Here is a 60,948-nt window from a genome sequence, read left to right on the forward strand (position 1 = left end):
TATTAAAAACTCATATTCTTTTTTGGTTATTTTTTTCTCATAGTGGTGAAAAACCCAAGCTCTTGTGTCTTCACTTAGCCCATCTGTCGGATCCCCTTCCAATTTTTTATATGCTGCTGTATCTTGCAATTGCCTCACAGCCTCCTGAGTGTAATCCCTTTTATTCTGGACCACCGTGGCTCCTCCCTTATCAGCTTTAATAATGATTATCTCATTATTAATTTTAAGCTCCTGGAGGGCTTCATGTTGTTGAATCGATAAGTTTTTTGGTATCTTATGGAACCTCCAGTCCTCCTCAATTGACCGTATCTCATTCACAACTAACTGCTGAAAAATATATATAGCCGGATCCATTGCTCCAGGAGGAATCCATTTTGATCGAACCTTACATATGGGTAAGGTGGCTTTTCCCATATCTGCTTCCTCCATCCTGCTGATTGGTCGGCAACATCCCCTCCTCAGACTGAAAAAAGATTTTTAGTTGAATTTTATGAATAAATTTAAAAAACGCCACCTTTAAATGGAAAAAATCGGGGGGAATGGCTAAAGCATAACCTAATCCTAATTGTGATACTGAAGTTTGAGCCTGAGTGAGATCAATGGAGGATAAATTTACCACGGTCATTTCTGAGCAGTTCTGGTTTTGACCCCTGATTGAAGAGGCTGTTCTTTCATTTTTGTGGTGGTCGACTTCGACCCCGGGTCTTTACTCCTCGAGAAATATTGATCCCTTCCCCCAGTTTTTCTGCAGCTATTTCACTTGAGGCATCACTCAGCCCCTCCGTATCTGTGGATGAACTTCCAAATGCCACTTTCTTTTTTTGTATATTATACCCGGGTTTTCTGTTCCACGTATAAACTCTGTCAAACTGATAGTCTTTTTCATCGCGTTTTAATTTCTTGACTTTAGTTAGTTTAATACTTTCTTGAAACTCTTTTATCGTCTTCTGAACCTCCTCTCTCTGTTTGATGTACTCATCATGCGCTCAAGCCTGCTGTAAATCCTCCTCAATCTCCGATACTTTAATCAATAGCTCTTTCTCCGTCGCTTCTGTTGTTTCTATAAGGAGTATCATTAAATCGCGAGAACATCTATTTAGAATCCCTGTCCATTTGTCCATAAACGTTTTGTCAGAAGTTATCATTCTTGGCTCTTTTATTATTCGCAACCCTCTAGGGATCATAGCCTTCTTTAAATATTGCACTAAGATGCTACTATGCAATTCAGCTCTAACAGCTCGTTTTAATAAAGTTTCCAATTCCGTCCAGGTTGAATTGGATGAGGAATACTCCTCCTCATCATCCAAGAGGGCTGGCCTCATCAAAACTTTTTGCAAACACTCATCCGAGTAACCTCCAAACTCCGTACTTTCTTGTGCCATACTGTCCACTGTGACAACACTGATGATAGGCTGTGCGTTTAATCTTGGGAGTGAAACACAAACTGTCTCTCTTCAACATCCGTCCCAAGAATCCTCCTCAATATATGCTATTTATTCATCTTTCACTTCAGATATGTATAATCATTACTAATGGACCTCAGAACCACCCACAAATAGAACACCGTCCACATTGTGTATGTCTTCCTGGACCCATGATGTTTTGCCTTAAATCTGGAAGAGTAGATGGAACAAGCAAGTCCCTAAGATTTCTATTTCTGGAGAATGCCACCACTGGTCTAATTTTACTAAAACATTCATGGATACCTAAGATATGCCCATTCTTCTTAATTATATTCTGGATATCATGGGAAAGATGAGAGAATCTAAGTGTGCATACTAGATCTGATTTGGATTTATCCAATATTGGGTTCAATAATGTTTCTCTATGTTGAGTTTGGGCTCTTTTGAAACAATCTTGCACACAGTCCTCAGGATAACCTCTTGACAAAAAATTCCTTCTCATAATTGGTGCCTGTTTCTCAAATTCATCAAAATCAGTACATAACCCTCGTAATCTTAAAAACTGTGAATATGGAAGATTCTTTTTCAAGCTTTTATTATGAAAGCTAGTATAATGGAGATAAGTATTTCTATTTGTTTCCTTCCTATAAATGGAAGTCTTCAAACAATAACTTGTTTTAAAAATCTTAATATCTAAGAACGAGATAGATTGATGATCATATTCCATCTTGAACTTCAAATTGGCATCACAGGTATTAAGCCATTGATGAAAACAAATCAGTTTCTCACAGTCACCCTTCCATAGGATGAATATATCGTCAATATACCTTTTATAAAGTGCAATGTTTTCTTTAAAAAGATGTGATTCCAAAAATTTTTCAAGTCACCTACATAGTGATTCGCTATATCTGGAGCCATTGAGGAACCCATTGCAGTACCTTTAATCTGTTGAAAAAATGTTTTTTGGAAACAAAAATAGTTTAAGGCAAAACTGGCCAATGTTACAATAAAATGATTAGGAACTCTTCTGTGTGTATCTCTGTCCTTCGTTTTTTCAATGACATTCAATGCTGATAATTGTGGGATGTTCGTGTACAGAGCCTCAATATCCATAGTGACTAAAATAATCAGTGAGTACCCCTTCATACTGTTCGATGATGTCATATATGTATGATTTAATGCAAGGAACAAATGGTCTTAAGAAAAAATCAACAAACTTTGACAATGGTTCTAGAATCGAACCATTGCCTGAAGTGATCGGATGTCCCGGCGGATTGGTCATTGACTTATGGATCTTAGGTAGTACATAAATGGTAGGAATTATAGGGTGACTGACAGTTACCTATAATGAAACAAACTTTCTTTCATCGTAATATCCCTGCATCCTTTGCTATAGTTACAATTGAATCAATCTCTGCTTTTAGTGTTAAAGTTGGACATAATAAGTTTGATCATACACCTGTTTTTCTATTTCTGCAACATAGGACGTCCTATCCATAACAACAATGCCACCTCCTTTATCCGCTGGTTTAATCACTATATCTCTATTATTTCTTAAATCTTTAATTGCAATTGATTCATCCTTAGAAAGATTGTAGAACAACTTCCTCTTATTGTTCTTTTCCAGAACAGCAATGTCATGAGATACACATTGATAAAAAACTTCTACTTGTGGATCTATAGGACCTGGGGAGATCCACTGTGATGTTGGTTTCAAAATAGATAAATCAATTTGAGGCTGTCTATTGGAAAAATAAGGAATAATCTGAAGTTTCCTTTGAAACTTAAAGAGATCTATTTTTGTTTGTAGTGGATCATATTGGGCTGAAGGTACAAAAGAAAGGCCTTTCCGTAAGACCATTTCTTGTATATTTGTAAGTGATTGACCAGAAATGTTAAAAATGGGAATCTCTTCTATAGCACCCATATTCAATAGCTGACACTTCCTCTGCTTCTTCCTCTCCCTCTTCCCCTTCCTCTGCTTGGATAAAAAGAACTTCCTTGAAAGTGTGGAGGTGGGCCAAGTCTGTGGTGGTAAGGATACAAAGGAGGCCCCCCCCCCCCCCCCAATCGATCTCCCTTGAAATCTTAATGGTGATCTTGGATATCGAAAGAACGTTTTGCCCTTTTCTGGCCAAAGTTTCTCTAAAAAATCTTCTGGATGAGTGTCTTGGTTGAAAGAGGAGAGTCTAGTAGGACTTGCTACTGGTGACACAAATAAATCACCAGAATCGCTTCTCACTCTTTTCCTCATGTGGAAACCAGAAATGGATGGTCTGTGTAAGGTAGTACCATTGGGTGACTGCACAATGGGTGTAGGGGCTGTTGGTTTGGAAGACCTATTCCTATTTCCGCCTGGATGTCTAAAGAATTGCGGATCTCGCTGTATAGCTAAAGATGATCTCCTTTTCTTATGGACCTCTTGAGGTTTGCTCCAAGGATAAATACTTCCCTTCTTATAGTCTTCTAAATCACGTTGCATTTTAATGTTTTTAGTCTTCTTAATGCCAACTTTGAAATTATCCAATTTCTTCACTACCATTCTCGTCAGCCTTCTGTCTTCCCCCACCCCTCCCCCACCACCCTTAACTGCTTCTGCAAAGGAGGTCTTTTGCCTGGATCCTAAATCTCCATTATACCTCCTCACACCCCCTCTCAAATCCAATCCCACCCTCCCAGCACCACTCTTGGCTACCCTCCCCCCTCCCCCAACTGACAACCCTTTGGATCCCCATACATAGTTTCATGCTCCTGAGACTTAAACTCATTCACATCCTTACTGCTCCCTTCCAACCCCTTCTTCCCCCTCCCAATCACCACTGATGCTTCCCCAGCCCCTCCCCCACATAGTCTGCTGGCATTGCAACTGCAGTCACTTGTCGATTCCACTGTCCCTCCTTCCGATTAGCCATCGCTCCCGGAAGTGCTACAGCTGCTGCTGCCGCCGTTGCGGGCTCTGCTTCTCTTCTAGCCGCCACTGGTGTTCGAATCATCGCTGAAATTCCTGCTGCTGCAGCCGCCAAAACTGCTGCCAATGCTGCCTCCTTTGCCCCCAAGTCAGCCACCGTCTCTGCCACCGATCCTGCCTCCACCTGAATTGCTGATAGTGTCACCATGAAATTTCCCACCCCTGATTTTCAACGGATGCCCTCTTGTTGCCGTGAGTCCTTTTAGGAAAAAGAGATCCTCTTCCACCTCGATACGGCCTGTGACATATTTGAACGTCTCGATCATGTCTCCCCTCTCTCTCTGTTCCTCGAGTGAGTACAACTGCAACTTACCCAGTCGTTCCTCATCTCCCGTATGAGGAACGACTGGGTACGCCTCATTTACTAGAACAACTCTGCTTTCCCGTAAATGCCCTGTTAATATACCAAGATCCTCAGTTCTGAACACCTGGGCCCAACTGTGGTTACAACTGAGGTTAATCTTCTTCGTTTCACATCCTTATTCTTATGAAGCTTCTAACAGCTGGCCATATTGACTTGGGTGGAGGGCTGTTTTTCACAAGAATTGTTATTTTCAGCATTGCCCTCTGTTTGACTTGCTCTTCTCTGGAACACAGAAATAGATTGTGTAAAAGCTGACAGCTTTAGTCAGAGTGTATCTTAAACCATTTCAGGCTTTTCAGCAGCCATTTTAGGCCTTTAAACTGTGTTGGGGATTCTAGGGGGGGTCTGCCTTCACCTCTAGTGCCCTAGAGGACTTTTCTTCACCTGCACAGGTCTTCTTCTTCTCCCCTTCCTTCCTCATTAGTAAGCTCTATCAGGCAGCAACAGTCTCTTGTGTGTTCAATGTATAGTGCTGCATGTCTGGTAGCACTATAGAAATAAATTGTTGTATCATTTGTCTGAGCCAAGTACTTTGAAAGGCTTCCATAGTCTTAGTATTATGTGAAAGGATAAATACCTGGTTCGTCCTATTCAGTGGTTTTATAGGCCTCTGTCATGTTGAGATACTTATGAATTTAAATGTCTAACAAACCTTGATACCTTTTTGTATCCTGTCTGAGGGGAGAGCGGGCTTGTGTGTGCTAATTTATAATGAAATGAAGCAGTAAAGAAGTTGAAAACCTGCCACAATTTCAGCTCCTGAAGACGCTGTAATGGCGAAACGTGGTGCTACGTCGGGCTGAGAAGGCATTAGAACAGCTTTTGTCTAAGAATCAATCGATGCTGGTTGGAACATTGGAGAATACTGGAGAAATGAAATCATACATACGGACTATGATGCGGAACAGTTTTATTTTCATCAGAAAAGGCTTGAGTACAAGCTCCAGGTTTTCTTCCACTGTATTGTGGGATAATACAGATTTAATAACTGGAAGTGCAATATGTTTAATGTATAATATAGGGTTAAGATTTGTGTTAGAAAATCATGTGGCATTATCATATGACACAGTTTTGTTTGGTATGGAAATGAGAGCAAAGAAACAAATATCATCTAATGATAACAAATTATTGTTAATTTTAACTGGGATTGCCATTCAACAGATCACATACAATTGGAAAAAATTGGAATGGTCTTAATTATTGTTTCTGGTGGAATTCTGTTTGTCACATATATAAAACGGAAAAGGCGTTAGCTGTTCAAAAAGGGAATTATAACAAATTTCAAGATGTGTGGAGGCCATTGAAGGATTATTATAAAGATTAAATATATTCTTCCCTGAATAAAAGTTTAAGAAATTAAGGGGGTGGGTATTATAATTGACACAAATTATCTTCATAAATTAATAAGGGGGGAGATAATATTTTATTTTATAAGGATTAATTATAAGATGTCAGGTGTATTCTGAAAGTTAAAATTGTTATGTATATTCATTGTACCTGATTTAAGATTTGAAATGAATAAAGTTAAAAAAAAAAAAAGATTTGTGTTATTTAATAAAAATACAGTATATTTAAATAAAAAAACCTGACTAGTTATATGTATTAACTACTTTATGGTAAAGCAGAGAAGTCTTTACACAATTCCAGTTAAGAATGGTCAGCACCAGTTTCCAATTCGTAGGAATTTTCTGGGAGGATTACAAACTCAACTGACCTAGTATGGCAAGTCTTATGTTCTTCACCCATTGCAAGTCAGCTTGTGCTCCTCACTTTCCATCTGTGAACTATTGGGATATTGACATACTTCCCTGGCCTAAGATCCTGGAAACTGTCCTTGGTTTCTGAGCTCTTGTAATAGTTATATTTGCCAGGGCATCTTAAGTCAATATTTGTGAAGATAATCCAATTTGCATTGAATTGGAAATGATTAACTGAGGGGAGAGAGATTATTACTCCCGAGGTTCACACCTTCACACTATTATAATCCTAAGACATTATTATAAGCACTTGGCTGCTTTCCTCTTACCTAATTTGAATGTTGGCAATGACTCTGGCATTCCTGCTCTGTTAGTACAAGTCATTTACCGTAATGACCTCCATGGCTTTTCTTTAAATATAAAAGTGCAAAGACCTTTTGTTGAAAAAAACGTAATTCTCCATTTCCTCAAGTCTAAAATTTGCATGCCCTCTGGGTAAGAAAATATTTGCATGAAGCTTGAGCTTGGATTTGGAAACTGGAATAATCAGATGTAAAGCTTAAGTCTTACTGGCAAATTAATTTTTTTAATTGGTTTTTAACGATACTGTCAATTATCAGTGCTGATTAAGCCAATTAAAAAAATGAAGTTTGGCCGATCTAGGTGCCTAGCTGTAGGCGTCTTTTATGGAATCAGGGCCTTACTGCCTACAAAATAGGTGCTGGCAAGTGCTTACATGGTGTACTAATGGCAACGTTAGTGTATGTGTGTGTATGCCTTCAAGTCGGCCACCGACCCATGGCTGCATGCAGAGTTGAGGAATCCTCCTTGTGATGTGTCATGGCAGAGTACAGCCGTGGTTTGCCATTGCCTTCTCCTGCTCTACTATGTTGCAGCTGCTCAGCATAGGGTCCTTTTAGCCTACAGTGCCAGGAATTCCCCAGTGGTCCCCTATCCAGGCCTGACTCTGCTTAGCTTCCCATAGCAAGAGCGGGCCTACCCAGGGCAGCCAGGCTGTAGGCGCTGACAACATTAGTACACAGTCATTAAGGCAAAAAGTAGAAAATTGTTTTTTTTTACAGCTTGGGAACAACTAGGCTAGAGAGGCCCAGAGGGAAGGAGTAATGTCCCAGTGCATATGCCTCCACTACGCTTGTGCGACTGGAACTGCAACTGCAATTGGTACTGCCAGAGAGCCTGTCTTTTCGACTTCCCCCCTCACGTGTCACTTCCCCTTTGGGAGGGACTATAGAACATTAGGTAGCTCTGCTACTATGAGAGAGAATCCAGCATTATACAATTTTAGCATGCACACATTAATTTGTAGGTTGACAAGCATTAAATCAACTCAATGCATCTTAAATTTAGTGCTCACAAACCAACCAAATGTACATCCCTTTTGCAGAATCTCTCAGGTAATCTGCAGCCATCCCCTGGGATCTCTTACTTCACACAGCGTTGGCCATGGATAGGCGTCTGAATTCTTGGTCAAATTCATTGCTATTTAGCTCTTATACTAGCTCTTATATTCAAAGAATTTGTGATGTGATGTCTTTCAGGTCTCTGGAGATTTTCTGCATTTACTAGGATGTACTTCCCTCTTATCTTCTTGGTTGGGATCTGTGGAGGGATCCAGGCGGATTCTGACTGCAGGCCTCGGCCCAGTGGTAAGGAAACGAGATGTCCTGTCACCATGGAGATATCTGATTCTGTGTCTTATATTATATCCTGATATTCTAGCAGCGAGATCCTAGCAAGGACGGTTGCAGAACGGGACCTAGGGGTGATCATCAGTGAAGACATGAAGACTGCCAATCAAGTGGAGCGGGCTTCATCTAAGGCTAGGCAGATCATAGGATGTATACGTAGGAGTTTCGTCAGCCGTAAGCCTGAAGTCATTATGCCGTTGTATAGATCTATGGTGAGGCCCCATCTGGAATATTGCGTGCAATTCTGGAGGCCTCATTATCGCAAGGATGTACTGAGGCTTGAGTCGGTCCAGCGAATGGCCACCCGGATGGTCTCGGGACTCAAGGATCTCCCGTACGAGGAACGGCTGGACAAATTACGGCTATACTCACTCGAGGAACGCAGAGAGAGGGGAGACATGATCAAGACGTTCAAATACCTCACGGGCCATATCGAGGTAGAAGAAGATATCTTCTTCTTCAGGGGTTCGACGGCAACAAGAGGACATCCATGGAAAATCAGGGGGGGGGGAAATTGCATGGCGACACCAGGAAATACTTTTTCACCGAAAGAGTGGTTGATCGCTGGAATAGACTTCCACTTCAGGTGATCGAGGCAAGCAGCGTGCCTGATTTTAAGAAGAAATGGGATCGTCACGTGGGATCTCTGCACAGAGTTAAATAGGGGAGGGTTATTATGGTGGGCAGACTTGATGGGCCGTGGCCCTTATCTGCCATCTTTTTCTATGTTTCGGATTTTATTTTACTTTAACCACATTAGGGAACTTATGTCTGTATTTGCAATATGCCAGAATTTAAATAATATTCTCTTTCCACCTAGTAAGGCCTTCCATCTCTCCATCTCTTTGGTATGGTGTTTTGTTATGAAACACTCTCCTCTTTATCAGAGCTTCTCTCACTTGCTCTACATAAGGCCAGGATTTTATAGGAGTTTAGAGATGTCTTTACGCCCGTCTCGAAAAATTGATTGATTGGAACTTAAGTACAGTTGTTGAGTACTGGAGAAGAACAACCATCACCCCTCTTCACAAGAAGCCAGTAACTAGAGGTCAATCACCTAGACCCTAGAATTATGTAAACGTAGTCAGGACCGCTCCCGAGAGGTGGTGGAGAGTAAAACTGTGACTGAGTTCAAAGAAGCGTGGGCTGAACACAGAGGATCTAGAATCAGAAAATAATATTAAAAATTGAACTAAGGCCAGACTGGGCAGACTTGGCACGGTCTGTGTCTGTGTATGGCCATTTGGTGGAGGATGGGCAGGGGAGGGCTTCAATGGCTGGGAGGGTGTAGATGGGCTGGAGTAAGTCTTAACAGAGATTTCGGCAGTTGGAACCCAAGCACAGTACCGGGTAGAGCTTTGGATTCTTGCCCAGAAATAGCTAAGAAGAAAAAATTTAAAAAAGAAATTTAAATTGAATCAGGTTGGGCAGACTGGATAGACCATTCGGGTCTTTATCTGCCGTCATCTACTATGTTACTATGTTATGTATATGTTACTATGTTACTAAAGAAAAAGGCCATGGCATACTACTGCTACCATTGAGGATGTCTCTGGCACTGCTAGACATAACCGCAGTATGCAGCTGCACATAAGAGACAGCCCTAGCTCTTTGACACTTATCTAGCCAGAACATGAAGATAGAACTCTTTTTAAAAACCAGTGTTGCATTGGAAAGTTGCCTAATGGTGATCTGGGAAGCTACAAATCAGTAAGTATGATGTCAGTGTCGAGCAAAATAGTAGAAAAAATGCAAGATCGTGGATTTGGGTTGCCAAAACCCGAGTGAGAGGTACAGTTTAAGGATGAAATAGTTATGGCCTTGAAAGAGGAATCAGACTTGAGTGTGATCATATGTGATGATCTTACGATAACCAAACAGGTACAAAAGGTGATGTTTGGGTCATAGGGAGAGGAATGTCCAGCAGGGAAAATGAGACAATAATGCCTCTGTATAAGACTCTGTCAAGACGTCATTTAGAGTATTGTGTACAATTCTGGAGACTAGTAGGAAAGGGTTAAGATGGCTGTTTTAGTTGGTGATTCGATCATTAGGCATGTAGATAGCTGGCTGGCTGGAGAATGTGAGGATCACTAGGTCACATGCTTCCCGGTGTGAAAGTGGCAGACCTTATGCATCACCTCGATGGGATTTTAGATGGTTTGGGGGAAAACTGCCTTTCTAGGTACATGTGGGTACCAATGACGTAAAACAATGTGGGAAAAAAATTCTGGAATCCATATTTAGGCTCTTAGGTGGATTAGGATAGGATTAGAGGCAGTTACAAAATTAGCCTGATGGGCCGCCGCGGGAGCGGACCGCTGGGCAGGATGGACCGCTGGTCTAACTCAGCGGAGGCGACTTCTTATGTTCTTAGATCCTGCAAGTTAGAATTCTAAGAAATGTTCCCCTTGCCACATGCAGGATCCAAGAGGCATGCAGAGCTCTGGATTCTCAATGCATGGTTGATACGACAGTGTAGGGATAGAAAGATTAGATTCTTCCTCAGTAATCTTCTTTCTTATAGATGTCTAGTGGTCCTAAATGCTAGGGTCTTATATCTAAACTAGCAGGTTGCTTGCAGAAAACTGTCAACTCCACCTCCTTCTCAGGGAGCTGCTCCTGCCCCCTCAGTTTCTACAAAAGCAATCAAGTAGCACTGTAATAAAATATATAACTGGAAGGAGGAAAATAGGGGAAAATCTCACCACTTTAATTTTGTTCTGCTCTGTATCAAACATAGTAAACAACATTATAACATCCAAACTTGTGCAACCAGAACTTATTATTATAGAGCTCATAGACACTTGCATGACCTGCTATCAAGCAGAGATTTAAGCCAGACTGTAAGGTCATAAGGATTTTCCTATGCATCATCTTTATTTATTTTATCCTTTCAGTTTCTCTTAGAGACAGAAAATTTTTCATATCCAGACTGATCCCAAGGCAGAAGGTAGGCAAAGCCCATACACACGGTGGGGCTTCAGGAACACTATACACATCTACAAGAAAGATTACTAAAGTAAGAACCTAATCTGTCTTTCTATTGCAATGTGTCTTGTAGTCCCGAATGCTAGGGACATACCAAAGCAGTTCCCAGAGTCTAAGGCAGGCCCGCTGAGCCTGCCTTCAAATGGAGGACACAAAAGCGGCATCTTTCTTGGCTGCTTTGTTTACCCTATAGAACCTGGTAAAGTTATGAAGGGTAGACCATATAGCTGCTCAACAAATCTCCTCAGGCGAGATGGCCCTAGTCTCTACCCAAGAGGCAGCAACCCCTTTAGTGGAGTGCGCTTTCAACGTGATTGGTGGCTGTTTACCACAGCCCACATACTGTATGTGGAGGAAATGGCCATTTTAATCCATTTGGAAATTGAGGCCCTAGACGCTGGCCTTCCTTTCTTGGCATGACAGGTGATATGAAAGGCGGAACTGATTGGTAACTTCAAGGTACCAAATAAGCACTCCCTTGACATCCAGCAAATGCAAAGCTTTATCCTTTTCTTAGACCCTGTAGCACAGAAAGCGGGCAAGCAGACTTCCTGATTGATGTGGAAGGATGGGACCACTTTCAGTGAAAAGGACGGAACCGTGTATAAGGAGAGTTCTGTTTCGGCGAGCCTAAGGAACAGCTCCCTGCAGGAAAGAGCTTGTAATTTGGAAACCCATCTCGCCAACGTAATCACTACCAGGAACACTGTCTTGGGCAGAGTACAGTACTGGGGTTTAAGAAAGGATTGGACAATTTCCTGCTGGAAAAGGGGATAGAAGGGTATAAATAGAGGATTACTGCACAGGTCCTGGACCTGTTGGGCCGCCGCGTGAGCGGACTGCTGGGCATGATGGACCTCAAGTCTGACCCAGCAGAGGCATTGCTTATGTTCTTATGTTCTTATCCAAAAGGGAAGCTTCTTGTAAGGGCTTATATGGAGCAGTACTGAGACCTTGCAACGCTGGGAAGCAGCGATCACAATATGATCCGCTTCAACCTGGACACAGGGGCAAAACATCGATCCAGAACGATGGTCACGGCATTGAACTTCTGAAAAGGGAATTACGAAGAGAGAAGAAGATTAAGAAGAGGATAAGCACTGTAAAAACGCTAGAGCAAGCTTGGTCCCTTTTTAAGGACACAGTCACCGAAGCCCAAAATCTAAATATACCGCGTATCAACAAGGGATCCAAGAAGAAAAAGAACAAAGAACCAGCGTGGCTCACTGTAGAGGTAAAGGAAGCGATCAGAGAAGGGACGCTGGGAAGCAGTGATCACAAAATGATCCGCCTCAACTGAACATAGGGGCAAAACATCGATCCAGAACGACGGTCACGGCATTGAACTTCCAAAAAGGGAATTACGAAGGGATGAGACTCATGGTGGAGAAGAAGATTAAAAAGAGGATAAGCACTGTAAAAACGCTAGAGCAAGCATGGTCCCTTTTTAAGGACACAGTCACCAAGGTGCAAAATCTATATATACCGTGTATCAACAAGGGATCCAAGAGGAAAAAGAACAAGAAACCGGTGTGGCTCACTGTAGCGGTGAAGGAAGCGATCAGAGACAAGAAGACTTTATTTAAGGAATGCTAAAGGTCAAAAATGGACGAAACTGAAAAAAGCACAAACATCATCAAAGCAGGTGCCATAAGGCGGGGGGATGCAGGCCTTCAAAGGGGGGGGGGACAAGCAGGCAGGCCTTCGGGGGGATGCAGGCCTTCAAATGGGGGGGCAGGCCTTCGGGGAGATGCAGGCCTTCAAATGGGGGGGCAGATCTTCAGGGGGGACAGGCAAGCAGGCAGGTCTTCAGAGGGGATGTAGGCCTTCAAGGGGGGGACAGACCAGGGGAGGGGGGCCCTGGTGTAGAAGTACACGGAGCGAGGGAAGGGGGGTTCAAAGAGACGTGCATATGCTGGACTTTGGGGGAGCGAAGAAATAATGGGTCTGAAAATAGAGGAGAGGAAAAGAGATGATGGACAATGGGATTTAGGGAGGGAAGGAACAGAAAGGGAGAGAAGTTGGACACAAGGGATGGTGTGGAGGGGGGATAGAGATACTGGATGGGAGGATAGTTGGGAAAAGAAAGGGAGAGATGGTGGTCCCTGGGGTGGTGGGGAAGGAGGGAGAGATGCTGGATGAAAGGTAGTTAAGAAAAGGTGGATCTGTGGATGGAGACGAAGAAAAAGAAAGATGCCAGACCTCCGGGGGAGGGAAGGGAAATGGAAGGGGAGGACAGAGATGGCAGATGGATGGATAGAATGGAGAAAGAAGGAGACCCTGGCAAGCAAGTTATAAATCATGTAAGAGGAGAAGCTCAGGGCAGCCACATGCAGTTAGAGAGAACAGCTTCCATGTAAAGGCCCCTCTGAGAGAGAAAACTTTGGTTTTAGAAAGCATTCACGAAGGTGAGGGGAAGGGTGGGAGATGGCCCGATAAGGGGGAAAGATTGTATGGTGCTTTAGGTTTATTGTGTGCAGAAAGAGGGAGACAAATGCTGGATGAAAATTGGGGGGGGGGGGAGTGGGGAGCAGATGATGGATGAAAGTGGGGAGGGTGATAGAGAAGAGCAGACACTGAATGGAAGTGGGGAGGAGAGATAGAAAAGAGCACATGCTGGACTGGGGGAAGAGTTAAAGACTGGAAGGGTGAGGGAAAGAGGTGGCAAGCTGTAGGTAGACACAATGAAAGAGGGAAATTGTCTAAATTCTCTCTTACTATTCAGTCCTCAAAGGCAGAAAATAAATTGAGAAGAAAGACCAAGGAGGAAGGGAGAGGAGAGAGAGAAATGCCAGAGAATGGGAAGGAGGAAAGGAGACAGATACCAGATCTGAGAGGAGGAGATGATGATAGAGTTGCTAAAATCTGGGGGGGGAGGGAGGAAGAGATGGAAAGGAAGAAGACAGATGCCAGACCAATGGGGGAGGGAGATATGGAAGGGAGAAGCAGACAGTTTCTGGAAGAGGAATAGAAAGAGAGCAGATGCCATATGGAAGAGGTAGAAAGAGGGCAGACAGTGGATGGAAGGAAGAGCATGATGAGGAAAGCAGAAACCAGACAACAAAGGTAGAAAAAAAAATTCTATTTGTTTTATTTATTTCTTTTTGCTTTAGGATAAAGTATTATTGTAGCTGTGTTGATAATCGTTTATTAACAGAAAATGGAAATAAGGTGATCCTGTTTATTGGACTAATTTTAATACATTTTTGACTAATTCAGAGGCCAGTAGCAGTATAGTTTACTGACCTGAGGAAAGAGATTTTAACCACTGAAAGCTAATTGAGAAATGTATTAGTCCAAGAAAAGGGAGAGCACTAAATTTTCTTCCCGCCATGCCCCATGCCTCCTACCCAAATGCAAAATATAAGTTGGTGGGCTTCCCAAAGTCCTGCCAGCTGAAAATCTCTTCCTCTAGGAAGGAAGGGGGGATTTGTTCAGAGATCAAATGGAAATAAGAACATAACATAAGAACATAAGCAGTGCCTCCCCCGGGTCAGACCGTAGGTCCATCCTGCCCAGCAGTCCGCTCCCGCGGCGGCCCTGAATCACTAGAAGGGGCCCCCTTGGTTTCCCATTGAGTCCTATCTTCCCATCGAAGTCCTAACCCTCCGGTCTTGCACATGCATGACCTAGTTGGGTTTCTATACTTATTTCCTGGTTAGCTTTCTATACCTTTGTTACATCCCAGCACCTCTCTCAGTATCCCACGATCCCTTTATCCCTCAGGAATCCGTCCAATCCCTGTTTGAATCCCTGTACCATACTCTGCCTGATCACTTCCTCCGGTAGCACATTCCAGGTGTCCACGACCCTTTGGGTGAAAAAAAACTTCCTTGCCTTTGTTTTGAACAGGTAAAGAAATGGGGTGGGGCAGGGGGGCCCAGTGTCTGCCTAGAGGCCCTGGGCAGGGGTCCTCAGATAGGTCAGTCTACTCCTGCCAGGATGTAAGACACTGACGTGTTGGTCACTAGCACATAACCATGAAAGACCAAGTAGACTCCTTAATCAGAAAGGGATTTTTCACTCTCTGGAAACTCGGATCCCTTAAAGCTTATTTTGTTACATCGGTTTTTAGAATCCTAGTCCAATCCCTCGTACTAAGCCTGCTTGACTACTGTAACATCGCCTATTTGGCAATTTCCCCAAAAAATATGCGACGCCTACAACTGTTGCAGAATGCGGCAGTCAGACTAATCTTTGGACTAAAAAAATTTGACCACGTGACACCCTACTACCGGCAGCTACATTGGCTGCCGATGAAGGCACGCATAAAGTTCAAATTTGTCTGTTTCTGCTTTAAAGCCCCCCAAATACATTACTGACCTTTTCTCCTTCTCAACCAACAGACACAAGAGAAGTTCACATTCCAACTTCGTTCCCCCCCCCAGTGAGAGGTTGCAAACTGAAAAAACACCATGAATTCCTTCTCTCACACCAAGCAGCATCATGGGGTAAAGACCTAGAACAATTGCTTTCGCCCTCTACTTATGAGGAATTTAGGAAACCTGTTCCTAAAACATCTTGACAACTGATCCACTTATCTCTTTCCTCTCAATAGCGACCTACTGTCCTTTTGATCACTTTTCTCCTCAACAATGAATTTCCTGTCTAATTACTTCTCTTTCTTCTTCCCCTCTTGAAGTCAGTCAATTTGTACCTTTGCTTAATCTTTTGTAAACCGCATAGAACTTCACAGTATTGCGGTATATAAGCTGTTATTATTATTATTATACTATGCATTTAATGGCTGCTTTACAGTCTTTAGCCATGTGATTGGTTGAGGAGTAGTTAGTGACCTTCCTAACTTCCAGAACAATAAGTATATTTCTAAGGTGGAATTTTGTCAAAGTTCCAGATATTTAGTTATCGCTGTAGCTCATTATCTGCTTCTTCTGATGAACAAAATAAAGTTCTCCAAAGCTATTTACAAATAAGATTAGCTTATTCTAATAAAAAGGATATTCTCTATAGTTTGCACTTGGTGTTAAAACTAAACAAATACAAATACAGGGAAGGAACCTTTGGGAGTCTTGAGAGCCAAAGACACACAACATAAATTAAATACAACTCATAAAATCTTATCAAATGACTAGATCTTTCACAGTTAGACACCTAACTCTCCAAAAAGCAATAAGTCCTCAGGCCTTTCTGAAACATTCTTGTGTCCCCCCTGACCTTTCTGCCCTGGGCTTTCTCAGTGGGAGCCCTATGCTCCTCCTTCTGGCCCTCATTATCGTAAGGGTGAATCTTTAGGAAATCTGGGACTTTTTCAAATTTTCTGTTGTTCTTTTCCACACCCTCTTACTGATAGACTAGGATTTACAAACATTAGACAATTCTTCCAACTTTTGCAGATCCTTTTTCATGTTTTCCTCTCCCTCTGGGGTGTCCACTCTGTTACCAATCTTGGTATCATCTGCAAAAAGGCAAACCTTTCCTTCTAACCCTTCAGCAATATCGCTCACAAACATATTGAACAGAATCGGCCCCAGCACCAATCCATGAGGGAATTCACTACTCACCTTTCCTTCCTCCAAGCAAATTCTATTAACCATCACTCTCTGGTCTGACTATCAACCAGTTTCTAATCCAGTTTACCACTTTGGGTCCTAACTTTAACCAATCAAGCTTATTCAAGAACCTTCCATGAGGAACCACATCAATGGCTTTGCATTTAATTTACTGCATCAGTTAGCAATTACCTTTGTATCAGAAACTGAGCATTTAGAAATTTCCCCTCTGCCTGAGATCTAAGCAGCCTTGTGTCTGATGAAGGGCTATAGCCTGAATGCAAGTACACTGTTAAAATAAATAAATCTTCTTCTCCTTTACCTGGATTTCTCTGAAGTGCACTGGTTCCCCATTCCACCACACAATTCCAGGTAGTGACTTGGTTAGTTTGATTTCACCTGAAACTATATTGAGGAGGTTTTTGGATTAGAACAAGGGGTGGATCAACAGTTTTAACTGCTTTTTTTCAAGATTCCCAAGAGGTGATTCAGACTACATCCACGCTTCTAGGAATGTGTTGGTTTTTCAAGGTTCCTAAGAGCTGATCCAGACTAGATCCACACTTAAACTAAACTAAACTAAACCTTAAGTTTATATACCGCATCCTCTTCATAAAGATAGAACTCGGCACGATTTACAAGTACTTTAATAAATGAGGGACAGACATAATAAGAATTAGTGGTTATAAAGGGGTAGCGAGCTTTAGATTTTTGAGAAAAGCCGGGTTTTCAGATGCTTTCTGAATAATTGGAAGGAGCCCAGATTCCATAGCAGGGCAGGAAGGTTATTCCAAAGCTCAGTGATTTTGAAGAAAAGAGATTTCCCTAATTTTCCTGCATAGATGATGTCTTTTAAAGAGAGGAAAGATAGTTTAAGTTTTTGGGTAGATCTGGTAAGGTCAGGTCTCGAAGAATTCCAAGATAGTGGAATTAGGAGAGGAACGTTTTGGGTTTTCAAGATTCCCAAGAGGTGATCCAGACCAGAACCACGCTTCTAGGAACGTTTTGGGTTTTCAAGATTCCCAAGAGGTGATCCAGACCAGATCCATGCTTTTAGGAACATTTTGATTTTTCAAGATTCCCAAGAGGCAATCCAGGCTAGATCCACTCTTCTAGGAACGTTTTCATTTATGTTTTTAAAATGTATTTTATTGTATCCCACACAGAATTGTTGGATATAGTGGATCAAAAAATGAAATAAAAATAAATAAATAAATAAGTACATAACTAAGGCCCCCTTTTACAAAGCCGTGGTAGAGGTTTCTACTGCAGACTGATGAGGTAAATGCTCCAACGCTCATAGGAATTCTATGAGGTAGAAACTCGACTATGGCTTTGTAAAAGCCATCGTAAATGTGTTCGTGATTTGATTATGAAGCTTCACTTTAAGACAGGGGTGTCAATGTCCTTCCTCAAGGGCCGCAATCCAGTTGGGTTTTCAGGATTTCCCCAATGAATATGCATGAGATCTATTAGCATACAATGAAAGCAGTGCATGCAAATAGATCTCATGCATATTCATTGGGGAAATCCTAAAAACCTGACTGGATTGCGGTCCTCGAGGAGGGACTTTGACACCCCTGCTTTAAGATAAAAGATGTACTTTTGGGGGGGGGCAAAAGTGATTGTATTTCCTGATATAGCCAGGGCCACACAATTAAGGCTAAAGGCTTTTTTTTTGCTTTGAAGTCTAGAATGTTGGCCTTGGCTACAACTTTTTTTCTTAAATTTCCATGTAAATGTTTAGTTAGTTATCAAAGTAAGGATTGTGTCTATGTTGATCGTTTGCAACTAGAGCAATTCCTTAACACTCATGGGAAATTCCTTGATAGAAGAATGGCAAGTATATACCGCACCCTAGATAAATAAGAATTCACTTTCCAGTATTACCTGTTCTTATTGTATGAAGGTGAGATAGATCTGTATTTCTCCCTTGGTGAATCTTTATGAGAGAGAAAGAGATAATGGTTACCGCGGATGGGCAGACTAGATGGGCCTTTTGGCCTTTATCTGCCATCATGTTTCTATGTATAGATTTATTGTTTCCCATTGCCAGTGGAATCTGAATTCCATATTTTCTATTTTCTTTATTTAAGAAAGATAACACCCCCCTCCCCCTTTTACAAAGCCTTGTTGGGCTTTTGTAGCGCTGGTTGCAACGGTATTAGAGCAATTCTATGAGCGTTGGAGCTGAGCGTCGGAGCTAATACCACCATGGCTTTGTAAAAAGGGGGAATAATTTTGAATTAATTACAGCTTGTTTTACATTTGTGTCTAAAACAAATAAATAATAATAATGTAACATTTGGAGAAATTTTTTATTAAGACCATTTTTGGCTCTGAAGACATTATGGGGCTCATAATCGAAATAGAAATAAATCTAAAAACCGGTCTAAAGCGGCACTTGGACGATCAGTAACCCAAGTTTTCCAAGTGCTGATAATTGAACTGGGTTGTAGACATATTTAAAAACGATTTAGGCCTTCACAGTGCTGCTGAATGACCAGAGCTACAAGGGGCGTTTCAGAAGGAGTGTTGAGGGCGGGATTGGGTGGGACGTCCTAGACTTAGTCGCCCTGCATGTATAACCAAATGTTTCACAACACTGCTTGGCTCAGAGAACATTCCTTTGATTGGTTTGAGCATGTTCAAGCCCAGATCCTAACATGGAAACGGAGCACTAAGTGGGTGAAAAATAAAGAAAAAAAAGAGGGAAAAGAGAATAAAACCTTGGTTTCTGAGCATAATTCATTCCGAAAACATGTTTGTAATCCAAAACATTCGTATTTCAAAGAGAGTTTCCCCATAAGAAGAATAATAATAATAACTTTATTCTTATATACCGCATTACCATGGAAGTTCTATGCAGTTAACAGATGAAGAGACTGTACATTACAGCGAAGTTATAATTTCATTAATGTTACATTTACATTTTAGACGATACATTTTCAGTCATGTTACATTTACATTTTAGATGATACATTTACGGTGAATTTATTTTTTTTGCAGCTAGGTTATATATTCGGAGTAGTTACATTTGCTATAAGTTACATTCATTTAGAACAGTCACTACACTCCCGCAGCGTCAGACAGACAAGAACCATCGGCTCAGTTGTGATGGTATGACGCATGTATACTGTATGTACTCGTATTGCAAGACCTCACTCGTTTAGAACAGTCACTACACTGTTGCAGCGTCAGAGAGAGAAGAACCATTGGCTCAGTTGTGATGACGTGACGCGTGTATACTGTATGTACTCGTATTGCAAGACCTTGAACTATAATTTTTGGTGGAACTCAGTTTGCCATATATATAAAATGGAACATACATTTGCAACACAAAAAGGATATATGGATAAATTCAAAAAGATTTGGGGACCATTAACAAAATATTGTAATAATTGAATTTCATTTTCCCATAATAAGAAAATAGTTAAAGAAGAAAGGGAGGGAGGGGATATGGGAGGGGGATTTATACTCTTTATTATAAATTATAAATAAAATATTATTAATAGATGGTATTCTTACATGAAAACAATGTAATAAAGGGAGGGGAAAAAGGTTAATAATTTAAAAAATAATTGATAAAATCATTACAATATATATGTTGTATAACTTTATAAGAAAAATAATTACAGTTATATGATATATAAAATCATAAGAAATATAAGATAAGAAATGTTATGTATAAAATACATTATAGAAATATCAAGTGTATTATTAAGATAATTGTATGAAAATTTATGACACTTGTTCTTAAATGAAAAAAAATCAATAAAAAACTTAAACAGAAGAAAAAAAAAAAAAGACCTTGCTTGTATATCAAGTTAAAATTTAATCAAATGTTTTGCTTGGCATGCAAAACACTTGCAAACCATGTTACTTGCAATCCAAGGTTTTACTTTATACTCAGAAAATGAGGATGTGGTGAAAGCCCAGAAATTAAGACAGAAAGGAGGAAATGCCTGAGGATTAGTGACACTTTCTCTTCATCAAAGTGTTCCATGGAAAATGTCATTTCATATGTGTGTACAGTGACGGGAGGGGTAGACAAACAGATGGATCAATATACGGGTGCCTCACCGTCTCTCCTCACAGATCTGGAACCACAGCTGAGCTGCTTGCTTGCATCTGTCCAGGTCAGCCGAGAACTCACACTGGTAGAGCTGGTAAGTTATATGGGTATCCGGACCCTGGGCTTCTTGAGAATTTAGCAACATGGGTTCTGCTTCAGTGATGCTGATGCTGGAGGACTTCCCTTAAAAAGATTATAGAATACGAGAGAAACGTTCCTTTGTAACCTCTGCTAATTAAACCTACTGCTTCTCATTTTGATAGCGGTGTTAGGTGTACACAGTGCTGTACATTCAACATGTAAGAGACAAGCGCTGCCAAATGTGCTGAGCGGAGGTCCCGTAGGGGAGGGGGGTGGCCCTCAGGAAACAAAGAAAGAACAGGGAAATCTCATTGAGCCTGATCTGCTTATCCTGATAAACTTCACTCCATTCAAACCCTCAATGGCTGCTATGAAAGCAAATAGGAATGAAAAACAAAAGAACTATCCAAGATTTTTCATGAACATTTAAAATGTTTAAAATTTTGGGAAATCAATGAATTTGAGTGAGGTTCTTCGGGAATGATGATATTAGTCATGACCCCAGTAAAGCTGTTTCAGGTCCTTTTCCTCACTTTGAGCTTGCTTCTGATCTATCGTTTCTATCTTTCATTATATGCACTTAAGATGCCCACGCCTCTTTTGCATTTATACTCTGCTGTAAAGACCCAGATCTGTCTCTTTAATTAAGATCTTTATCCCTGTTCTCTCCTCCCCCCCCTCCAGTGCACAATCTCTCTAGGTCAATGAAAAAAAGGTCTCACGATCAATGCAAATTAGGGTTTAGTATTTAGACTTTTAAATCAACATTGATTTTAGTCCCTAGGATTTAACCTTAAAAATTAAATTATCCATTGGATGTGTCCCATGATCACCTTGAAAGTGAGCTCCAGGTAACTCAGCAGTATCCTGACTTGGAAAAATCCAAGTTGATGTAACCGATATTTCTCTCACATGTACAACTGATTATTTTGTTGCATCTGAATAAACCAGAAATGTGCTACTGCTCCATGTATTTCAAATAAATTAACTTGCAAATTCACGGGCATTACATTTATTTTATTAAAACCAATGTGTGAAACAAACAGATGAAGGTCACCTTAATCCCTTACTACCCTGATATCTAATGACTGGGGCTCTACTGAATGGGGAAAAAAACTTAATTGGAGTGGAGAGTTGTGCAGGGAATCCCACCCGTCCCCGTGAGGAATCCCCTCCATTCCCCCATAAAAGTTACCTGTCCCTATAAAAAGCAGCAATTACTTCTGACAGTTTTGATTTTTAAGTCTTAGTTGATTTAAACCAACAACAAATAACAGTGAATAGAAATAAGAGACATCACCGTAAGGAATTAGAATAGACATTAGGTTGTGTGACAAAGGAAGAATGTAGGGTTCCATACTTAAATCAGTATCTTTTTGTGCATTTACCTTTCAAGTCACTCAGTGTCTCATTCGTATATAATTTAAAGACCTGTCTAAATAGTGCAGCACCTGAAAAATTCAGATCAATCAATACATAGCTACAATGAAGGGTTAACACACAAGCTTCACAGATGCATTAGGTGAAACATACATGGGTTAAAAAGGAACAAGAGAGGGGTTGGGGTGCTGGGACTGATATATGAACGGTGTGGTAGCAAATCACAAAGCAAACGTGGCAAATTTCAAAGTCAAATGAGATTTTTTACAAAATTTTAAAGCAATAACCAGAGGCAGACTTTAAAACTACAGTCTGCACGGGAATGGGGATAGGATCTCAAATTAAACAGGCTTCCGGGCTCCTGAGGTCTCTCTCGAAAGGCTTCCTCCCAGTCCAGTCTCCTCTCTCGAGTTTCTCAATCGGGCCTTTGGAGGGATTGGCAGCTAACTAAATACAAGCTGTCTTCCCGCTCTAGCCTTGCATGTGACCCCTCCCAACCAATCGGCAGCAAGGCTCTGTGTGTGACGTGTGCATACGTGGCGCTGGATCTGGACCAGTCTCTTCATGAAATTTCAATTTCATTGTGGATCGATGGAGCATTAGGTAGGCCTCAAGAACCCTGGTTCCATCCCCGAGGGAGTCCCGTATAGCTGGGGGGGATCCCCATGGGTACCCACGGGATTCCCGCAATCCCTGTTCACGTGCAGACCTCTACATTGGAGTCTCCTGTAGAGTTACAGAGCAAGAATGTTCACAGGCATAAATGTTTGGTTCACTTTTGACTTTTTGGGATTTGTGATGTGATGTATTTCAGGTCTCTGGAGTCTTCCAGCAGTCACTGGGATGAATTTCCCTCTCATTCTCTTGCTTGGGATCGGGGTCTATGCAGGAGCCCAGGTGATGTTTGACTGCAAACCTCAGCCCCAAGGTAAGGAGCTGAAATATCTGACTATCTTTGAACAGACAACAGCTAATTTCTCTTCTCTCCTTAAATCCCACTGTCAGTTTCCTTTTTATAAGAACTCCTCCTCCTTTTGCCCTCACTCTCCTCTAATCATTTCTACTAGATATACACGTTATTTGCAGGTACTTCTGCTATTCCTAGTGAGCTCACAATTAGAGGTCTGCACGGGAACGGGGATCGTGGGAATCCCGCAGATCCCGCGGGGGTCGTGTGGGAATACCCCTCTGGCCCACGGGACTCCCACGGAGATGGAAGGCTTTGGAAGCAGGGTTCATCCATATAATATAATGGACACGTCAGCCTTAGTAAAAGAGGGGGTTTATAAGTTAATTACCTGAACAGAAAACAAAAAAAGGGTTCCACCAAAGAGATTCCACAAGGAAAACAGCAAAAGAAACTGTGGAATTGATGATCCTGTCAGAAGTAATTGCTGCTTTTTATGGGGACGGGCGGGGATGGAGGTAATTTCTTGCGGGGATGGGTGGGGACGGAGAGGATCCTGACGGGGACGGGTGGAGATGGAGAGGATCCTGGCGGGGACAGACAGGGATGGGTGGGATTTCTGTCCCCACGCAACTCTCTACTCACAATCTACGGTTTTGTACCTGGGACAATGGAGGGTTGAGTGACTTGCCCAGAGACCCAAGGAGTTGCAGTGGGAATTGAACCCAGTTCCCCAGGCTCCTCCTCCTCTCATATGTACCTACCCAGTGGTGTGCACCTACTATATCTCAGGTGTTCTGCTGCTAGGACTACACCCATAGATGAAAGCCAGGATATTACAGGAATTTGGAGAGGTTCCAGAAGGATCAATGACAGCTCTTGTCAATCGATTGTTAGAAACGGTAGGAAGAATATAAAGGTGGTTGGTAACAGGAAGACAAACACTAAAGGCTGTATTCCCTAAGCAGTGCCGTCGTCAGTAACTGCCTTAAAAGTAGCCACTGATCACTTCTCAATCACGCAATGGCGCTGTTTAGAAAGACATGCCTCTGGCAAAGGTAGTTGGCAGAAATATAGGTCAGCCTTTTCAAGGCCTACTTTACGGTGCCTACCTCTGACGTGAATCACTCCTCTACAGGCTTTTTATGGTGCCAGAATTAGCCATGCCCACACCATAAAGTGTTTACGGAGGTTTTATTCTGGAGCCGGTTTATTAGGTGCCTTGAAAAGCAGTTTAAAACATCATTTAAACCGTGTTTTTGAAGTAGCTTAGGCACCTAAAAAAAGAGCACCATTTAGAGAATCCGGGCGTAAATCCCCAGAGGTGCAAACATTAATTTAAGCAGTGGTAAAGGAACACAGCACTTTGTACGTGTGTATGAGAGACAGTCCCAGCTTTGCAACACTTGCTGTCTAGCCTGGACCCAAAATAAGACAAGAGATTTGGGGAAATTTGCTAAATCAGTGACCCTAGTTAAAATCAGGACTAGGTTAGGGAAAAGTTGAGGAATTGGTCCAAACGCTTTTTTAACAACTATGAGAACAGGAAGACAGCTCTAGTGTTTTAGGGCTCCTTTTATCAAGCCTCGCTAGCGGGGTTAACGCGCTGGCCAAAAACTACCGCCTGCTCAAGAGGCGTGGGCGGCGGTTTAGCGCGGCTTGATAAAAGGAGCCCTTAATTAAATTGAGAGGCAAAGATCTCAGATGCCTGCGCTGAATAAGCAGGTCAGGTTATCTTTCATCGATCGGAAAAACCTCTCAATTGATCAACGTGCTTGAAAGGGCTTTACAAGAGAATGGAGCATTAAGGACTCCTTTTACTAAGCTGCGTTAGGGCTTTAACATGTGGAATAGTGCGCACTAGACCTTAATGTCAGCATTGGGCTGGCGTCAGTTTTTTCACGTAGCGTGCAGTAAAAACGCTAGCGCACCTTAGTAAAAGGAGCCCTAAGACCAGTGCATTGATTTATGGCTCGTTTCAAAGTTATTTAAAGCAATTATTCTGCAGCTACCTTGCGGTTCTGTGCGGTTAACAAACTAAAAAAGTCCTATCCATTCACAGTAGATTAATAAAAGTATGTTTTGAAGTAGAAATATTTTCTCCTTCTAATTTAAACTTAACTTTGTAGATATCTAGCCAGTAAGAATTATTGTGAGCAAGACAAGGGGTTTTTGTACACCAAAGGAATTAGTTTTGTATTCTTTCTCAAGTTCTTGCTTTAATGGCACAGAAACATAGAACATGTTGGCAGAAAAGGGCCACTGGCCCAACAAGTCTGCCCACTCTAAGGAGCCTCCCCCCCTAAGCACTTCCTCGAAGTGAACCCACATGCTTATCCCAATTTTTCTTAAAATCAAGTACGTTGCTGGCCTCAGTTACCTGAAGTGGAAGATCATTCCAATGATCAACCACCCTTTCGGTGAAGAAATACTTCCTAGTGTCGCTAGAGTTCCTGATTGGCAAAAGGCATTCAATGAATCTATATTATTGAACAGTGTTAGCAAGATTTGCAGTGAAGTAGGTCCCCAAATGGTAAGTTTTGGATTTGCCTTTCAGAGACCAACATCGCACCAACTGGCGTAGCCACTCAGAGCTCTCATCCAGGTAATGCAAGATTAGTCATTGATGGGAATCCAAACACGAATTATTTCAAAGGCTCCTGTAGCCACACTGACTATCAACCAAGGGCCTGGTGGCGGCTGGATCTACAGCATTCCTGGCAAATTGCATCCATCAGGGTGGTGAACCGGGGGGACTGCTGCTCAGCACGACTGAATGGAGCACAGATCCGCATTGGTAACAGACCAGACAACAACAATCCTGTGTGAGTTGCTTTGTTTGTCATCATAGGCTCGGATTCTCTATGGAAGTCACCCCATGCTTTTAAATTTAGAACATTGCTGTATTAGTTTCCCCTATTTACATATTTTTTAATATGTCTAATGATTATACAATCATGTGTCTTTTTGCGCTTTTAGGGGATTGGGACCCACACTCAAAGCAGTTTACATACAGGTATTTTAAGCATTTTCCCTGTCTGTCCCGGTGGACTCACAATCTATCTAATGTACCTGGGGCAATGGGGGGATTCAGTGACTTGCCCAGGGTCACAAGGAGCAGTGCGGGATTTGAACCCACAACCCGAGGGTGCTGAGTTTCAAGTTTCAAGTTTATTAAAAGATTTTTTTAATCACTTATTCAGGTTTCTAAGCGGTTTACAATATAAAATTACATAAAAACACATAAAACTTTGGGATACTAAATAATGACAAATTTAAATAAAAACACTGATAGAATGTACGGACATACTCAAACAATAGGGTAGTGGGGAAGAACTACAATTATTATAGGCTGTAGCGACTTCTCACTTTTCTGAAGCTTCTTCCTGGAATTCCAATTGAGGAAGGATTGCTCCGAGAATATTTTCCTTACCATTAGACAGCTTTGACTCATTAAGTCAGGTTTCAGATACAGGAATGTTTAAATAAGGGTACCCCCTCCAATTCCCAGCATAATGACTTATAAAATACTGCATTGTAAGCCTCATAAGTCATAAAAGTCACCAAGCAATTGCAGTGCAATGTTTGGAATCATCAACACAATTTATCATTTACTAGTCTTTAAGCCTGTTACATTAACGGGTGCTAGAATAGATGTGTGTGTCTCTTTCTTTCTCTCTCCTTGGCCGCTGTCTGTCTATCTTTTTTTCTTTCTCTCTCTCTCCTTGGACGCCGGCTGTCTGTCTTCCTTTCTGCCTGTCTCTCTGGCCCCTGTCTGTCTGTCTGTCATTCTTTCTGTCTGTGTCATTCTGTCTCTCCCCCCCCCCCCCCCAGAGGCTTCTACCGCGGCCCAGAGCACTAAAAACTCTGACCCTTCCCAAAACTGGAGGAGAAAGTCAGATAGCTTTGAATGCAATGCAACATTAGAGAAAGAGAAACAGAAGTGCATTTCCTAATGCAGGGGTAGGCAATTCTGGTCCTTGAGAGCCGGAGCCAGGTCAGGTTTTCAGGATATCCACAATGAATATGTAGGAGATGGATTTGCATGCACTGCCTCCTTGAGATGTAAATCTATCTCATGCATATTTATTGTGCATATCCTGAAAACCTGATCTGGCTCCGGCTCTCGAGGACCGGAATTGCCTACCCCTGTCCTAATGCACTGTGCAAAAGAATGCAAAAAGAATGAGCAGAAAAATTCTGTATAATCCTGGTGGAAAGAGGAGAAAGAGCACCTAGGTGTGTGAAAGATTTGGGGGTTTTCATTCTCTAAGACTGCAGTTAGGCTACTGGGCAGTAGGGGGCATTTGAAAGTTAAATGAAAACTACATGTCCCAGAATGCCCTGAGGTTACAGCAGTGCCATTTCTGTCCAGACTTTAGTCAATGGAGGTGAGGCCCCAAGGGAAGAGCTTATTGAGTTTCCCTAGATGTGAGCTAGGGCAGAAGCCCGGGGAAACTGAAGGCTGCAACCTGGAAGCTAAGGGAAAGGAATACCCATTACTACTTGGCTGAGTGTGAGACAAACCAATAAAAAAGAGCACTTTGTGAAATGTGTGCTGTTTGTTCCTGACAATTCAGGCCAGCCTGCCAGACTAGGACACTCTGGCACATCTTGTATTCTCTACCTGTCAGGAAATATACTACTTTGGCAGCAAATGTATAATTATCGTACCAATAGTTATGAGTCTATAAGAGTATGGTGGTTGGCACCTCAAAGAAGCCCCTTCATGTCCTGCAGTGTTCTTGTGGATATTAGGAATTGTCACCAGAAAAATTTATTTTCATGTCTTCTCCAGACATGCTCATTTCCATTGCTCACATAATGAGTGCATGCTCTTTCAAAACTGTACACTGCATTGGTTGCAGGCAGATAAACGCACATTAGATGATGTGGTATCAAATGGGAAGATGCTTGAGTTTTCACGACTGCAACAATTATTTGGTATTTCAAAGTCCCAAGCATTTAAATGGTTGCAGTTGAAGCAGGCTATTCAGAAGGGGTTCCCTGAATGGCAGAATTTAAAGAATCTGTATAGTTAGCCGGGCCTTTGCTTCCAGACAGATGTGCTAGGGCCAAGTGGTATAAATTTAGGCTACTGTAGTTTTTGGTTTCTTACTCAAATACTCCGATATTAAAGACATTTGGAGCATTGAGATAAAGCAACAGATTTCTGCATCTCAATGGCCACGAATTTGGTCTTGGAGGATGAGCTGTATAGTGTCGGCATTTATGAGACAAACCTGGTTTTTTGTTGTTGCACAGAAGTTTTTGGACCCCTGTTCGGTTACAAAAGTTAAATAGTTCTAAGTCAAATAGATGTTGGCACTGCCATCTTGATATAGGAACACTGGATCATTTACTTTTCCATTGTTCCTTGATACTTAAATTCTGGCGATCCTTATGGGGGTCAAATCACTACAATATTGGAAGTTCCATTACCATTAACGTATGATATTGTGCTCTTTGGAATGCTGCTATTACCCAAGAATACAATTAATGTAAATCAAAACAAATTACTTTTCATCATGACAGGAGTGGCGATGCAACTTATTACAAAAAATTGGAAATCATGGGAAAATTTAAATTATAGTTTTTGGTGGGAATCTTTATGCCAAATTTATAAGTTTGAACATGCAAATGCGCTATACACTTGGGACATTACAGTAAATTCAAGGATATTTGGGGTCCATTAACAAAATTTTGCAAGCTTTAAATTTTGCGTATTATTTCCCTTTGATTCATGAAAGAATATACTACGTATCCAGGAGGGGCGGGTGGGAGGGATGGGGGGATGTTAAGGACTTCTACATTCTGATTGTTTATAGTGCTGTATTATTTCTTGGATTTCAAAAATGAATAAAGTATTTATAAAAAAAAAAATTAATAAAAAAAAACTGTACACTTTATTTGGGAAATGAATGCATGGGTTTTTTGTGTTTTTTTTTGGGGGGGGGGGGGTTTGAAAGAAGGTGTATGCTCTCTGAAAAAGTATATGCTCTTTTCCGGGTTTTGAAGCAGTTTTGAAATTCTGTTGCACTGTTACTGGCAAACGAGAACATGAATTTTCATAATTTTCCTGCTCATTTGGGGGGTTTGACGTGTTATAATATCAGTTATGTCTTTGATATTTCCCATGTTATTACAAATGACCGGCCATCCCTCCTGGGTACACTGGATTCTAAATGTCTGTAAGACTGTACTTCACTCAGGCAACTCTCATGTCTTGTGTTTGACTGTAAGCTAAACCTCTTCTCCAAACACATTGCAATGCTGTCTTCCGATTGTTCCTCATGTACAGCCTCTATGGACCTCTCAGACAGTTCATGGAATTTTTATTTTATGATGAGATTATTCCTGGACTTACTGTACGCTTGAGGTCCTAAGATTGGGCAGCAGTGAGCAAAGTGTTATTCTCTCTCCTCTAGGACCTCTCTCCATCTCAGGAGGTCAAGGATAGTCATATCGTTCATTCCCCTGCAAGCCCATCCTCTGAGTTTGTACTTTCCTCTTTGCAGAGTTTTTTGAGCCTTGTTGTACCTATCCCTAACTAAATCTTCTCTTTTGTTCCCAAATATCCAGATGTGGCATCATCACTGATATCAGTTTGGGCTCTAGTACAAGGCTGTGTTGCCATGGGATGGAAGGTCGTTATGTCAGCGTGGTCATGCCATTGCGCTGGGAGTACTTGACACTGTGTGAGGTGGAGGTGTTCCCTGTCCTGCAAGATCAGAACATGTGCAAGCAGTTGGATCTTCAGCCTCTGTCTTCGTACAGAGTTCAGAGCCTGACTCTCAATTTGAGCTGAGGGTGGCAGGTAGGGATGTATCATGGGAAATTCATATTAAATGCTCTGGTTCTCATTATCCTCTTGGAATTCTTGCGGTCAATATTCAAAATCATTTATGCTGTGGCAGTAGAACCAACTCTATAAAAGAAGACTGTGGTACTTAAAGATATAAATTCGGCTTGCTTTTTTTTTTTGTCAGTTTTACATTACTGAATGCTGCTTATCAGCATGTGAGATGGCCTAATCAGAGTGTCAGCAAAGGTCTCTGGCATATTATATTAAACATTCTGACTCTGGAACATTAATGCAGATAAGAACCTAAGAATAGCCTTACTGTGTCAGACCAATGGTCCATCAAACCCACTAGTCCGTTAACAAGATGGTCCCTGGTACCTGGCCAAAATCCAAAGAGTTGCAACATTCTATGCAACCGATCCAGGGCAAGCAGTGGCTTCCACCATGTCTTTCTCAATAACAAGACTATGGACTTTTCCTCCAGGAAATTGTCCAAAACTTTCTTAAAACCAGATACGCTATCCGCTCTTACCATAACCTCTAGCAATGCGTTCCAGAACCTAACTATTCTCTGAGTGAAAAATATTTCTTCCTATTGGTTTTAAAAGTATTTCTCTGTAACTTCGAGTGCCCCTAGTCTTTGTAATTTTTGATGGAGTGAAAAATTGATCCACTTGTACCCGTTGTACTCCACTCAGGATTTTGTAGACTTCGGTCATATCTCCCCTCAGTTGTCTCTTTTCCAAGCTGAAGAGCCCTAACCTTTTTAGTCTTTCTTAATACGAGAGGAGTTCCATCCACTTTATCATCTTGGTTGCTCTTCTTTGAACCTTTTCTAGTGCCACTATATCTTTCTTGAGATAAGGAGACCAGAATTGAACCCTAAAAGCCCCTGCCCAGAATACACATACCTTAAGTATCTGGATAGCCTGGACTATTTATCAAGAAGATATGTAACTTGAATGGAACAAAAGATGTCAGACAGACTGATTACATTCACCATTCCTGTGTCACTCCTTTCTTATCAATTAAGGACCATTGTCTCAAACAAGTATGGCAGAGAAAGATGCTGGAAAATATGTACTTAATAACAATAAATGCTATTGTTGGAACAAGATTCCAACCTCTCTGAACCATTGCTTATCCCCCTCTCTGCCTCCTCTCTTACCCCTCACAGCACTTCAAGTTTATTAAAAATGTGATTAATCGCTTATTCAAAATTCTAAGCGATGTACAAAAAAATAGCAAAATTACAAAACAAACGAATAAGACTAAACTGACAAAATATATTAAACAAAAGGAAGAAATGGGGAAAGAAATACAAGTTGTTAATAGCAAATAAGACACGTATGGGGGGAAAAAACAATAAGAAGGGTGAGAGCGGTGGGCTTCAAATAAGTTGGAACAACCAAACAGAAATTGACCCTGGTACTACACAGAATCAAAGAGCAACCAAAAACAAAAACACTGTGGAGAAGATGTCCAAGATGCAGGCTTTATTGAAGATAGTCATAAAATCCACCTAATAAAATGTCTAGAACCATAAGATGGGAACTGTGGACCTAACACGGTCTGTGTTTCGATGACCCTGTCTTCCTCAGGGATCTCTAAGAGTCCTAAGTCAAAGGCTGAGAACAGTCCTGCTCGAGAGCTCTGCGTGATAGAGTAATGCTGTAGAAAAGCCAAGCGTTTGTAAGAGAGAAAGAGATACGTTGGGAAATAGGATTCAGTTGAGGCTCCTAATCTAGCTTTCTAGCCCTCAAATGCATCTTTAAATGGAAAGCATTTTAACTTGCTCTTGAATCTGTCTAGGTTACGTTCTTCCCTCTCTTCCATTCACAAAAGCATAGAAGTTGTATACTCTGTATTTGTAAAATCTGATTTCTATATACAGTATATATAAAATATACCTTTTTATGCAACCACCTTGCTAGTATTATTGTCATTAATTTACTTCTGCACCCAGGACCTTTCACACACCCACAAAAGACTAGCCCAAAACACACTTTTAACATAACATTTACCCTTCAGACATACGTTGTTTAACAAAAGGAAAATAATACTAGTACTTTTATTATTTTTATAGCGCTGAAAGGCTGTACATTTCAACATACAATAGACAGTCCCTGCTCAGAAGAGCTTACAATCTAATTTAGACAGGACATTTCAGGGTTGGGGAGATTATGGTAGAGGAAATGATACAGTGGGTCTAGGTAGCTGACAGCAGTAAGTGTTGAATGCAGTTCATAAAAGTGGGCCTTTAGCTTGGATTTGAACACAAAATGAAACACATTTTCAATCTTTAAAACATTTCCTAAATAAATAAGTCTAATAGTTTCCTAAAATGTTGATATGATGTAGATGTACAGAATAATTGACCAAAATCAGTATCCCAAGTAGCTGCTTGAAATGACAGTAGTCAATTCTGATATCTTTTATAGCAGCAACCTTTGGGCGATGGAAAATCATAAAGGGAAGTTGTCCGAGTAGAACGTCTGTGATGGGGGGGAAAAAATAAATTGATCAACTAAATAGGCTGGAGCCATCCCAGATCTTACTTTGTAACACAGGCAACCGAACTTAAATTGCACTCTAGTTTCCATGGGGAGCCAATGCAGCTCCCTTTAGTAAGGCGTTTAAAAATCAGACCAATTGCTGCATCTAATATAATAAAATGATAGGCCGCGCATGCGCACTAAAAAAACGTGTTCCCTGATCCGTCGCAAAAATACGAGTGCGCATGCACGGGTTTTACGTCACCACCTATTCGCTTTGTACGTCATAGCCTCCCTGCTCTACACAACCCCGACCGCAGCCAGACAACGATCTCCGTTCCTCCTGCCGCCGCCGATCTCCGTTCCTCCTTTGCCACCCACCCCCTTCTCTTCCCCACAGCCTCCCTGCTCTCCACAAGCCGGATCGAAGCCAGACAACGATCTCCGTTCCTCCTGCCGCCGCCGATCTCCGTTCCTCCTTTGCCACCCACCCCCTTCTCTTCCCGCAGGCCCGAATGGCGATTCCAGCAGCGTGTGCATCAGTCTTCACATGCTGCTTCGGGCCCTTCTACTGCCCTGATTTGCTCTGCCGCGTCTCTGATGATGTCATCAGGGACGTGCCTGAGTAAATCAGGGCTGTAGAAGGACCCGAAGCAGCGTGTGGAGACTGATGCAAGCGCTGCTGGAATCATCACATTTGTAGTCCGGACCGCGGGAAGGGAAAGGAGGGGTGTAGAGGAAACGCTAATGCTGCTGCTTCACCCCCCAAGAGATCCCATTTATTCTTAAAATCTGGCACACTGCTGGCCTCGATCACCTGCAGTGGAAGTTCATTCCCATGATCAACCACCCTTTCGGTGAAGAAATACTTCCTGATGTCGCCATGAATTTTCCCACCCCTGATTTTCAGCGGATGCTCTCTTGTGGCCGTAGGACCTTTAAGAAAGAAGATATCATCTTCCACCTCACTACGGCTCGTGATATATTTAAACGTCTCAATTATGTCTCCTTTCTCTCTACGTTCCTCGAGTGAGTATAGCTGCAATTTACTCAGCCTCTTCTCATATGGGAGATCCTTGAGTCCCAAGACCATCCTGGTGGCCATTCGTTGAACCGACTCAACTCTCAGCACATCTTTTTGGTAATGTGGCCTCCAGAATTGTACACAATATTCCAGATGAGGTCTCACCATGGATCTGTACAATGGCATTATCACTTCGGGCTTCTGGCTGAGCCAGGTTTTTTTGGTTGACTGCCAGATGCTCAATATTGCAATAGTCCATAGTACTCAGACTGATTAGATCATATTTTGATGACAAATCATTTAGACTATGGGTTCAGTCTTTTGTCCTAAGTTTCCAAAGCCTAAAGAAGCATTTTTTTAACCAATGAATCAACTTGAGTAATCGTAGATAAATTCCTTTCCACTAGGCTTGGCATCTCAGTACTGAGTGACCTAGGGAGGGGCTGAGTGAACAGCAAGGCAAACAGGTAGAGAGAGACTGTTTAAGGCAGTGGTCTCAAACTCAAACCCTTTGCAGGGCCACATTTTGGATTTGTAGGTACTTGGAGGGCCTCAGAAAAAATAGTTAATATCTTATTAAAGAAATGACAATTTTGCATGAGGTAAAACTCTTTTAAGGCAATGGCTCTGCTGACGAAAGACAGGGGCAGAAGAGCCCATCTAACTTGGCTTAAGCCTAGCCACCCTGGAGAAATGTTTTGCCCTAAGTATATTTGACTTTAACTGAAGTTAGCTAAACAGACTCCAAGAACCAAACTTTGGCCCATGTTCCATTTTGGGGAAACATTTTCTTTTGTACTTAGGGAAGCACGGTTTGAACTTGTTGTTAGGGAGGCTGTTTGCCCTAGAAAAGGGGGGGTGGGGGGTGGAGGGAGGGAGTCAATAACAGACAGCCACGGTTTCATTGAACTGTGTTTGAGTTACGAAATGGAAAGGGACAACTTTATCAAAGAAATGAACACTGGTGGGACATGTTTTGAACTTGAAAGGGACAGAGAGAAATGTTAGTTTTTGGAACCCTCCTTTTTCGCTCTGGGATGTTCCACTGAAGCAGAGCGAAGCAAAGAGGCAACGGTTGTTAAAAGAAAGGCAGAGGAAGAAACCAAGTGCCGTGTGAACTTTGAGAGACCTCAAGAGAGAGTTACTAGACGTTCGGATTTACCTGGACATGTCCGGCCGGCCGGACAGCTTTTCATAACCCGGCACTTCTCTCTTTGGTGGGCGTGAAAGTCGATACATTACGTATGGGGTGCACATTTCGTGGGATTTAGATGATGTCTTTCAACTAAATTACCCACCACTTCTTAAGGTGGCTTTTGAGGACATGGACAGAGGGGAGGGTCTACACCTATCCTGGATGGGTAGAATATAGGTAGTCAAAATGGTGCTGCTCCCACATTTTCTTTTTTTTTGCTACCTTACCTCTGCACCCTCCTAAGTGGTTTTTGCTTAGGTTGAAGTGGAAAGTGTTCCTCCACATTCAGATGCATAAACCTCCAAGGATAAAGAGATTAGGGGTATGGGGTTCCTAGTTTCTCTTATCAAGCAGCTCAGTTACAGGCGCTCTTTGGTTGGTCCTACCCAGCCAAGCGGTGATTACAGTTAGCCAGGACCTTGTGGATAAATATCCCCTGTCCTTACTGCCCTGGTTACCCTTAGAGGAGCTCCAAGGCCTTAGTAAGGGGGTACTTTAAGGAGTAACTTGTAAGCTGATACTGTGGAGAACAATTTGATCGAGGTGGTTCCCTCAGCAACGTTGTTTTTATGCTATGCTGCCAAGTCTGACCCAGCTAAAGATACATCAGCTTTTAGGCACTGGGAGGCTGGGGGGTCTTTGAGTATTAGGACAATTGGTGTTGCAGGGAAATGTAGTTCCATTCAAGGCCCTGTGTGATGAATTTGGCCTTCAGAGTATTGATCATTTTCATTATCCACAATTGTGAGATTTTTATGCATCGGAAAGTACTTCCAGAGTTGGACGATCATGGATTCTGACTTTTTAAAAGTTTTCGTATGCACAGGTTGAAAATCAATCCCCCTACCCACACCCAGAGTGTTGCTATATAGCCAGCCTGTTGTTCATACTTACGAACACAAGTGGGAAAAGCTGTTGGGTCAAGTTTTGGGGCCACAACAATGAGACCAGATCTGTTTTAATATTTTCAAACGTGTAGCAAATCGTGTTGCATAGCACTACAGAATGTGGTTCCAACAGTATTGCACTCCTGCCAAACTCAAGAAACTTTTTTGCTGTGGGCACTGGGGGTTGCTAGAGGAGTGTTCCTTTAAGCATATTGAAAAGAGGAGACTGCGAGGGGACATGATCGAAACATTAAAAAAACTGAAGGGAATAGACTTAGTAGAGAAAGACAGACTGTTCACCCTCTCCAAGGTAGGGAGAACGAGAGGACACTCTCTAAAGTTGAAAAGGGATAGATTCCGTACAAACGTAAGGAAATTCTTCAACCAGAGAGTGGTAGAAAACTGGAACGCTCTTCCGGAGGCTATTATAGGGGAAAACACCCTCCAAGCTTTCAAGACAAAGTTGGACAAGTTCATGCTAAACTGGTGATACTGGACTCATTTAGAGCACTGGTCTTGACCTTGGGGCTGCCGCGTGAGCGGACTGCTGGGCAGAATGGACCATTGGTCTGACCCAGCAGTGGCAATTCTTATGTTCTTGGTGTATTAAGATCAAGAGATACTGGCCTATGGTCCAGAGTAGAGTGAAAGCAGTGCTTAAAATTCATATCCCTTTGGATTTCTAGGTTTACCTGTTAAATTTTGCATTGGTGGGTGCGGAGATGGAACAAAGTCGACTGGTAGTATTGATCACAACTGCGGCCAGATTGTTTGGCCTCTTATTGGAAGTGGGCAGATGCACCCGTGAAGGATTGTCTCCTGCAGAAGATTGATCGCATATATCCAGTGGCATGACGGTGGTGCCCCTTCCCCGCTCTTCCCTGCCCCCCACTACTGTCTCACGTGTGCATCACTTCCCTCTCCCTCCCACATACTTCTAATGTCCAACCTGCTGTTATGCCTCTGTGGACTCTCTGACTGTATGGCACTGCTCCGTTCTATATGCTCAATAGATTTTCTATAGTATTGTATAAACACAGCAGAAGATCTCATGCCCTGTCTACTTTCCCATCTATAAGCAATAAATTTCTCGATCATACTTTGGCATTTCAAGCAGCTTCTCACGTTGAAGAATTTCGATCGTTACTGCTTACAGCTTGTTCCTATAAACACTTTAGAATTCATTTAACCAAGTATTTTGAGAAGAGATAGGTTTTCAACTAACTTTTTTTGTTCTTCACGATATTGTTTCTTGTTTATAATCTCTTGTAAATCGCGTTGAACTTATGGCTACGCGGTTAGGAAGCACGATGTTATGTTAGCTGACGTCACTTCCTAGGTGCAGGTCCAGGAAATGACATCAGAAGAAGAGCCGACTCAGGCGTGCCAGCAGGTTAGGGGTTAATGCTCGCCACCAGGAATGTTACAGAGGTAGGGGGGAAAGAACGTAGCACACACACACGACAGTGGAGGGCGGAGAAGGGGACTAGTGCCCACCCCCCTTAATACTATGCCACTACATATATTTTATGTCTAAATTGACTGAAATTAAGGAGGATTTGATGGGCTTCTTTTACAGGCTGTGGCATCCTTATAGTGGGTGGAGGGGAATTGCATAGTTTATGCTGTCGTTTTGTCACTCACTTGGTAGTATGATTGTGCTATTAAGATTTGGTTTCAATTAAATCATAATTTAAAAAGAGGTGATAGGCTCAGGAGTAATCTAGGGAAATACTATACAGAAACGGTGGTAGATGCATGGAATAGTCTCCCGGTAGAGGTGGTAGTGACAAAGACATTGTTTAAATTCAAGAAAGCCTTGGACAGGCACGAGGGTTACGGATGGTCAGACTGGATGGGCCATTTGGCCAGTTTACAATTATGTTTCTAAACATAAAATTCCTGATCTGCTGTTAGTAATTTGTAACTTGTCACTAAAATTGTTCATAGTACTTGAGAATTGGAAGGTGGCTAATGTTACGCTGATTTTTAAAAAGGGCTCCAGGGGAGATCTGGGAAATTACAGACCGGTAAGCCTTACTTCAGTGCCGGGCAAATAGGTGGAAACAATTATAAAAAATAAAATCGTGGAACATGTAGATAAACATGATTTATATTACATTAGAGATTTCTATTCCACCATTACCTTGCAGTTCAAGGCGGATTACAAAAGAATTATAGATGATGGGTAACGATGGAAGATTTGTCATTTCTAGAGAGGTAAAGAGAAGTCCAGAAGTTTTAGTGTGGCAGGAAGATGGAAGTAGGACGGTAAGTGTGATGTTAGGGATTGTTTCAGGAATTTCTTGAAGAGTATAGTTTTTATTTCTTTTCTGAATATCTTGTAGTCTTGGGTAGATATCAGTAGATTGGAGATCTGGTTATCTAGTTTTGCTGCTTGAGTGGCTAGGAGGCCGTCGTATAGTTTTTTCCATTTTACTTCTTTGATCGGGGGTGTGTGTGAATGGGGTGTGTGTTTTTATATGTCTGATTGAGGTGGTTTGGATGAGGCGGTTGTTCAGGTAGGTTGGGCTGTCTCCATTTAGGGTTTTGAATAACATACAGTAGAATTTAAATAGTATTCTTTCTTGTATTGGTAGCCAGTGTGAGTTGATGTATGCTTCTGTAATATGGTCGTGTTTCCTCGATGAGTAGATAAGTCTCAGGGCTGTATTTTGGATTGTTTGTAGTGTTTGGTCATAGTGGCTGGGCAGGGAAAGTAGAGGATATTGCAGTAATCTAGTAGGCCTAGGATTAGGGATTGTACTATAAGCTGGAATTGTGTTCTTTCAAAGAATTTCTGGACTTGTCTTAGGTTTCTCATAACTGCGAAGGATTTCTGTATTTTATTTATTTGTGGTTGCATGGTGCAGCATCTGTCTATAGTCATTCCTAGTAGTTTTATGGTGGTTTGGATGGGATAGTTGGTTGAGTTGATTTCTATATTGGTTATGGTTGGGACTTTGTCATTTTCGAGGAGGATGAATTTAGTTTTTTCTGGGTTGAGTTTCAGTTTGTGATCTTTCATCCAGGTCGCTAATGTTTCTAGTGTTTGTCATGGCAGTCTTTGGAACTAACGACATCAGCAGGAGGAGCTACAACAGGACTGCACTAACTGATCAGTTCAGGATCCTGGGGAGAAAACTGAAACTGAGGGCAAGGAAGATAGCCTTCTCAGAGATCCTGCCAGTACCGAGAGCGGACGCAAAGAGGCAGAGTGAACTACAAGCAATAAACGGTTGGCTCAGGAGATGGTGCGAAGAGGAGGGTTTCCTTTTTGTTCGGAACTGGACAACCTTCTTGGGGAAAAATAAGCTCTACAGGAGAGATGGACTGCACCTGAGCACGACTGGGATGAGGATGCTGGCATGCAACGTCCAGAGCGTCATAGATTTGGCTTTAAACTGAGGAAGAGGGGAAAGCCGACAGTCGATCTGACACATCGGACAAAAGTATCAAATGAGGATACTGAACAAGGACATTGTAAAAAAGGGATCGGGACTGAGTGGGAATTTTTGGGTAAAGGACCTAAGGATGCAATGTGGATGCCCAGGGCCAAAGACATTGAACAAGGGCTTTGCAAAAAAGAGATCGGGACTGAGAGGGCCAAGGACATTGATCAAGGGCATTGTAAAAATGGGATCGGGACTGAGTGGGAAATTTTGGGAAAAGGACCTAAGGACGCAATGCAGATGCCCAGGGCCAAGGACATTGAACAAGGTCACTGTAAAAGAGGGCTCAGGGCTGAGTGGGAATTTTTTGAGGAAGGACCTAAGGACAAATTGCAGGGGTTTAGGGCACAAATGAAATTGGCAGACAGGACTAACAGAGAACAACGGAATCCAGAGGGACAACCAAAAATGGGGAAACAGGTTGAGGACGTAACAGACACACCACAGGAGGAGGATGACCGAGACGAGGCTTGGGGACTGGCAACTCACGAGGGGGTCGCCAGGAGCGCCAAACCACGAGGGAAACCAGCAGGAGGGGCGAACAACCGGGACTTACATTGCCTATACACTAATGCAAAGAGCCTAAGGGCTAAAATGGGAGAGCTGGAAGTTTTAGCCAACAAAAAGGGCCTAGACATAATTGGAGTCACAGAAACGTGGTGGACTGATGACAACAAATGGGATACGGCTTTACCAGGGTTCAAACTCTACAGGAGAGATAGGCCACACAAAAAGGGTGGAGGAATAGCGCTATATATAAAAGATTCCATACCCTCAACCAGGATGGAAACAACAACAAGGGCGGATGACTTGGAATCACTATGGGTTAAGCTATCCGGAGGAACTGGAGCAGACATAAAATTGGGTCTGTACTATCGCCCACCGGGACAAAAGTTAGAAACCGACCAGGAACTGGAGGCTGAACTGGGGCAGGTATGCAAAAGCGGAAGTGTGGTGGTGATGGGGGACTTCAACTACCCGGGAATAGACTGGAGTATAGGGCACTCAAACTGTATGAGGGAGACCAAATTCCTGGAGGTCACGAGGGATTGTTTCATGGAACAGCTGTCACGGAACCAACACGGGGAGGTGCCACTCTTGACCTAATCTTCACCGGACTAAGGGGACCCGCTAAAGAGGTGGCGGTACTAGCCCCACTAGGAAACAGCGACCACAACACGATCCAGTACAGGCTAGAAATTGGACCATCAAAGGTGAAAAGAACTACTACGACAGCACTGAACTTCAGAAAAGGGGATTATGATGCCATGAGGAAAATGGTGGGAAAGAAACTCAACGACACCGCAAGGAATATGGAGTCCGTAGAAAAAGCCTGGACCTTACTCAAGGGCACGGTGCACGAAGCACAAAACCTGTGCATCCCCAAGTTCAGGAAGGGGTGCAAAAAAATTAGAGCAAAAAACCCAGTGTGGATAACAAATGCAGTGAAAAAGGCGATAAGTGATAAGAAGGTATCATTCAAAAAATGGAAAAAGGACCAGTCAGAGGACAATCAAAAGGAGCATAAAAAACACCAAAAGGAGTGTCACCGAGCGGTTAGGAAAGCAAAAAGAGAATATGAAGAGAGATTGGCGGGGGAAGCAACAAACTTCAAATCATTCTTCAGGTACGTCAAGGGGAAGTAACCAGCAAGGGAGGAAGTGGGACCCTTGGATGATGGAGACAGAAAGGGAGTGGTAAAAGAGGAAAAGGAGATAGCTGACAGGTTAAACGAGTTCTTCAGTTCAGTTTTCACGAGGGAGGACACAGCCAACATTCCGGAACCGGAAGAGATCGTAAAAGGAGTTCAGGATGGTAATCTGGTCCAACTAGAGGTGAGCCTAGTGGATGTCATCAGGCAGATAGACAGGCTAAAGAGCGACAAATCGCCGGGTCCAGACGGCATCCACCCAAGGGTACTCAAGGAACTAAGGAATGAAATAGCTGAGCCACTTCGACAAATATGCAACCTATCCTTAAAAACTGGAGAGATTCCGGAAGACTGGAAAATAGCAAATGTCACGCCCATCTTCAAGAAAGGCTCAAGGGGAGACCCAGGAAACTACAGGCCGGTGAGCTTGACCTCAGTCCTGGGAAAGATGATGGAAGCGCTGATTAAAGACAGCATCTGGGAACACATCGAAAACAATGGGCAGCTAAAGCCGAGCCAGCATGGCTTCTGCAAGGGCAGGTCATGCCTTACAAATTTATTATACTTCTTTGAGGGGGTAAACAGCCATGTGGATAAAGGGGAATATATAGACATCATTTACCTTGACTTCCAAAAAGCCTTCGACAAGATACCACACGAAAGACTGCTAAGAAAGCTATGGAACCACGGGGTGCAAGGGGAGGTCCACCGATGGATCAAAAACTGGCTGGCGGACAGGAAACAGAGGTTTGGAGTAAAGGGCCATTACTCGGACTGGCAATGGGTCACGAGCAGAGTTCCGCAGGGGTCGGTGCTGGGACCGCTCCTGTTCAATATATTTATTAACGACCAAAAAGATCTGACAGCGCTGGAAGAGTGGGCCAAAAAGTGGCAAATGAGCTTCAACATAGGGAAATGCAAGGTCATGCATATAGGGAAAAAGAACCCGATGTTCACTTATAAAATGGGGGGATCACCACTAGGGGTGAATAACCTTGAAAGAGACCTGGGAGTGATGATAGACACATCATTGAAGGCGTCGGCGCAGTGCGCCACAGCCTCAAGGAAGGCAAACAAAATGTTGGGCATCATTAAGAAGGGTATCACGTCCAGGACGAAGGAAGTCATCCTGCCACTGTACCATGCAATGGTGCGCCCGCACCTGGAGTACTGCGTCCAGTACTGGTCGCCGTACCTCAAGAAGGACATGGCGATACTTGAGATAGTCCAGAGAAGAGCAACTAAGCTAATAAAGGGTATGGAAGACCTCTCATATACTGACAGACTGAAGAAGCTGGGGCTTTTCTCCTTGGAAAAGCGGAGACTTAGAGGAGATATGATAGAAACCTTCAAGATCATGAAGGGCATAGAAAGAGTAGACAGGGACAGATTTTTCAAATTATGGGGAACCACAAGTACAAGGGGACACTCAGAGAAATTGAAAGGGGGAAGGTTTAGAACAAACGCTAGGAAGTTCTTTTTCACCCAGAGGGTGGTGGATACATGGAACGCGCTGCCGGAAGATGTGATTAACAGGAGCACGCTACAGGGATTCAAAGAAGGTTTGGATAGGTACCTGGAGGACAAAGGGATTGAGGGGTATAGATAGGAGTAGAGGTAGGTTATAGGGTTAGAGGATTAGAGGCAGTTACAAAGTTAGTCAGGGGCACTGTTCAGGCAATTAGGCCTGATGGGCCGCCGCGGGTGCGGACCGTTGGGCAAGACGGACCTCTGGTCTGCCCCAGCGGAGGCAACTTCTTATGTTCTTATGATCAAAAGGTATGAGAATGGTAATGTCATGTGCATAACTATAGGTGGTTATGCCTAGATTATCCAGGTATGTTCCAAGAGAGGCAGTGTATAGGTTGAAGAGAGTAGGGGATAGTGGGGATCCTTGTGGTACGCCACATGGGTTGGACCAAGGTTCGTAATTTTCTTTATGTGATTTTACTCTGTATGTTCTGGATTTTAGGAAGCCTTCAAACCAAGAATATACTTTATCTGAGATACCTATTCCATATGAGACGGAGTCAGCATGGGTTCAGCCGAAGGAGATTTTGCCTCACAAATTTGCTTGACTTCTTTGAAGGTGTGAATACACATGTGGATAAATGTGTAGTTGACTGATGTAGTGTATCAATATTTCGAGAGAGCTTTTGAGAAAGTTTCTCATGAGAGGCTCCTGAGAAAATGAAAGAGTCATGGGATAGGTGGCAAAATTCAGTTGTGGATTAAGAATTAATTATCGGACAGAAAACAGGGTAGGGTTAAATGGTAATTTTTCTCAATGGAGGAGGGTGTAATAATGGAATGCCACAGAGATCTGTACTAGAGAGCTGCACGGGAACAGGAACGACGGGAATCTCACAGGATCCATGGGGATCCTGTGGGTTTCCCCTTCGGGTCACGGGGATCCCGTGGGGATGCCCCCTAGGGTCGTGGGGATACCGTGGGGATGCCCCCTAGGGTCGCGGGGATCCTGCGGGGTTGGATATACTCGCGAGGTTCATCTTCTCCCTACCTGCCCTGCCGCAGCACACAGCCGATCAGAGGTCTTCCACGATGTCAGCGCTGACGTCGGAGGGAGGGCTTAAGCAAAGCCCTCCCTTCCTCCGACGTCAGCGCTGACATCGGGAAGACTTCCAGTTGGCTGTGTGCTGCGGCAGGGCAGGTAGGGAAAGACAGTGGCGTACTAAGGGAGGAGGTGGGAGGGTGGTCCGCCCGGGTGCAGCCTTAGGGGGGGTGCACAGCCGGCCAGGCCCCTTACCTTTGTGGCGCTTCCCCCGACCGACCGACAACAGGCCCGGTCCGACAAACCTCCCTGCCCTGTAGCTGCGAATCTAAATACTCCAGCTGCTGTAAGAAGGTAATTTAGATTCGCGGCTACAGGGTAGGGAGGTTTGTCGGACCGGGCCTGTTCTGTTGTTGGTCGGGCGGGGAAGCGCCACGAAGGTAAGGGGCAGGGAGAGAGAAAGGGAGGAAAGGTGGAGTGGAGAGGAAAAGACGCTTAAGGAAATGGGTAAAACAGAGGGGGGAGAAGGACGCTGAATGCACTGGGGAAGACAAAGGGGTGGAGAAGGATGCTGAAAGCACATAGGGAAGATGGGGGGGAGAAGGATGCTGAAAGGACATGGGGAAGACAGAGAGGGAGAAGGACGCTGAAAGGACTGGGGAAGACAGAGGGGGAGAAGGACGCTGAAAGGACATGGGGAAGACGGGGGAGAAGGACACTGAAAGGACATGGGGAAGACAGAGGGGGAGAAGGATGCTGAAAGGACATGGGGAAGACAGGGGGGAGGACGCTGAAAGGACATGGGGAAGACAGAGGAGGGAGAAGGACGCTGACAGGACATGGGGAAGATGGGGGGAGGATGCTGAAAGGAAATGGGGAAGAGAGAGTGGGAAGAAGACGCTGGCAGGGAAGAAGACAGAGATGCCAGACTATGGGGGGAGCAGAGGGAAGAAGATGGGTGCCAGACCAATTTGGAAGGGGGGAGAAAGGGAGTGGCACAGTAACAAGATTTTTTTCCTACCTTTGTTGCCTGGTTTCTGCTTTCCTCATGTTCTCATTCAATTCCTTCCATCCACTATCTCTCTTCTCTCTGCGTCTTCCATTTGCTCTATTTCTTTTTTTTTTCTTCAGGATAAAGTAATATATTAGTTGTATTGATAAAAATTTATAAACATTAGAGGCTCTGGTAGAAACCCGTTTACAAAGTATGTATTCTTCCCAATTAATATTTCCAAATTAATTAAGTCTTTTTGCTTATTTGTAAATGGGTTTCTACCAGAGCCTTTAATTCAGTAGCATAATTAAATGAAATAACTATTTCTGAAGTTTATAGGGACGGGCGGGGACGGAAGGGAGGTGGGGACAGAGAGGATTCCTCGCGGGGACGGGTGGGGGACAGAGGGGATTCCTCGCGGGGACAGGTGGAGATGGAGGGATTCCTCGCGGGAACAGGTGGGATTCCTCACGGGGACGGATGGGACTTTGGCAGAGACGGGTGGGATTTCTGTCCCTGTGCAACTCTCTAATCTGTACTGGGACTGGTGCTAGTCAACATATTTATAAACTAGTGTTTTAGCCCGTTACATTTGTTACAGTAACGGGTGCTAGAATAGCCCCACCTATACCCTGACTCTGACCCCAGCCATGCCCTGCCTCTATCATGCCCGGACCCTGCCTCCCATTGATCCCAGTCCCACCACCTCACCTTACACCATTTCCTTTGTACCCTTGCATTTATCACCCAACAGGGTCTTTACTTACCTGAGGAGGCAGCAGCAGTCCTGACGTACTAACCTTTTCTCCCTCAGTGTCCCAAAGCAGCAGTGGTCCTACCGCTTTTGCCATCTTTCCCTTTCCTGTTCCCCTCTGTCCTTCCCCAAGACCATCTCTCTCTTCTGCCCCCTCCACACTCCCTGAAGTCTATCTCTCCCTGGTCAGAGCATTGCCTGTGTTGGGTTGTTGTATTTTTTTTTTTTAAGACATTTAAATATAAAGCACTAATTTCTCCTACAGATCCCAAGATGCGGTTTTTAAATGGTTTGGGCCACTTTTCCAAACATTTGACTCAGTGCAACGAAAAAAAAGAACATATTTGTCATTAGATGGAATCTGACATTCCAGGAACCAAAAAAAAAATCACAACTTCATTGCGGCTGGTGGGGATGGAGGGTTTTGTAAGGTTCAGTGACGGCAGTGCTGTGGGGGTTTGAAAAGCCGTTGGTTGTGAAGTATGCCGCCTGCATACTTCATGGCCGACGGCTTTTCAAGACTTTAAAAACTTAGCTGCTCCTACTGTTTGCCATGGCGGGAGAGAGAGATTCGCGCGCATGCGCACTCCTACCTGAGCTGCCCTACAGCTCATGGAAAACGGACGCACGCGATAGGAGTGCACATGCGCAGCCTAGCGTTTTATTATATTAGATGATCTGAAAATTGAAACAAGTAAGGTGATTAAATTTGCAGATGACACTAAACTGTTCAAAGTTTTGGTTTTTTTTTTTTATAAATCTTTATTCATTTTCTTATGTTACAACAAGTGTTTCAAATAAATTCATTATAAACTTGAATAATCACACTTGATTAACTTACAGATTAATATCAAATTTAAAATTTCTTTAGAAAATCAATATTTTATAAAGTTATAATATTATGTAAGAAATCTAAATTAATATAATTATTATTGAATATAATAATCTCCCCTCCCTCTCTCCCTCCCTATCAATATTGAATGAGAAATCTTTATTCTTTTTCATATGTTACATCAACAATATAAATTCATACTAATATTTCAGAAAACTAAATTTATATAATTCTTAGTTAATATAATAATATCCCATCCCCTCCCCCCTCCCTTCTATTCAGTAATACATGAATAAAATTTTTAAATGCTATTCTTTCCATATTTCATATTCTAAATCTAGTATTAATATATTATATAATATTTAGAGATATGATCTCTTTTTCTTCTAATCAAATTCTATACATGGGAAAATTAATCATTCTTTACAATATTCAGTTAATGGTCTCCATATTTTTTGGTAAAACAATAATTAAAGATTCTGTTATAGTGCCATTTATACTTCCTTTATTAAGTTGATATTGAAAAAGATTTAATAAATAGGGTAATAATAAATTTTGAAATGTTTTATAAAATTCCACTGTATATCCATCACCACCTGGAGCGGATCCAACTCTAAGGGATTTCAAAGCTGTTTCTAATTCTTTTAATGATATTGGCTCTTCCATACTTCGTTTTATATGTTCAGGAACTTTTGGACTGTTCAAAGTTGTTAACTCATGCAGATTGTGAAAAATTGCAGGCAGACCTTGGGAAAATGGAAGACTGTGCGTCCAAATGGCAGATGAAATTTAATGTGGACAAATGCAAAGTGATGCACATTGGGAAGAATAACCCGAATCACAGTTACCGGATTCACCTTGGGGGTTAGCACCCAGTAAAAAGATCTGGATGTCATTGTAGACAATATGATGAAACCTGCCCAATGGGTGGCAGCGGTCAAAAAAACAAATGAGATGCTTAGAATTATTAGAAAAGGGATGGTAAACAAGACTAAGAATGTCATAATGCCCCTGTATTGCTTCATGGTGCAATCTCACTGGGAGTATTGTGTTCAATTCTGGTCTCCTTATCTCAAGAAAGATATAATGGCGCTAGAAAAGGTTCAAAGAAGAGCGACCAAGATTAAAGGGGTTGGAACTCCTCTCGTATGAGGAAAGACTAAAACGGTTAGGGTTGTTCAACTTGGAAAAGAGACGGCTGAGGGGAGATGTGATTGAAGCCTACAAAATCGTGAGTGGATCGATTTTTCACTCTGTCAAAAACTACAAAGACTAGGGGGCACTAGGGTTGTATGATTATATTGTGTCCTTATTAACAAGTTGGTTTGACATGCATGCATGTGACATCATTGCATCACATCTGTGCATGTTCAGAGGCCCTCCACATGCAACCCCAAGCTTGAGGCCTTCTAAAACCCAGCCAAACTGCTGGGTTTTGGAAATCCATCTGGGCACCTGGACAGTCCAGTAAAAAGAGGACAAGTCTGGGTTTCCCCGGACATCTGGTAACCCTAAACAAATATAGAGGACAGTAATCAAACATGAGTCAAGGATAAGCCCAGTCTCAAGGTGCTGTTGGCTTTTCCTCCAAAGCCATCACTAACCCCGTCTCTGAATTCTCTGCCTCTCTCAGCAGGATAAGGCTGGCTAAATCTTAAGCCAGAGTCCATCTCCCACTACACCTATCGTCTTGTTTTTGTTCTCAAATATCCAGATGTGGCAACATCACTGATGTCCATTTGGGTTCTTTTACAATGCTATGTTGCCACAGAATGGAAGGTCGTTATGTCAGTGTGGTCATGCCTCAGATTAAGCAGGAGTTACACATGCCTTGGCTTTGAATATCCAGCATTAGTTCACCCTGTAGCGGGAAGTGGGTTCCAAAACGTTTACCCCCACGAGCTGAATATCACCCTCTGTTTTTAAATTATTATCAGTAGATGATTAATGAGTAATTGCAAGGTTCACTGCCCTGAGCCTATTCTAGGGTGAAACTTTTTATAAAATAGAGGTGAATGACGGGATGGTTTCTCTGTGGTTTTGCTCTGTAGGTTTTTAGCAGATGACGTCTACGCAGAGGTCCATCAAGAATCTCTGAGACTGACCAACAGCACAATGGCAGAAATCATTCATAAAATATAATTACTGTAGAAAATAAAATCTAAAAGTTTTGTGATTGATATGAATCAACTTGAATAAAAAGAATGCAATAAAGTTTCATTCAGAAATTACCACCATGAATTTTCTTTGGTTTGTGTGAGTGATTCTTATGTTATGATTGAGGAGAGAGAGATTTATTAAGGTCTGGAAATCAGTGAATATAAGAACATAAGAATAACCATAATGGGTCAGACCAATGGTCCATTACATTACATTACTGATTTCTATTCCACTTGTGCCTTGCGGTTCTAAGCGGATTACATTAGAAGATGGCTGGTCATTTCCAGGCGATGACAATACAATACTTTACGTTACTTTACAAACTTTGCATACCTTACTGTAGCCAAGTCACAAATACCTGTCAGAAACCCAATGACTAGTAACATTCCAGATATGAGATTGTGATGTCATAATGCCTAAGAGCCAACCTCATCAGAGAACACTGCCCTCAGACTGATCTATTCCCTTCGAAAATTTGACCACATCACCAACGCCTTCCTAGATTCACACTGGCTTCCAATACAAGCCCGCATCCAATTCAAGCTATATTGCATATTATTCAAAACATTAAACGGAACAGCACCCTCCCACTTAAACAACCGCCTAAATAGGAACCTCTCTTCCAGACAAAGGAGAACCCAGTCAGTGTTCCCTCTAAGCGGGCGGGTGTTGTGAGCAAACTTTTTTCACTGTGAGCTAAAAATATCGGGCGCCAGCAAGTTATGAGCCAAATAAATATGTTGCTTTCTACCACAGAACTTCCTTACGTTTGTATGGAATCTATCCCCTTTCAACTTTAGAGAGTGCCCTCTCGTTCTCCCTGCCTTAGCTACTAAGTCTATTCCCTTCAGTACCTTGAATGTTTCTATCATGTCCCCTCTCAATCTCCTCTGCTCAAGGGAGAAGAGGCCCAGTTTCTCTAATCTTTCGCTGTACGGCAACTCCTCCAGCCCCTTAACCATTTTAGTTGCTCTTCTCTGGATCCTTTCGAGTAGTACCGTGTCCTTCTTAAAGTACCAGTGCTGGACGCAGTACTCCAGGTGAGGGCGTACCATGGCCCGGTACAGCAGCATGATAACCTTCTCTGTCTCTTCAGTCCAGCATCTGCCCCTTCCATTCACTGTCTGTCTTTCCCTGCCATCTCTCCTCCTGCCCCCCCCCACCCCCCAATTTGGTCTAGCATCCATCATCTTCCTTCTGTTCCCCTCATGGTCTGGCATCTCTATCCTTCCCTCCCCCCTGTGGTTTTTAGCATATCTCTCTTCTCATTTCCTCCACTCAGATCTGATCATTCTCTGCTCTCTCTTCCCTTTTCTTCTCTGGTCTTCCTTCTCTATTTTCTGCCTCCATCTAAATTAAATTCTTTCTTACTATTTAGTCCCGTTTCCCTCTTTTCACTGTGTCTACACACAGCTTGTCACCCCTTTCCCTCACCCCTCCATTATCTTACTATTTTCTTCCCCCTTTATTTATCTCCTCCTTCCATCCAGTATGTGTTCTTTCCCCACTTCCATTCAGCATCTGCTCTCCCTTCTCAACTGACATCCATCTGCCTTCTGCTCTCTCTCCCTTCTTCTCACTTCCATCATCTGTCCCCTTCTCTCTCTCTCTCATCTCCTCCATTCCATCATCTGCCCCTTCTCTCTCTCTCTCTCTCCCCCCCCCCCAACTTCCATCATCTGCCCCCCTTCCCCTCACCTTTGTGGGTCACTTTCTTTCCCCTGAGGGTGGCTCATGTCACAGGGGAAGCTTTGGCCGAGCAGAACCGCTTGATTGACAGTGGAACTTACTTGATTGATGTCGATGCTGGGGCCCGTTGCCGTTTGAAGGAAAAAAAAAAAGGTGGAAAAAAGGAACCTGTAAAGGCGAGAGGAAGGGAAACCTCCAGGACAGCTGCTTTTTGCCCTCCTTCAGCGGCCCAAGAGTTCAGACCAGCAGCGGCAGCTCTGTATGCTTTTAACTGCCGGGACTCCTGCCTTCCACCGCGTTTGCCTCCTGCCTTGTCTCCGCACCTCCAGACCAGCAGCGGCAGCTGTGTATGCTTTTAACTTCGGCACAGAGCTGCCCCTAATCAATAGTTTAGCGCGGTTTCATGAGGCAGCCTCGGGGCCTTTGATAGCCGGCCCGCTTCGATGATGCGATGTGGGCCGGCCTAGCAAAGGCCCCGAGGCTGCCTTATGAAACCGCGCTAAACTATTGATTAGGGGCAGCTCTGTGCCGAAGTTAAAAGCATACACAGCTGCCGCTGCTGGTCTGGAGGTGCGGAGACAAGGCAGGAGGCAAACGCGGTGGAAGGCAGGAGTCCCGGCACAGCGACTGCAACAGGAAGTTGCAAGTCAGCTGACGCCGGCCTTTCGTTGCGGCGGGGACCGAATCCTTCGCGGACCGGCAAGATTTTGTTTGCGGACCGGCGGTTGAAGAACTGTGCTCTACACTGTGTGCGCTGTGACGAGAAACATGTGCGCTGCGAGGTAATATTTTGTGCGCGTGCGCACGTCAACGCAGCTTAGCGGGAACACTGAACCCAGTCCCCTTTCTCCTACCCCCCTTATAAAGGAACTAAGCGCAAAAAGATGTACGACAACCTACTAGCAACACTTGCAGCTAAATTGGACCCCTCCATCACCAACCTACTGACAGCTTCAACTGACCTCAAAGCTTTTCGAAAAGAAATCAAAACCATACTATTCAAGAAATTCATCCTAATTTCCTAACCCCACTCTTCTCCCCTCTCTCCCCATCTTAGGATCCTCCCTTCAAAATGTGATTTAGACCTAACGCCTTTAACTGTATTCCTCTTCCTGGAAATGTCCAGTTATCTTTTTGTTGTAATCCGCTTAGAACTGCAAGATACAGGCGGAATAGAAGTCATTAATGTAATGTAATGATGTCACAATGGTTGGCTCACATAAGAATAGCCCTATTGAGACCAGTAGTCTATCTAGCCCAGTATCCTCAACATTCTATGTTACCAATCCCAGGGCAAGCAGTAGCTTCTCCCATAGCTGTCTCAATAGCAGACTATGGCCCTTTCCTCCAGAAACTTGTCCAAAACTTTTTTAAACCCAGATTTGCTAACTACTGTTACCACATCATCTGCACAATTTTAATTTTATTCTTGGCTACTGATATTCCTACTTTCAGTGTTTAGATGTTCTGCTTCCCCTGATCAGGACTATTTGGTTGGACGAGGAGGGTGACAAACAAATCTTTGCCTTCCCCTATCCACAAATCCCACCCCTTGCAACAGCAGTGGTCTGTCCATCACCCTGTTGGCCAATCACATTCCACTGCCTATTGTGTGGTTTCAACCTGTTAGTATCACTGAATCTCTTTGTGATACCATGCTAGAGCTGGGTCCTTCTGCTGTTGCTTGTGATTTGGACAACTCAATCATGTGTTGCAGGGATGGGCAACCACAGTCTTCAACCGCCACAACCTAGTCAGGTTTTCAAGAAGCCAGACTGTGGGAAGGAGAAAGATAGCAGACCATCGGAGGGGGAAAGGGGGGAAGACAGAGATGTTAAAAACAATGGGAGAGAAAGAGGGAGGAGATGGTGCACAGGGGTGGGGAAAGAAAAGAGAGATGGAAGAAATGTGTTGATGGATTGATGGGAATAGGGGAGAAGAAAGAGGAAGGAGATGGTAGACGGATGGAGGGGAAAGGCAGAGAGACAGAAATGCTGCACATGGATAAATCAGGAGGGAAGACATGGAAAAGAAGATAGATTTGAAAAGTAAGCAGAAAAATGGAAGCAAGTTGAATGTTAAAAGTTAATACCAAAGATGGATGTAGGACCAAAAGTGAAGATGGAGAGAAAAACAGTAAATGGCTAAGAAGGCCCTGGAAACAGAGTTGAGCACAGACAGAAGGAAGTAAAACCAAAGACTGGACAAAGATAATTAAATTGAAAATAAAATCATTTTCCCTACCTTTGTTACCAAGTGATTTTATATTGTTAGTGATTGAAATAGGCTAGTTTTTCCTCCCCATCTTCTTGGTCCTCCCTGAACAGGTTCTCAGGTGGTTTCCCTGGATGTTAAACATATCAAAGAACTCTGTCCTTACCAAGGACTGGTTGCTATGTTCATCGATGACAACGTACATTTTCACTGCCTTTGCTGGTTGCTCTTTAGGGTATACTTTTGCCACACATATCTTGGTGCATGACATTCCACTGAGGCCTTCTCCGTATACCTCTGTGCAATTTGCAGTGACATTCTGTGATGTTGTTTGCTCTGTCCCCTTCTCCCCGCTGTGGCCTGACTCTGGGGCAGGGCCAGCTTAAAGGGTAGACCCAGTAGGCATGTGCCTCGGGCCCAAAAATATCAGGGGGGCCTGCCAGTATGGTCTGTGACCAGGGCTAGCATTAGGGGAGGGCAGTCAGGGCAGCTGCCCTAGGCCTCAAAGCTCCAGGGTGCTCCTCTTCCTCCATACAATAAACCTAAAGCACCATACAACCTTTTCCCCTTGTCGGGCCATCTCCCTCACTTCCCCTCAACTTTGCGACGCTATTCCAAACCAAAGTGTTCTCTCTCAGAGGAGCCTTGACATAGAAGCTGTTCTCACTAGTTGCATGCGGCTGCCCCAAAGCTTCTTCTCTGACGCAACTTCCGGTTCCACCAAATCATGTAAGAGGAGAAGCTCGGGGCAGCTGCATGCAGCTAGTGACAACAGCTTCCATGTAAAGGCCCCTCTGAGAGAGGAAACTTTGGTTTTAGAAAGCATTCACGAAGGTGAGGGGAAGGGTGGGAGATGGGCCGATAAGGGGGAAAGGTTGTATGGTGCTTTAGGTTTATTGTGTGCAGAAAGAGGGAGACAAATGCTGGATGAAAATTGGGGGGGGGGAATGGGGAGAAGATGATAGATGAAAGTGGGGAACTGCGCAGGCCGCTCCCCAACCCGGAAGCACGCTCCCCTCGACGCGATCCCGTGCGTCAGAGGGAACGTACCGAGGCCGGAAAGCGGCCCACGAGGCCCGCCAAAGCCGGCCACGATCGCAGGCTGCCCCAAAGAGGAGGAGCAGCGGCAGCAGCAGTGAGCGAGGGCGGGAGGTCTGCTGAGCTTCCTTCGGGTTGGTGAGGGCGGGAGTAGGGGAGTGGCCAGAGTGATCATTGGCCGGGTTCTAAAATGGAACATGGCCACGGATTACAACCACGGCCGCAGTAATCACGCTTTTTTAAAAGCGCATGCGCCACTAACCTTTTATTATATAGGATATGCCCATCACTACCATCACTGATGTGCAAATTTAGTGAGTCTTCACTACTCTCCGCCAACCTCATTTCCATGAGCATTTTTTGGAGAATGACTCGCTTTTTGTAATTCGATAGCAGCCTGTTTTTTTAACACACTTTTTTAAGAATCTAGGCCTAAGTGTATATCCTTCAATGGAGACTGTCCCAACTTTTCAATGACCCCTCGTAATGGGAAAACATAATATGTGCTAAGAGAAGACGGAGAAACCCAACCCTCAACAGATGGAAATTCCTGAGGCCGAGTGAGACCCTCCCTTACTTGGACTTTTTCTTTGGAAATGTCTCATTGTGTGTGTGTACTGTGAAGGGAGGGGTAGGCAAACAGATGGATAATATATAGCCTTTCAGCTTCTCTTATCACCCTCCCTTATTTGGACTTTTTCTTTGGAAATGTCTCGTGTGCGTGTACTGTGAAGGGAGGGGTAGGCAAACAGATGGATAATATATAGCCTTTCAGCTTCTCTTATCACAGATCAGGAAGTCAAGGCACTTGCTTGTGTTTCAGTCCAGTCCAGGTGAGCGGATGTGGCGAGTTCTACGGGGTTCTGCACCTTGGGCTCCTTCAGCACTTATAATAATAATAACTTTATTCTTCTATACCGCCACAATCTTGCAACTTCTAGGCGGTTTACAATCAAGAGTGCTGGAAATTCAGCGAAATACAATAAGTAGATATTCAGAGGAAATACAGAGAGCTAGGTCACAGGTGTCAAACACAAGGTCCGCGGGTCGAATCTGGCCCACCTGGCCATTTTATGCGGCATGCGGTGCAGGGTTTTTATTACTGCCCCTGGTGTTATCTTCTAGCCAGCTCCCTCGTCTTCACTGCCGCAGTGTGTACAAACTCCTCGCACGTCCCGCACCTGAACCGGAAGCCTTCTCTATGTCAGAGGGAATGCTTCTGGATGAGGCGCAGGATGCGCAAGGAGCCGCTGTCCACAGCTTTGTGCTCACTGCGGCAGTGAGGAAGAGAAAGACAGCCAGGAACCATTTCTGGTCATTTAAATTGCTTAGAATCATATTGACCCTGCTATCTCGTTTTGTGAGCACAAGATCTGGTGTTGGTCCTGTCTTATGATTATTGAGAATTTCTATTCCACTACTAATGACTGGGGAGTCAATTCAGAGTGGTCTATATGAGCCTCTGCAAAGGCACTACCATAATAATAATTTTATTTTTATATACCGCTATACCAAAAAGATTCAAAGCAGTTCACAATAAGAAAAAATTGATACATACAGTGTTAATAAAATAACATGAAGATAAAAACAAGCAAGTAAAATTGAAATACATCAATTAAAAGCATAGATAATTTAGAACTGAATGCATTAAGATACCAACCTATCAAACAGATGGGTCTTTAACCGTTTTCTAAAATCAAAATAGGAAGTAGCTTCTAGCATAATTTTTCCAAGGCACATATTCAGTTTGGCGGCCTGAAATGAGAAAGTTCTCTCAAAGAATTTCTTGTAATGACAAGATTTTAAAGAGGGATAATTAAACAGGTTTATCCTATGTGTAGCTCACTGTGAAGCATCCTACGTGGCATAAATGCTACACTCACCAGAGACTTTCCCATTCCCAGCTGCTTTTTCCACCAAAATTCAAAATGACGACCCACTGACTTTCCTGCCTCATTCACCTCAACCCCCAACCAACTGGGTTTGAAGACCTACTATCTAAAGACAAACTGCAGTCCTCACAGCATACCCTGAAAAAAGCCACAGCATGATGGCTGAAACGTCAATTCAACCTGACGAGATGTAGAGACCTGGAAACCTGCCACCTGTGGAAACCATGAGAGAACCCTTTTTGCAAGAGTCTGAAAACTTATTTCAGAAATATTTATGTGAAAATGGGTATTTATGATTATTATGGTATTTACTTCTTTTGCTTGTTTGAATCCTGATGTATTCATTTGGATCTTATTGGGAGTATAAGGTCTAAAAGGACTGAGATTAGATTAGTTTATCATCAGCTCACTATGGAGGGACACAAACTCCATAAGTTATGTAGACAGACCGGTGAACCAAACTTGCAAGATATTGTAAGAAGACAGTAAGTGATGGCATTGAGCTCTGCAGTGTTTGTCTTGAACAGGGACAGAATAACCCACACAAAAAGCAGAAATAAACCTGCCATAGGAATATTTATTAAAAATATACACAATAAAAGGAAGGCCAGGACAGTTCTATATACAACACACTGACTAGAAAACATTGTGAATCAGTAGGTCATACGGCAGAAGAGACTCCACAGAACAGCTGTTTCCCTTTTTCCCGTGATGCTGCCGACATTGCTTGTGTAAACTAAATATTTGGGGCACACACAGCTGAAAAAGGCTGATTTGCATAGAACAAACGGTAAAGGGACAGCAGCAAAACGGAAGTGTCCTTGAGCAATGCTCCCAGGCAGAAACGCAAACCAAGTTTATTTATTTATTTCAAGTTTATTTAAAAATTTCTTATACTGCCCAATCAGCCTTCTAGGTGGTGTACAAATATGTAAAAACAAAGGACAAACTTTAGCTAAAATACAAATTTGAACAAACTATAACTATAATAACTTTTAAAAACTATTAAAAACAAACAGGAACATAAGGTAAAAGGCGAGAACTACATTAGGCAAAGTAAAAGAAAACAATTAAGGAAAACACAAGAGGGAGGGCTACTGTAAACTCAATAGTATTTTCACTCCATTGCCCTTAAAAGGACAGTTGGGCCTCAAAGGCATCAAGGAAGAGAAATTCATTCACACAGAAGCATTCATTTAAGCAAATCAAAGCACGAGTTGCTGTTTGCCCAGGGCTCCTCTAGCATTATGGTTTCTGGAGCGCAGTTTTATCCTGAAGTCATTTCTCAGTCCCACAGCTTGATAAGGCCATCCCAACCACACGTGATCACCTTGGATGTCTCATGTGGGTGCCAGACTGCACCAATGCACACCTTATCGTGGGCTTTCAATCTGCTGTACAGTTTGGTCGTTTTCCAGTCCCAGATATTCAGTTTTCCATCTGCATCACCCGATACCACGTAGCTCATGTCTGGCGAGAAGTCCACTTGACATGCATACCCTGCCACCATGTGACCCTTAAAGATTTTCTTTTTGTTTAGTCGGAATCTGTTCTGTGCCCCAAATATCAGAATTTGATTGTCCATGGACTGGCAGGCCAACCACTTCCCATTTGGAGATAAAGTAACAGCAGGCATCGAGTGCATACTTGGCTCCGCTATGCATTTGAAATCCACAGGAATGTCCCATTCCCAGACCCTGAGACTCTGGTCATCGGACGTACTGACAAATCGTCTGTTCTCATCCACAAAAGTGATAGTATTGACGGCTCCCAGGTGCCTATCTTACTCCTGAACTATTTCTCCACTTCGAATGTCCCATTGTACAATTTTCTTATCAGACATTCCTGCCACAAAGAGATTCTGTTTGTCTTCATCTGGGTTGAATTGGACGCAATAGGGCACCTTTCGGTTGGTGAACCTGGTAATACACTGCCCTGTTTCAGTGTCCCAGAGTTTCAGGTGGCGATCGTACGCCGCACTAAGAAACTGAGCGCCAGCGTTGTTGAAACAGACATCTCGTACAGCCTCCCTGTGTCCTAGAAAGGTCCTCAAACACCTGCGCTCCCGATCCACTTCCCAAAGCTTGACCTTGCCATCCATGGAGCAGGACAGCAGCAAATGGGCAGAACGAGGGAACAAGCGGACAGCGCTAACCGCCTTCGTGTAGCCGGACCAGACGTGAATCTGTTTCTTGGGAAGGTAACATTTCTCAGGTGGTTGTGGGGTCCCCATATCTCGAGGAATATGCAGGTAAGATCGGCCTTGATAATCGTAGCCATCTTTCAGGTGCAAGATGGTCTTTTCCTGGGCAGGCTTCTCCTCTTCCCCTCGGCCCTTCTTTCGTCTCTTGGCGGCCATTTCCTCACAAGGCCTGGCCACCTGCTCCTCGTCCACATATTTTGCCCAGGGCCCCAGGAAGCCTTCGACATCGGACGCGTCCGTCCCTCTGACTTTTGCCCTCTTGCATCTCTTCCTTGGATCCGGGGCCGAAGCGAAGGTCCGTCTCTGCTGCTCGAACACGAAGTCGTTGATGTGAGCGGGCTCAGCGTATCCGGCCAACGTGTTCCTGAGCGCCGCCATCTGCTGGCTTCGGAACGGATTCCCCGGGCCCAGCTCGGCTGCAAACAGGGCGTCGAAGGTGGGATTGTAGGTCAGCTCCTGAAGCGACGGGTCCAGGTGAGTCCCCGGCTCCACGTCCTCCTTCAGCGCCACCTCCGGGGTGGAATCGACGACGATGCGCGGCAGACGCAGCGCCTCCATGGCCGGGACCAGCCTCGCTCTTTCCCTCACGAGGGCTCCCGACTGAACTACCCAGAGTTCTTCATTCATTCGCCATGGCCCGCCTCCCCGGAAGCGGAAGAACGTCAGCGGAAGCCTCCTGAAAGGGCGGAAGAACGTCCCCGGAGCCAGCCTTCTGAAAGAGCCGCTTCGCTCTTTTCCTCTCAAGTCTTTCCATGGGCTCTATACTGAACTACCCAGAGCTCTATGGTGGTGTTATAGAATTATTCATTCATTCTCCAGCTCCTCCATGGCCCGCCTCCCCGGAAGCGGAAGAACGTCAGCGGAAGCCTCCTGAAAGAGCGGAAGAATGTCGCCGGAGCCATGAAAGAGCCGCTTCGTTCTTTTCCTCTCAAGTCTTTGCATGGGCTCTATACTGAACTACCCAGAGCTCTATGGTGGTGTTATAGAATTATTCATTCATTCTCCAGCTCCTCCATGGCCCGCCTCCCCGGAAGCGGAAGAACGTCAGCGGAAGCCTCCTGAAAGAGCGGAAGAATGTCGCCGGAGCCATGAAAGAGCCGCTTCGTTCTTTTCCTCTCAAGTCTTTGCATGGGCTCTATACTGAACTACCCAGAGCTCTATGGTGGTGTTATAGAATTATTCATTCATTCTCCAGCTCCTCCATGGGCCGCCATCCCGGAAGCGGAAGAACGTCAGCGGAAGCGACGCGGCCCAGCCTCCTGAAAGAGCGGAAAAACGTCACCGGGACCAGCCTCCTGATAGAGCCACTTCTTTGTTCATTCTCCCGCTTCTCAGGCGGGATCCAACTGCCAACGCCGTCCTTTCCATCAGGCTCCATCTCTGGCGGGATTCAAATCCAGTGTGGTTGCTCATCGGGCAGCAACAGGACTAAATTGTTCTTCTAGCATTTGTCTGAGCCGTAGACTTAGGAATGTCAATGTCTATCAAACCTTGATGGGTCGTGTGAATGAAATGAAGCCACCATTTCAGCTCCTGAGCGCAGAAACCAAGCGTAGGGCAGTTTCCAGGAGGTCAATATCCCAATTGTGCACAGATGGAAGCTGACTTGCCAGACTAGGTCAGTTGAGCTTGTCATCCTTTCAGAAAACGTGGCAATAGCGATGCTGGTTGGAACATTGGAGAATACTCCAAAAATGATTTCTTTTCATCAGAAAAGGCTTGGGAATGGACTGAGTACAGCTCCAGGTTTTCTTCCATTGTATTGTGGCATATTACAGATTTTAGTAACTGGAAGTGCAATATGGATTAGTTTATGTTTAGTGTTAAGATTTGTGTTATTTAATAAAAATACACTATATTTAAATAAAAAAAAAAACCTGACTAGTTATATGTATTAACTACTTTATGGTAAAGCAGAGAAGTCTTTACACAATCCCAGTTAAGAATGGTCAGCACCAGTTTCCAATTCGTAGGAATTTTCTGGGAGGCTTACAGTACTGAAAGGATTACAAACTCAACTGACCTAGTATGGCAAGTCTTAACTTCTTCACCCATTGCAAGTCAGCTTGTGCTCCTCACTTTCCATCTGTGAACTATTGGGATATTGACATACTTCCCTGGCCTAAGATCCTGGAAACTGGATCCCTGGTTTCTGAGCTCTTGTAATAATTTTATTTGCCACACAGGAGGAGGACGGAGCCTGACATGCAACCACTTTCCTCCTCCTCTGAGGTTGAAAGATAAAGCTCCGGGATAAGGCAAAATCTTTGAATAGTTGGTCCTCAAGCAGGATGCTGCAAGAGGTGGGGGTCCTGCATGTGGGTTAGGGGAGGGGAGATTTCATGCTAAAACAGAATGGATGCAGCTTCCTTGGCCCCTGTGCAGAATTCCCAAAACATTTATTGTAGGAATGGTCATTTTTCTCAATGGAGGAGAGTAAACAGTGGAGTACCGCAGGGGTCTGTATTGGGACTGGTGCTATTTAACTTATTTATAAATGATCTGGAAATTGGAACGACGAGTGAGGTGATTAAATTTGCAGATGACACTAAACTGTTCTAAGTTGTTAAAACGCATGCGGCTTGTAAAAAATTGCAGGCGGCCATAGGAAATTGGAAGACTGGGCGTCCAAGTGGTAGATGAAATTTAATGTGGACAAATGCAAAGTGATGCACATTGGGAAGAATAACCTTAAACACAGTTACCAGATGCTAGGGTCCACCTTAGGGGTTAGCACCCAAGAAAAGGATCTGGGTATCATCGTAGACAATATGATAAAACCTTCCGCCTAATGTGTGGCGGCGGCCAAAAAAGCAAATAGAATGCTAGGAATTATTAAAAAAGGGATGGCTAACAAGACTAAGAATGTCATAATGCCCCTGTATCGCTCCATGGTGCAACCTCGTCTGGAGTATTGCATTCAATTCTGGTCTCCTTATCTCAAGAAAAATATAGTGGTACTAGAAAAGGTTCAAAGAAGAGCGACCGAGATGGTAAAGAGGATGGAACTCCTCTCGTATGAGGAAAGACTAAAACGGTTAAGGATCTTCAATCATATCTCCCCCTCATCCTTCTCTTTTCCAAGCTGAAGTCTACAAAATCATGAGTGGAGTAGAACGGGTACAAGAGGATCAATTTTTCACTCTGTCAAAAATTACAAAGACTAGGGGGACACTCGATGAAGTTACAGGGAAATACTTTTAAAACCAATAGGAGAAAATATTTTGTCACTCAGAATAGTTAAGCTCTGGAACGCGTTGCCAGAGGATGAGATAAGAGCGGATAGCGTAGCTGGTTTTAAGAAAGGTTTGGGCAAGTTCCTGGAGGAAAAGTCCATATTCTTATTGAGAAAGACATGGAGGAAACATAGAACATGACGGCAGAAAAGGGCCACAGCCCATCTAGTCTGCCCACACTAATGGCCCACCCCCTAACTACCTCCATGAAGAGATCCCACATACCAATCCCATCTTTTCTTAAAATCTGGCACGCTGCTTGCCTCAATTACCTGTTAACATAAGAACACAAGAATTGCCACTGCTGAGTCAGACCAGTGGTCCATCATGCCCAGCAGTCCGCTCACGCGGCGGCCCTCTGGTCTAAGACCAGCACCCTAACTGAGACTAGCCCTACTAGCGCACGTTCTTGTTCAACAGAAACTTGTCTAACTTTGTCTTGAATCCTTGGAGGGTGTTTTCCCCTAAAACAGCCTCTGGAAGGGCGTTCCAGCTTTCTACCACTCTCTGGGTGAAGAAGAACTTCCTTACGTTTGTACGGAATCTATCCCCTTTCAACTTTAGAGAGTGCCCTCTCGTTCTCCCTATCTTGGAGAGGGTGAACAACCTGTCCTTATCTACTAAGTCTATCCCCTTCAGTACCTTGAATGTTTCGATCATGTCCCCTCTCAATCTCCTCTGTTCGAGAGAGAAGAGGCCCAGTTTCTCTAATCTTTCGCTGTACGGCAGCTCCTCCAGCCCCTTAACCATCTTAGTCGCTCTTCTCTGGACCCTTTCGAGTAGTACCATGTCCTTCTTCAGGTACAGGACCAGTGCTGGACGCAGTACTC

The 60,948-nt window shown here is 43.4% G+C and overlaps 2 protein-coding genes across 2 annotated transcripts; one reads left to right on the forward strand and one right to left on the reverse strand.

The window, feature by feature from the left end:
* Positions 1 to 20,576: 20,576 nt before the first annotated feature.
* On the forward strand, positions 20,577 to 47,917 carry LOC117353426 (pentraxin fusion protein-like). The gene is made up of 5 exons (XM_033929344.1): positions 20,577 to 20,811; positions 22,993 to 23,106; positions 25,643 to 25,910; positions 29,668 to 29,902; positions 47,738 to 47,917. Exons 2-4 carry the CDS (start codon positions 23,022 to 23,024, stop codon positions 29,891 to 29,893), a joined length of 579 nt encoding a protein of 192 aa, XP_033785235.1. The 5' UTR covers positions 20,577 to 20,811; positions 22,993 to 23,021; the 3' UTR covers positions 29,894 to 29,902; positions 47,738 to 47,917.
* Positions 47,918 to 55,229: 7,312 nt separating this feature from the next.
* LOC117356035 (pre-mRNA-processing factor 17-like) lies at positions 55,230 to 57,707 on the reverse strand. Its single transcript, XM_033935290.1, is given in 1 exon segment — positions 55,230 to 57,707. A coding segment is annotated over 1 exon segment (1,545 nt). The 5' UTR covers positions 57,510 to 57,707; the 3' UTR covers positions 55,230 to 55,964.
* Positions 57,708 to 60,948: the final 3,241 nt, after the last annotated feature.

The sequence above is a fragment of the Geotrypetes seraphini genome, chromosome 2, assembly GCF_902459505.1.
Source record: "Geotrypetes seraphini chromosome 2, aGeoSer1.1, whole genome shotgun sequence".
Lineage (NCBI taxonomy): Eukaryota > Metazoa > Chordata > Amphibia > Gymnophiona > Dermophiidae > Geotrypetes > Geotrypetes seraphini.

Excerpts from the sequence above, each read along its gene's own strand:
- LOC117353426 (XM_033929344.1), top strand. The coding sequence starts at position 23,022 with ATGAATTTCCCTCTCATTCTCTTGCTTGGGATCGGGGTCTATGCAGGA. Across the intron at positions 23,107-25,642 it reads CTGCAAACCTCAGCCCCAAG|AGACCAACATCGCACCAACT; the intron begins GTAAGGAGCTGA and ends TTTGCCTTTCAG. Across the intron at positions 25,911-29,667 it reads CCAGACAACAACAATCCTGT|ATGTGGCATCATCACTGATA; the intron begins GTGAGTTGCTTT and ends CCAAATATCCAG.